This window comes from Grampus griseus, assembly GCF_964374135.1.
Source record: "Grampus griseus genome assembly, chromosome: 13".
Lineage (NCBI taxonomy): Eukaryota > Metazoa > Chordata > Mammalia > Artiodactyla > Delphinidae > Grampus > Grampus griseus.
The window spans coordinates 63039130-63111218 of record NC_139007.1 but is presented as its reverse complement, the minus strand read 5'-3'; positions in this window follow the sequence as shown (position 1 = coordinate 63111218).

Here is a 72089-nt window from a genome sequence, read left to right as displayed (position 1 = left end):
TCATAGTTTAGAGAATACAAAGTAATTTAGGTTATTTTAAGCTTTGGTTCACTTCAGTTAGACGATGAGGAATTTATTAGTATCTATTAAGAGACACTGAGATACGCGTAGCTGCCAAAAATCTATACCGAGCCGTCCAGTTCTGTATACAGTTAAGTGCTATTTTGTGATTCCAATAATCAAATTCTATCCAGTTCAAAGGGGGAGACAGTAGCAAGGCAAGTAATGACCTCCTCTAGGCGGTCAGGTCTAAAACAGCAGGGATGGTGTCAGATGGGTTCTGGAGAAGGGCAAGGGCCTTCCAGCAGAGACCCTTGTGCCAGAGTTACACGTGCCAAGTCATGGAGGTGAGAAATGAGCCCAGAAGTTTAATGTGAGAGTGGAAAAACTTGCCTGAGTTGAGTAGGAAAAAAACTGGACTCAGTCCCATTGTAGGGGCCACCGCAAGTCACCAGAGGACCTCAGCTTTGTTTAGGGAGGGGAAAGGGAGTCTGAGAAAACTTGAAGCAGAGAAGAGCTGTGATGAAACTGGTATTTAAAGAAGATTGATTTGTCAGTGGTGTACCTCAGCAAAGACTGAAAGGTAGTCCTTTGGGTGGGTAGAAGCTTCTTCTATTTTTTGTATAAAACTAGTGTCTTGATTTGGGAGATTAGCTATTTCCACACCCAGTGAATCAATTACCTTCACATCCATTTAGACAGGTGATCCAGTAATTTAAATTCATTTAATGTAATATTGTTTCAATGTTTTATATCAAAATACTCCATACAATTGTACTGTGCTGTTTCCGGTCCTTTGGACCAAGGGTAGATAAAAATAAATAACTGGGTACTCTATTAGGAGTGGAGTTGTATTGGTAGACAGGGTGGATACACTGTTTGCCCTCAGAAAGCTTGACTATCAGAGAGAGAGATTGGCTGTAAGCAAATCATGACAGAAATAATTAGTTACAATGGTGGTAAGTACTGAGAAGGGCGGGGTAGTATGGGGAAGTCTAAGAGAGGGTTCTAATGCAAACTTACGGCCTGAGGACTTGGGGAAAGTCTCTTGGGGGAAGTGACATTCAAAATGAGATCTGGGCTTCCCTGGTGGCGCAGTGGTTGAGAGTCTGCCTGCCGATGCAGGGGACACGGGTTCGTGCCCCAATCCGGGAAGATCCCACATGCCGCGGAGCGGCTGGGCCCGTGAGCCATGGCCGCTGAGCCTGCGCCTCCGGAGCCTGTGCTCCGCAACGGGAGAGGCCACAACAGTGAGAGGCCCGCATACCGCAAAAAAAAAAAAAAAAAAAAGAGATCTGATTGGAGTGGAGGAAGGGAGAGTAGGAGCTCAAGTGGGTTCGAAATTCTGAGAAGAGGAAATTATATTTGTAGGGGCCCTGGGGTGAAACGGAGTCCAGAGCATTCAGGGAACTGAAAGAAGGCCAGCTGGACCAGAGTGGCAGGGCACAGCCCGGGCAGGATGGAGAGAGACTAGGAGGGGGCTGAGGGCACGGGGCCTCAAAAACCACAAGAAGGGCTCTCAGGGCACTGCTCTGCTCCCTCAGTATTGCCCCTCCCCTCTCCCACCAGGAGACCCAGTTACTTCAGTATCCACATTTCACATCAGCTCCTCAAACTTATTGCATCACTTCAGTGCAAGTAAGCTGCAGCTGAATGCGGCCACACCGTGAACTGAAAGTCAACTAACTGACAGTGCTCCATCTGTATCATCCTAAATCCTGAAGTTCTCTGTGTGGCCAAGGCTGCTTATCCCTTTGTCTCCCACTGAGCTGCTGTTCGAGCTCAGAGCACCTTCCACTCCCCTCACTGTTCCTGACTCTTGTTCACTCACTGGGCTCTTCTCCGACTTCTGCGTCTCATCCCCCAGCACAGAGCTCAAGGGCAACCACTTTCAACCAAATCCTTCTTAGTACCTGATCGCTATCCTTCTGCTTGGCCTTCTATGATTCTCACATTCCCATCCCTCACTCCAGAGTAAAGATAAGCTCACCTTCTCTGCTCCTCTCTTGAACTTTGCTGGGAAACCTAGGTGATGTCCAGGTGAGCTTACTACTCATTCACGCTTCTACTTGACCCTCGTGTTACTTGACAACCATTTTTGGTACATTGTTTATTTCAGTCCTCCTAACAACTTTCAAACTTTATCCTCCTAACCCCAAGCCTGCTTTTATGTCACATTCGCTTCCCGTTTCTGCGATTGGCAACCCATCCATGAGTCACCCGTGCCAGGAATCCAGGGGTTCTCTGGACAAACTTTTCTCACTCTGACATTCAGACAGTTGGCTAAATCCCATTAATTGTACCAACTTAGTCTCTCTTTTCAGTTTCCTTCTCTCTGTCCCAATAACTGTTTCTCAAATTCAGATGACCACTTTCCTTGTCTTAATTGGTTTCCTTGCCTCTCATCTGGAATTCTTCCAATCCTTTTTCCACATGGCCTCAGACCTAACATCTAACCTTGTCGTTGCTTTGTTTTAAACTGGGACTCGCAACGAGTCCCATTACCTACAGGAGGAAAGCCCAACCTTAGGGACAAAACAGGGCCCTCTGTGGCCTGGCCTCTGCCCACCTCTCTGACTTTTCTTTTCAGGTGTGCCACCTCCTTCTCCTGCCTCCTGCCACCCTTGAATCTCATGTTCTGGCCGTTCAAATTTGCCCTTCTTACTCTAACCCGCCGTGCTGTTGCGTGCCTCTGGGCAAGGTGCTCTTCGGCCCAGAGCGTCTTTTGCCACCCAGCTTACTTCCCAGAGACTTGGTATTTTTTGAGATTCAGCTCACAAGTTTCAGGAAGCCTTTTCCGAGCCCCCTTCTCCCCCTTCTCCATAGGTAGTCCTGGTCTCTCCTTCCTCCAGGCCCCCAGTCCACCAAGAGCATCTTTCTATCAGAGCACTTATTATACTTAGCTGCAATAATGTGTTTTCAGATCTCTGTTCTTCAAAATGGTTGTAAGCTCTGTGTATTACTTGACTTGGCCTGCTTGGTCCCCAGTGCAGTTCCTGACCTACAGTGGTGGTTACAGTTAGTGGTAACTCTAAGACGGTCTCATTTCTCTTGTACTTTGCTCCATAAATTGTTGCTACTCTAGCTTCCACTTTTTCTTTTTCTACTTTGATTTTTCCTTCCAGTCTACAAATGGGCTCTGTCTCTCCTATTAAAACCAAAAAGCCCACCTCTCTCAACTTTCCCCTGATCATCCTGGGATAGTTTTTCCTACCACACCCACCCCGACCCCACTCTCATTCACTGAATTGTCTTCTTTTTGTTTTTCTTTGTTTTTTTACTGAAGTATAGTTAATTTACATAGTGGTATAGTTAGTATAGTTGTGTTAGTTTCAAGTGTACAGCAAAGCGATTCATTTACACATGTATATATATACTCTTTGTCAGATTCTTTTCCATTATAGGTTATTACAAGATATTGAGAATAGTTCCCTGTGCGACACAGTAGGTCCTTCTGAATTATCTTCTTAATTGCCCTTATCACAGCATTATTAATTTATTTTTTTGTTAACTCATTTCTTTTGTCCACACTAGGAAGTAAGCTCCTTGGGGGCTGAGATCTATCCCCAGTGTCTGGCTCCCCAGTGCTAAGGCACAAATTAATTTATCTGTTGAATGAATGAATGCATGAGTGGATAAGTGAATGAATAAATGAATAAATGAAACTGCTGCTTTCACTGCCAACCCCCTTTTGAATTCTGCACTTCCCATGCTTTTTCCAACCCATCCTGGATTTTTTCCAACCCACCCTGCTCTACTGAAATTGCTATTTCAAAGTTTGCCAGTGACTCCTTTATTAGCAAACCCAATGGCCTTGCCATTTCTGTGGCATTTGATAAACCTTCCTAGAAAGTCTATTACTGGTTTTTGGGAGAACGTACTAACTTGGTTTTCCTCCCACATTTCTGGTCTCTCCTTCTCTGTCTTTCTCTGGCTCCCCTTCCTTCATTCAACTTCTTATTTGCTTTCTGGGAAGTAGTTTTTTTGAATGCTACACGACCCATCCCAGAGATTTCAACTGTGATCTCCAGGTGAACGAGCTGCAAACGTGCATCTCTATCCTCAGCCTCTTCCTGAGTTCCAGGTTGGGCTGCTTCGTACTTCCGAATGAGGGCCCTACTGGTAACCCCATATTCACCACAGTTCAAAAACAAATCTATAAACGGCACACTTCCTGTGTTCCATTTGTCAGCCAATGAGAGCACAGTCCCGCCACCCTCACTGAGATAGATTTACACCCTGGGAATCAGCTCTGTTCACTCTCTGTGGTACCTTCTACTAATCACTCACCGAGTTCTGTCAATTCTCCTGTTGCCAGATCTCTTCCTTTAATCTCCATCCTTTCTTTTCCTTTGTAACCCAGCCTTCACATTACCTCTAAAGCAATCTTTCTGAAATATCAGTTCTGATCACCTCAAGTCTCTGCTCAAAAAACTGTGATTGTATAGAATACTTCTGGAAGAATTAATAAGAAATCATACTATTTGAATTTTGTACCATGACCATGACTTAGTATTATAATTTTATCAAAGTCTAATTGGAAATTCTTTGTATTGCCTACCAAATCAGTTTATAAGCTTCTTTACGAAACCTTCATGTCCATCCACAATATAATCCCAATCTAGCTTTCCACCTTTTTTCTTCACTTACTCTGTATTCTGGTCAAATGGATTATTCATTGTATATGCTCATGTATATTTTTTTGATTCATGGTTAAACTGGTATAGTAGGAAATTTGTGGAATAAAAAGATGCCTTTTAATTTAATTACCTTAAAGTTTTGGTCGCCAATGATGTTAATTTGCACATATATAGCTCAGAAAAATAAACCCAAAGTACCTATCCATAGATGTACTCTGTATTGGAAATACCAAATTTACAACTATACCATAGCACAACTGAAGTTCCTTAAGATATACTTAACTTTGAAATGGGAAGACTGGTGCCCCCCAGGACCTCCATGCTTACCATTTTTCAGATGCCTGGGAACCACGACAGCAATGATAATTCCTGTCCAGCCACTTTACTCTTGGGCTACTGTTTTCCCAAGTCAGCAGATTCGGGGGGTCTGGGGTCCAGGATCCAGAGCATGGGGGACGCCTTGCGGTCAATCATTCTATTTTCCCTGCTATAGGTGCCAAGTCTCAGGCAGGCAAAGCAAACAGTTTTTTGTGCCAGCCAACCATCTGAAGTGTGGACCCGATCACTTGCTTTCTTTTTTCTCTGTCCACTCTGCTAAACACCTGCCCTGCTTTTTCAGGAAGCTAGTTTTCCCAATTAGCCAGAGGCTGACCTCAATCTGCTTGCTCAGCCTTTCCCCATCACAGGGAGAGCATCCATCTCCAAATTAGAAAAACAAGCTGTACTCCTGCCCTCTTTCACTAGCTCTGGGTTTCCGTTGCTCATACCCCCAGCTGTAATGTTATCAAAGGGAAACAGAACTGCCCATCCCCCTAGCATTCGGTTGTCATCTCTCCGTTACCTGGCCATGGGCTATCTATTAAATTCCCATCTCAGGGATGAATGAGCATTTGGAATACATTTTAAAATATTTAAAAATTATTTTATTGTTTTCTTTTTTACTAGAGAAATGTATTAGAAAAACAATATATTTTTCTAATTACTACACAATTACTCTTCCACTGTACAACCACAGTAGTATAGCAGTAGGGTGATGTGTATTACATAGGCTATTCCAGGAAAGCTAACAACCTTTAATAATTTTGTTTTTATAGGAAAACATATTTTAGGTTTCAAACAGCCAAGTGTATGCACTGTTTTGGAACACACAATTACAGATATTATGATTTCAACTTTCCAATGTATGTATTCTAGTATACGTATATTATATACACATAAATATAAATATATTTACCTATATATATTATGTATTCTAATATGTATGTATATTGTATATACATAAATATATTTATTTACGTATAGACAAAAAGACTGGATGGGAACATAGGAAAAGAAAAAATGTTAATGTGCAAAGTGGTGAAAAACTATCCTTCTTAATGTTATATTATTTATACAATTAAAAATAGCCTCAGCAATAGATAACTGCAAAAAAAATTATCATCTCCTCTCTAAAGGTGACCCCACTCCATACCCACAATATATTTTTCTGTGTTCTCATAGCATCTTACATATATACCTTAATACAATTGTCTTATTGTAGCATAATTACTTGTTTATATGCCTATTTTTCCAATGAACTGTGAGTTAGCTGGAGGTGAAGTCTTCCTCTCACTAGTCTTTGTATACTAGTTCAAATACGAGCATGGGGCACAGAGTACGCATTTGCATTGTGTAAATTATTGAATGAATGAAAAAAGTGAATGAATAGGTAAATTTCTTCATGTGGTCCCACATTAGGGGGGAGTAACACATTCACATATCTAGCCAGCTATGATCAGGATACATGAGTATCATCTACAGTGTCTTAAAACTTTGGCCAAAGAAGAAAATAACCTCCTTTGAAGTAGGAATGTGCAAATAATTTACAAGTGAGTCTGGAGGAAGTGTGAACAAGAGATTTGGGGTTGTATTCCTTTGGTATATTCCCTGACTTCACACCTCAGACATTTTCATTTCCTCAAGTTTATTTTTTTTTCTTCAAATTTTCCTAAAGTCTATTGAAATGATGAAATTGTTTCCTCTCTCCAGGGTTTTAAAAGTTGTTGAAATGAACGCTTATTACTCTGACAGTTAGGATTCTAATGGGAGTGTGATCGATGGTGACTGTTTAAGTGGAAATGGAATAGAGATTCAGGTTAGGGATAAAGATTGAGATAGGGCTGCATGGCCATCATTTAAGGAAGCAGATGAGACTCAAAGAGAGGAAAATGTGGGGAAGCAGAAGTGGGGACTAAAGAAAGGGTCGTTGGGAAAGCCTGTGATAAAAACGAATAAAATAAAACCCTCAGTCAGACAAATAAAATATTATAAAGAGAGCAGCATAAGTCAATTCGTTTGGTATATCCTACACCTGCTTGATAACAAATTTCACCAGGAGCTATTTGTTAACAGTAGAGATTTCTACATTTCTCTCATATCAGAATCTTCAGGACAGAAAGCTGGAAATTGATACTTTTAATACATGGCCCCTCGCGATTCTTAGAAGCAGGCAAATTTGAAAAGCATTGAATTAGTTCATTACAATATCCTGATGTGGAATTTAAAAGGTAAAATCCACAAGTCCTCACACCTAAATATCCACACATACATCTGTGCCTATGGAGGCACCGATTGATTGATTGATTCTTCCTTTCAAAGGGCATAGTCACTAAATGTGAATATCCGTGATGGGAGTAAGACTGATCATCACTGTGGGGGAATTAAAGGGAATAGAAAATTCAGTCTCAAACTCTACATGCCACCACTTGATATAATTCACAACTTTAGAAACTTCCATGGATGTTTTGACTGTATTACCTAACGACAGAATTAGGCAGGTTGTGTGTGTGTGTTTTGTTTTGTTTGTTTGCTTTTGAACACTCATCAAACAAAGTCGGAGAGTCAAGTTGAGTCATTTAGTCCCTTAAAAAAGTCCCTAGTCCTTCTTCCACTTGGGAATTTTGAATCTGAAAAGTTCAAGTATTTTATGTATGATATAATCTTTCTAGAAAACTATTTGCACAAACTCCTACACTCTTCAATCTGTGCATTCAGTGTATTGATACTAAGCCACATCCGGGAAATCTCTGGCTTGAATTAACTATAACTTTGGCCCTCTGATGATTTTCCCAGCACCCCTTTACTTTTTAGATCAGTCTCTTTTTGATCCCAATTAGTGTCTTATTTCTTGAGAGTTAAGTTTCTGAGTTGAAAATAAGTATGTTGTATTTTCTGGGATGCACACATTGTACTTTTAGTATTATTAATAAATGAATATGTCTCTACCTGAAACAGATTAAGAAAAATAAGACCACAAATGAAAGTTTATAGTGAGTACGTATGTTGGACTTTGTGTGAGGCCTTCACATATCCTTGGGTCCTCTCATGTATTCATTTTGAGGACAGAGCAAAGCTCTTAGCAGGTAATATTGTCTAATAACTCTGATAATAGATGGATAGTAAGCTTCTTGAAGGGAAAGACTTTGCATTACTAACTTCCCAATACCTGATAACACAGGGTGGCATTTAGTAGGTATTCATAAATATTGATCAGACCCGAACTTGATTAAAAAATGCCAAGGAACTATTGCTTTCTCTGTGTCTGATCCCCCAAAGTGGGATACTCAGCCCTTATATAGGTTATTCCTCTCTACTATATTTCATTGGTAAAAAGCAATAACAACAAAAATCTTGGGTTGATAAGCATTTTACAAAGTTAATTCAGTTTACTTCTTACAAAGCTTTTGTCTATCTCCCATGCTTCATTTCCTAATATGGCAAAGAGTGCATTTCAGAGAGAGTTTTTGTCACTTGGTTTTACTATTAGTTGATACTTCTGAAATGTCCCATTTTCACTACCAGAAGTGGCTCATTTCTTGTTGGGAGTTGTGGCTATTGAGGAAGGGGAGTTCCTTTAAGGCTAGTAACACTTTGGAATCCCCAGGGATGGTCCATGACAAAGGAGCTTAGAATTCTGAAGCGATACCTGTTAGCCTTCAAACCACAACCTGTCAATCATCTGAGTCATAGTCACCAACCAGGTCAGCCTGAACACAGAAAGGGAAAAATGGATGAAATCCTCATAAAAGTACAGTGTACCCAGTAGAAAATTATTCAGTCATGCCTTAGAATTTTGAGATCCAACCCATTAAAATATTTCAAAACTTAACATTCCAAAGAGGCTGCCACGTCAAGTATCTGCCTTAAACTTTGCTGCACTATAAGGAATGTTATTAATGCATTTTGTTGAACACGTATTCTTTAAATTGGTTCATAGCCTCTTCCTTAGTTTTTTTCTTCAAAAGAGATTTTTGCTGACGTCCTAAGCTTCAAATTAATTAAGGTACTTTTAAAAGATGTCTACATGTCCAATGTAATGCAAAAAATGGAATTTATTTGAAAAACATAAGTCATATTATTTTTCAGAGGCTATCTATGTGAGTGATAGGTCTGAATGGACATGTAGATTACTGCCATGCACCGGGGTCATTGAAGAATTTCTGGATCTCATGTGATCATAAAGAGCAATAAAAACCAAGGGATACATAAAATCTTTTTTTTTTTTCCAGAAATAACTTAGAAATTAGTGCTTATGAAGATAGCTGTGTGTTTCTGGCCATTACCGGGGAGGGTCTTCCCCTCACCATCCTGCACTATGGCCCAGTCTCGGGCACACACCCAAGTTACCTAACCACGGTTGTCTCGTCCATTTCTAGCTGCTGTCACTGCCACCTCCTCTAAACTTAGCTTTCACTTTTCGCTTGGATTTATATGCCAACTCTAGATTCCTGGAGGTGAGATTTGGGGCAAGTTATTTAATAGGTTCCCTCCCTCCCCAGCCCCTCCTCACAAGGTCACCCTGATCTCTAAAATGCAGGCGGTAAGACTTACCTTTCAGAGTTGTACAGTGGAGGTGAGAAAACATAATGCTAATTTTCCAGCACATAATAAACTAATAAATATTAACATCCTGGGAGGAAAAGCAGGTGGGGGGGGGGTCTCAAGACCCAGGGGAAAGTCCTGGGACCAGCACTTACTAGCTGACCCAGTTCTCCTAACCACCCCCATCTCTCTCAGCCTCAGTTTTTTCATTTATAAAATAGGCAGAATATTCCTTAACCTTCCTCACTGAGTTAAGTGGCTTAAGGAAACAATTTTTTTGTGAAATTACTTTATAAAAACTATAAGATAGGGCTTCCCTGGTGGCGCAGTGGTTGAGAGTCCGCCTGCCGATGCAGGGGACACGGGCTCGTGCCCCGGTCCGGGAGGATCCCACATGCCACGGAGCGGCTGGGCCCGTGAGCCATGGCCACTAAGCCTGCGCGTCCGGAGCCTGTGCTCCGCAACGGGAGAGGCCACAACAGTGAGAGGCCCGCGTACCGCAAAAAACAAACAAACAAACAAAAACTATAAGATATTAAAGTGTTATGAATATGATTACAAAGTTTTGGAGAGTTAACTTTATTCCTATTGGGAATAGTATATTTTTTAACTGGAGCTCAAAGGTTCTCTTCTGCTGAAGGTTGTGGCGCCTCTTTTCTTTTCCTGCATGACTCATACAGACAGCACTTGGTACGAGCTATCTCCAGGTTGTTGGGGGTTTTTTTTCCTTTCTTTCTTTCTCTCTTTCTCTTTCTTTCTTTCCTTCCTTCTCTTCCCTTCTCTTTCTTTCTTTCTTTCTCTCTTTCTTTCTTTCTTTCTTTCTTTCTTTCTTTCTTTCTTTCTTTCTTTCTTTCTTTCTTTCTTTCTTTCCTTCTTTCCCTCCCTCCCTCTTTCTTTCTTTCTTTCTTTCATAGCTTCAACTCTATTCTAATCTCTTCAACAACAAGAACTCAGTTTTAAACTGTGGGCTGCAGTGTTCAGAGCTTACAGCAGAGGCTGAGGGGAAACCCTCTCTGGGGCACCACAGTGAGCCTGGGAAAGGCCAAGGCTGAGAAGTGGAGTGGACGTGCTCTTCTGTGACAAGAGGACAAAAAAACCAAGAACCTGATACACTTGGAGAAATTCTGAGATCAAGAGGAACACTGAAGGGCTTCTATTGATTTGCCCTGGTCTTAGCAAAGAAGGAAACGGTCATGAGATGAGGGAAATCCAGAGGAAAGGAGCTGGGATCTTCAGAGAGTATACATCACAATGTTGTGTCAACTCTAAATTCGACACCTCTTTCTCCCTGCGTGATGAACAAAGACTATGTCTTACTAATTTTTAAAAGTCGCAGTGCCTGTCATGATAACTTGCATATAGCTGGCATTAAAAAAAGTCTCTTGACCCTGAGATGAGTAGAATATTATTTTGTCACTTTATTATTTGTTACATAAGAATAACACCATATAATATGTAATAACATATACATAATATAATAATAACAGCATTTATTAGGTACTTATGATATCATGTGTTTATAACCATATGATCATTATTTTCATTTAATACTCAGAACGGCTTTACTAGGTAGAAGCTATAATTATCCCCATGTTAGAGATGAGAAAACTGGAGCTTTGGGAGGAGGTTCTGAGACACTGATGTAGGGCATGGCACAGTGAGTTAAGTAAGAAAAAAATAAAATAATTATAGGGAAGAATTGAGGGCCCAGCTGAGGATGGAGCATGTGAGTTTGAGATGAAGCTCTCAGCGCAATTATTATGTTTGTCTTAACAATGCTTGGCAGCCTGGAGCGGTTGGTGGAAACCCATGGTTATGTAGATGTTATCCCCTTTGCGCTTCCTTGGAGTTAATGGCTATGAGTCACCTAATAAAGAGGAGTTCACAGATGGAGATAGGAACCACTGAAATGTGTTCTCCAGCCTGGTGGAGACAAGTAATTGTCATTGGCTCTGGAGGATTTGAGATACTTCAAAGCTTCATGTAAGTGAGCTCCACCCCACCCTCTCTAGCAAAACTCCTTGGCTCCTGGCCTGTATGACTTTAACTTCATTCAGGAAATTCTGGGTAAGAGGACTCAGAAGGGATCACTTGGAGGCTGGTGAACTTGACATCCTATACAGCCTGTGTTTTGCACAGCTCAGTCGTTTGCTAATAGGTTTGGGGGTAGAAGAGGAGCGAGGAATCCTCACCAAAGAACTGGGCCATTTGGGTGGAGTTGCTTGGGTCATTCATCAAAAGCCATCACACCATCTACCTCTCCTATAACCAAGGCAGGGCAAGTATACTAGCTGTGAAGGTGATGGCTGCTCCCTTTCACCAAATCCAAGCCTGCTTAGAGAAAGGTAGGAGGGCTCGTCTGATCTTTCCTGTTCAGGGGAAGGGGAAACAAGTGAGTAGGACTTAATTGGTTGAGTTATGAAGCAGTAGACACCTTTTATTTTAATTTCCTTGGGCAAGGAAGCATTTGATAGTATATCAGCCCTACACTTAACAGTTTCTACAGTTGGTCTACAGAAACAGCTGATACAAATCGTTGTTCTATCATGACTTGTTTGGATCCGGACAATGCAGTGCTCTGAAAAGAAAGCAAAGAGGATGGTGAGAAGCTATAAAACGGTGTCAACTGAGGATCAGGTAGAAGACGTGGCTACGTTTGCCTGGGCAGGGGAGGTTCTGGCACACCCTCTCACTCTCAGCCAGGGCTGCACATCATATCTACCTGAGACACTTTAAAAAGTCCTTCTACCTTGTTCCACCCGGAGAGATACCGAATTATTGATTTCGAATGCAGTCTGGACATCAGGAGTTTTAAAAGCTCCTCAGATGAGTCGAGCTGAGAACCCCTATTTAGGGGGCAGCGGGCTTGATTATGAAATGAGGAAAGTCCTCAAGTGGGAAAGGAACTAGGTCTCCTCTCTTCAGCACCAAGAAAATGACTATTACTAGTGGTAAGAGGTGATAGGAAGGCAGATTTGGGCTCAAAGGAAAGAAGACTATTTGAAAAGCTTTGAGCTATACTGAAAATGGAAGTAGCTTAGTGGTAAAGAAGCTTTGATCGCTACAGGTGATCAAGGGAAAGGTGGACAACCATCACCTGGGAAGGTTGAACTTGGCCAGTGAGGGCCCACCTGTGCCAGGAGGACCAGAAGCATTGTCCAGCCCCCTCACCCTTCATCAGAGCAGCTAGGCTTTCTCTCTTTTTCTATATTGGGTTTTCCCATAAGTTTTCCTTTGAAAAAAGAGATCTGCTCAAAAAAAAAGTTTTAAAATCACTTAACTAATTGACCTTTATAACTATTACCAACTCTAAAATTCTACAGTATTTAATCCTGTTTGATGTTTTCTAAGAAATCAGGCTACTGATTGATCCATTCTTCTGAAGTCTGAGGCGGGCAAAGAAGGAGCGTGTGGGGGGATGGAAAGTGTGAGTAGAAGTTGGGGTGCTGCTGTCAACAAAGGGCCAGATGCAGGAGCCCTCAACCCTGTGTAAGCTTGCAATGAATCAGAGTCTCTGGGGATGCTGTGTGGTGATAGCTATTCATGACATGCAGTGGGATTGAGAGCCACCGGCTCCATCGGTGAGCAGTGAGAAGCATTCTTCTGTACATGGAACCAAACGTGTCAGGCAGCCTCTGACACAGTGTTTCTTAAACTTCAGGTGCATCAGATTCACCTGGATGACTTGTTCAAACACAGATGGCTGGGACCCGCTCCCAGAGTTGCTGATTCAGTAAGCCTGTGACCGGGCCAAGAATTTACATTTTTAAAAAGTTGCAGGTGATGCTGACATTTCTGATGTGGGGAGCACCCTTTGAGAACGACTACTCTGACAAAAGTGATTTACTTTAGACCTGCAAAGAACCTCCTCATGGCGGGAACTCGAGTCACAGTATGCAGCCTTGATAGGATGGGGTAGTGCAATTAACCATTGCGGTCTTCCTTGCAGAAATATATTAACCTAGTCTCATCACAGGGGGAACATCAGACAAAATACCAATCGAGGGACATTCTACAACATATCTGACCAGTAATCCTCAAAACTGTCAAGGTCATCTAAAACAAGGAAAGTCTGAGAAACTGTCACAGCTGAGGGGAGTCTAAGGAGTTATTAGTTAACTAAATGTAATGTGGTGTCCTGGATGGGATCCTGGGGCAGAAAAAAAAAAGACGTTAGGGAAAAATCAAGAGAACGCTGCGTCAACATTGGTTCATTAGTTGTGACAAATGTACCATATGTTTGTAATATGATAACAGGGAAAACCGAGAGCTGATCCTCTTACTTTATCACACTGCAGCCCCGCAGTAGGAATACAATCCTGGATAAAAGAGGCGACTGTTGTAAGGACTTAATATTCTTAGTAGAAATTTTCAACCTTTGGACTCTATTCATCTGGAAATCATCACCATGGTGGCCCCTCTCTCTCTTTCCCTGCCTTCTTTTTTTGCAGTTCCAAGAGAATCTGCTCAAGGTGGTTGAAATGAAAGACAGTCAGAGTCCTTTCCCCAGGCAATATTTTGCTGCTGGTTTGAAGTTATGGATGACCTTATTTCACTGGCTTTGAGAGTGAACTTTATCAAATTCCCCAGGTATCATTTAAGTTTTAACGTGTCCTTGGAACACTGTGGGCTCACGGTGTGTGTGTGTCTTGGGGGAGGGTGCATAACACAACCACTCTCTGGACCTGGATGTTTGGGGTTTTTTTTACTTTATTTATTTATTTTTTATTTTTTTGCATTGTAATCAGTATATTAAGGAGACATTCATACATTTCAAGAATTGCTTAAATTCTGATATCCAGGTTTAAGCTTGTGAACATATGACTTTAAACATACAATTAAAGCTATTCATAATTTGCTATACTACCAACATTAAATTAGTTACTTTGGAGCATAAGTTAAATGGTTTAAAGTAAGCCTGTAACATACCTGCAAAACACCTTCCTAACTCATACATGCAAATTACTTCTCCATGTAAAGTTCTCATCACTCTAACCTCTAAGTTACTGCGCCCCAGAAGTCAGTACTCTAAGGCTTACTTTGGTCCAAAGAGAAAGAAAAAAAAAAAAAAAGTAACCAGGACCAATAGCTAGATATATTAAAAAAAGATGACACAGCAGAAGGGAATGCAATTCTACAAGTGCAAGCCCTCAAGAAGCAGCATGTTATATGATAAACCCCTTCTTTAGAAAGGTATCATTTCTATCACTGGACCTGTATGTTTGTTAATCACCCAATATTCACGTTGTTTCTCCAACTTGGCTTTAGGTCCCCCCAGTCTTTTGGGTGCTGGTTGTTTACAGTTCCTGCCATAGTATCTGGCGAGGTTCTAGATAATAAGTAGCGATCACACCTGGTAAGGAGATAATAATAATTCAAGGGCAAACTGCGTAGCTCACGTACAGTTACAGTGGATTGATTGGTTTGGACCATTTATCTTTTCTTTTCAAGTGACTTAACTATACATTTGCAGAAGTTAGTGAGGAACTCAGAGGCACTCCTGGGGATTAGCAGTGGCTTAACTGACAGCTTTAGGGGAAAAGCTTAGATACCTGATTCATCTTCCATCCAGGAAGGGACTCCCAGGGGATAAGACTGCAGGGTTGCATGTAAAACTCAAAATTTGAAGCCAAAGTCTCTCATCCCCTGGAATTTTCTCTTCCTAAGATTGAGCAGCAATACTGGAAATAATGACAACTAAACTTAAAAGAGCTCTTCTAGGGAACCAGGCACCATTCTAATGAGTTCATTTCATCCTCACAGAGGCACAGAGAAGGTAAGTAACTTGCTCAAGCTCACACAGCTTGAAGTGGAGCCAGGATTCTAATCTGGGTCATCTGGCTCCAGAGTTCATGCTGTAAACTGTCAGGCTTGCCTGCCTCTCTTACAGAGGACACCAGGAGAAGTCCACCTCTTGACTAACCTGACTAGAGAGTCCAGGATCTGGGCGGGAACTTCCCAGAGACTACCACATCTGTCTAAGGCTAGAAGGAGAATGTCCCATCCCTTAGCTGTACTTCATGCAACCATCACCATGAGCAACTGGTAAATATTGATCAAGCTTCTGTTCTATGCCAGGTACCATGGATACAAAGATGAAATAGAGACTTTAGTACTGCCCTCAGGAACTGTGGGGGAGATAGACACCCAAGCAAATAAGCCAACAAAAAAATCTCAAGCAGCTTCTAATAAAGGTCAAAAGAAAACTGTCCGAGCCCCGATGGTCGGGGACCCATCTTGCCTTGGGGAAGGATACACAGTAGATGACTCCCTTCCTCTCTCATTTAGTTTTCCTGCAGCTTTCTTTTACTTACAACTGACAAGCTTAAATGGCAGAGATCTGAAGTTCTGTACAGGTGTTGGGATGTTTAGAAGGGAAGTATTCTGTTAATCCGATAAATAGAAGAGAGGCTCCAACTCAGCAGATGCCCATTTGCCTTCTTCCTCCAGGGACCTTTATATCTTCTCTGTTTCTTCTTCCGGGGCAGGAATCTTGTATTCCCTATGCAAATTCTTCTGGCAGCCTTGCTATGCTGTGCATCCCCGTCTATCGCCATAACAAACATTTGTCGCTGGGGTATTGTTGACGCATTGCCCTCGAAAACTCCCTCTGTCACGGGCTCAGCCTCTTTCTGCTGATCTTCAGTATCTAGCCCTGTTGCTATGGAGAGCCGATGGAATCAGGTGTGTTTTTGGCTTACATCACTCCCGCCGGGGTTGCGACAAGGACTCTTCTGTACAAGATGCTTGGCAGGCCTGTGGCAGGCTGCGGCCAGGCTTTTCCTGCGGGTGAAACCTAATCAGCTGATAAGCTGCAGATCGTATCAAGACCTCTGTTTGATACGTTACTAGCCACAGACATGCTTCCGCGATTAATAACGCGATGCCCTCTGACAATAAAGTTGTTGGGGAGGAAGAAAACACTCCAGGCACCAGACGTGGGTTGAGAGGGCTTGTGTGTTCACATAAACACAATCTCACATCACTGCCTCTCACCATAAACTGTTTTGTTGTCGAAGACCGCCTTCGTGCTACTCCTCTGATCTTGGCTTCCTACACAGCCACGTTCTCGGTGAGTACGCCCCATGGCAAGTGCTGCAAGCGCTGTTTCCTGTTTCTAAACTTGTAGACTACCATCCATACGTCTCACAGTTGTCAAATTTAACCAGGTAACAGCAGCACCTTCATGCTGCTTTTTTATCTTTAGCTTAGATTAAGAGGATCCTGAAAGTAAAGTTTTCGATTTTTTTGGATAGAGTATTCTTAATTAATTTGGCTAAATTTTCATATGACTCGTAATCTAAAAAAGAAAGCAAGTAGAAATTTCAGGCCCCGTTCTTCAGGCCTGAAAAATCAGTAGTGACGAGGCTACAGACATGAAGATTTTAAAGCAATAAATGCCTTGTAGTTTTTCTTCTGTGTTTGCTGAGAGCAAAGGAGTAGCATTAGCTTTGTTTTCATCTGATGCCCCCAAACAGGAAAACAATAGCAGGTAAGTCATTGGTCAGAGTCAATGGGGCCCATGCACACTTTGTAGGTCAAAAACATTTGAATAGTTTTCACAATCTGTGTACACTCTTGCAATGAAGTTGTTTCACTTCATTTATTGATGAATTTTACTTACGTAGTACTACTATGGGCTAAGCACTGAGCTAGGCTTATTCTCTTAAGATCTTAACATTTTAAAATGATTAAGATATATAACAAACATTTCTAAAAATAAAGTATGCTTATCCAGTAATTTGGAAATGCATTAAAGCAGATGAAAAAAATGTCACTCAGAGATAACCACCATTAAAAGCCTGGAGCATATTCTTGCGTTTTGTTGACTCTGTGTGCATGTGTGTGTGTGCGTGCGTGCGTGTGTGTGTGTGTGTGTGTGCATGTGTGTGTGTGTGTGTGTGTTTTAAGCAAAGCTGACAATATACTCTGTATAATTTGTCATTTTTTTCTTTTGCTTAATTTTAATTTTTACAAACTCTTCATAAATAATTTATTATTGGTTATGTAATGTTTATCTTATTTGTAACAGAGGATCAACATTTTTTTTTCTCTTTTATTTTTTCATGATCATGCTGTATGGATCAGAGAGTTCCTCGTTTCTTAGTCAAAGGTCTGTCTTGACCATACTCACCAAGGTTCTTTGGAAAAGTTAACCTCACTTGTGTTTTGAGATGGTTCTACTGTTCTCCTGAAGATATAAACATACACACACATCATCATCATCATCATCATCCTGGAGCCTGACACAGGCTAAAACCAGGAGTGTGGTCTTCTGGTTTTCAGTCCACTTTGACTGTCATGCCCTTGCTCCTTGCCATGCCCTAGTGGTGCATTCAGAAGTGGGGCTGTCCTCGTGATGGGGAGATTTTCACGTCTTTATTAATGAATTCAAGACCTGGTACCTAATACTTAGCTTCCTTCCCTTAGCAACATCACAGCCATTCTCCCATCTGGAAAGATCTCTTCTCCCAGATGGGGGTTACTCCCTCATGTCTGTCTCTCCCTTCTCCAGGAAAGCGATTCCAGTTTCCTGGTTCCAGGTTCTCCAGGTTCCTACTAGGTCCTATTGTGCCAAATAGTCTTGGTACTCTTTCTTGTTACTCAGGAACACAAAGACCCTCTTAGATGAGTTGGGAAGGGAAGGGTGGGAATTGCCCAAGGAGAGGGTGGTAAGCAAAGCCTGGAACTGGAGACTTCCATGTCCTTGAGGAGGTGAAGAGAGTTAAAATCACCTTCTGTAGTCTTCTGAGCCTCCTCAGGTGATAGAACACCGTGGGAACTAGTCTCTTAATAGGTCATATTTTCATGTAATGAATGTGGCATAATTTATCAAACCAGTGCCTTCCGGGTAAAATCTAAACTTTTAAACGTGATTTACAGCCTGTCGCCCTTTGGTTCCCGCCCACCTCTCCTTGCCCGGCTGACCCAGCCCTGCTGAACTCCCAAGCTCTCTAGCTGGTTTTTCCTCCAGGTTTTGCATATGCTGTTTTCTTTTGCTGAAACACTCTTCCCTCTATCATCCCTGTCTTCTGCTGAACTTCACACACTTTTCACATTTTAGTTTAAATGTCACTTCCTCTGGTTAGGTTCTCTCTGCTCTGAGGTCTGGTAGCAAATGTCGTAATTACTCAGTTAACCGCTTATCTCCACCCAGATTGTAAATTCTGCAAGGATGAGGGCCACGTCTGTTTTGTGTTTGGATTCTGTTCCAGCTCAGCGTTTGACACATATTAGGTGTTCAATAAGATGTTGAAATGAGTAGTGGACATTTTTGGGTGCTTCTGGTTTTTATAAGTAGTGATTATATGTCCATATCTTGTAATTTTTAAATTACTTTCTGATGATAAGTTCTTGGAAGTAAGATTACTAGGTCAAAGGACATAAGCATCTTTGAGCCCTCTTGAGAAAAAACAGATTGCTTTCCAGAAAGTTTTACACTCCTACTAGTAGTGAATGAAATTTCCTGTTTCATTGTACTCTTATCAGCACTCTTAGAAAAAGAAATGATGTTTTGCTAACTTGGTAGTGAGAAAGGTTCCCTTCTGCTGTTTCAATTTTGCCTTAAATAGTGAGATGTTTTCATCTATTTTTAAACTCATTTATATTTGCTCTATTATGAATTGTCTGGAGTCTTTTGCCCATTTTTATTCTGGAATTTTCATGTTTTTGTAATCACATTTTATAAACTCTTTGTGTTTTAAAGCTGTTAGATTATTATCATGATATTCGTTGAAGGTTTTCCCCTCTATTTAGATGTTTGTATTTTCATCTCATGTTCTTTCTTTCTTTTTTTTCATCTTACATTCTTCTTAAGTTTAATATCTTCATGTGATCACGTCTGTCATCATTTTCCTTGGGATTTCTTACATGACTCTTAGAGTCCCTTCACCACCAGTGATCAAATATTCAGCTAATTCTTTTTTTTTGGTATGTATACAGTTAGGTTTCTTTGCCTGTGTGTGTGTGTACTTGTGTGTGTGCATTTGTGTGCATGTGTCCTTGGGTGTCAGCCACTGGGAATTTAATGGTAGGTTGGGAGGACCTTCTTTTGCCAAAAGGCTGACAAATGTCTCAACATGATCTGTTGAATAATCTTTCCTTTTCCAATGATTTAAGGTGCCTCTTTTCACAAACGTAAGAACAATATTATTCTAGCTTCAGTGTGTCTTCCTGAAGTGGGCCAGGGGCTTTTTCATCATTTAGGTTTTAGGGAGAGACTTTTGAGAGGGAGGATACCTTCTGTGTTTGTTTGTCCTCCCCAACCCTTCTCCCTGGCTCTGCCTGCCGCGTAACGCAGTTCAGCTCCACTGAGGCTAAACTCTGAGGCATCTAGGGAAAGTTGGCGTTGAGATCTGAAACTGGTAATGGCACAACGCATTTGCATGAAAACCCACTACGCCAATTTAGTCATGTTTATAATTGTCTTTTTGGCATTATTGGAGTATAGCTTTAGTTCGTCTGACATTGGATCTAAAAACACACAGCCTACAAACAGATACCCACTAAAAAGTAAGTGCTATGGTGAGAGACAGAGAGACACTGCCAACCTAACTAGTGTTCAAGAGACCAGAGTCTCTATGGTGTTGGTTTCTTCTTTTACACAACACTGCACAGTTGTACAAGGGGGGAATGCCAGTCTTAACTAAGACAAGAGTCGACAAAATATTTCCTTTACAGGAAGCCACTAGCCACAGTACACAGAAAGGTGGGTGGGAACAGACATCTCTACATTAAGGTACTTTTCTCTCTCTCATTCATTCTTTCTTCCTTGCTTTCTTGCTTCCTTCCTTTCTTGCTTGTTGGCTTTCAGCTTAGTTCTATGATAACATTTGACTTTATCATAGTTCTTGCAAGTTGGTCCCTGGGAAAATGAATCACAGAATCTAACATCTCAAGTTATGAAGCATTGAGGACATTCATTTGCTGTATTTTATAAATCAAAATTGGAAACAGAGACAAGTTATTTTTATATGTCAAGAAGCAGAAGCAGTGGGAGTAAAAGAGTCTTGCTGCTTTAGGAAAGGATTGTAATTTATATCAAAGTGCTACAGGATTGAAATGGAAGTGTTTCAAGAGTTTCCCCACATCCTGCCACAAAATGTGGATCTGTGTTTTGAAATCAATTCGTTCAATCTTTATCCTGAATTCAAATACAACTTTTTTCTCTTCCTGAATCTTAAACAAATATAATTAACAATCCTTTTCTTTCGTTGGTGGGGGGGGGTGTCTATTATAATTTCTGCATCTGGGGGTTTGTTTGGGTGGGGTTGGGGCATTGCAAGTATTTAAAATGTCCTCAGGTGTTTATTTGCAAGTAATAGACAGCAAGTAACAATGAGACCCATCTCATTCCAGCTTAAATCACGGAGACCCTGTCCCCAACCCCCATCCCTCATTCTCCACCTCCTTACCTTGCTCTTCGTTTCCTTTTCCCACAGCGTTTACCACCCTGTAACACACTAGCAGTTTACTTGTTATGTTTATTATCTATTGCTTGTCTCCTGAATAAGGACAGTGATTCTTGTCGGTTTCATGTATTCTAAGTGCTTGATACCATATCTGGCATGTAAGCAGTCACTCAATAAATTTTTGTTGAACTGAATGTAATCAACTCTCATCCCTGAAAAGTCCAGTTTTCTGGTGGGGTGGGGTCCTTCGTCTCAATGATGTCATCCAGAACCTAGCTCTTCACTCTTTTCTCTGTCTACTTTGTTTTTGTTAGCAGTGACCCTATCCTAAGTCAGGCTCCTCTTGTGGTCCCCAGATGGCTCTAGCTCCAGGGTTTCTAATTCAAATACAGCAGGAGGGACATAGAGGCTTCATCTCACATTCCTAGCAAAAGTCCTTGAGAGTCCCTCTGAATGAACTGGCTCAGTCGCGGTCATGGTGACTGGGGGATAGATGTGCTGATGGCTTAGTCCAGCACACATGTTCCTTCCTTCCCACCAAGATGGAATTAGCCTTTTAGGAATCACGTGGATCCCCAAACAGAAACTGCGGGGCTGCTGGAGAGGGGGCTGTGGAGTTTGGATGTCCACACTCTTCAACAAGAAGGAAGAACATGCTAACCAATAAGGGTTTATCATTACAAGCAAACAGAATTTGGGAAACCCCCTGTCTGTTCTTCCTAGTTTATGTGACGAGAGCTGAGGTTAGACTCAAGCTTATGTGATTAGATTGAGTACATCTTCTCAATTTTTCTTTGGGGGGGAGCAATTTGTGTTTTCCTAGGAGGTGGAGGAATCCTCTAAAAGGATCCAGGAGAGCAAGTAAACAAAAAGCTGACCTTAGGATTAAAAAATCAGTTGCCTTTTCATTCTTTCCAGTGATGTAACTTACTGGAGTTTTAAGAAAAGCAGTCACTTCACCCCTTTTCATTCTTATTCTGCACTGGGTGCACCAGACACTGGTACTTCTTCATCTTCAGGACTTATTGACCAAGTTAGGTAGCACAGAGAGAAGATCCACATTGTAGCCTGTGGCCATGAGTAAGGGTGGTACTCAGAGCTGATCCCATCAAGGCAGAACTCTTGGCTGTCAGCAGAGGACCAGCTCACTCTGACAACTGGCTCCTCTTCTTGCCCTTCCTCATCTCTGTGGTTATTAACTCAGAATTCAACCCCAAGTAGAATGCTCTTTAATTTGGTCACCCATAATTCTATAACACAGGGGATGAATTGCTACAGGTAAGCACTGGGAGATGGTACAATTTCCTTAGTTATATATCAGGTCAACATATGTGCCAGAAAAGTGTAATTCATTCTCCGGGATCTTGTTTTTTTTCCAAATTTGTGTTTTTATTTACTCTGACTACAGGATAGTCTGAGAAACAACAGTAGTGAGACTAGAGGCAGGAAGACATATTAGGATGCTTTTGCAAAACTTCAGTACCTGACAAAAGTAGTAATGCCAAAGAGGGAAGAGATATTTACACACATAATCTAAAGGCAGTAGTGAGTATTTGAGTACACAAAGACAGTGAAGAATCTATACTGACATCAAGATTTCCAGCTTAGTTTACTAGGACATAGATACTGGTGTTAGTGGCCATGAACAGGAATACAGGGAAGGAAACATAGGGTTTTCAGTTTACTTTGCCCAGATCCATCAGAGAAATCACTATCTGTGGCAGCTATAGCCTTACAAAATATATTTCTTAAATCATAAGACTTGAAAGTCAAAATTACTCTTTGATCCATGGACTGCAGAATGGATGTTGTGTTAGCAGGTATGAAAACAACATTAATCTCGTACATCTCCATCAGAACTCTTGCATGGCAAGGTGCATTGTCAACGAGCTGTATTATTTTGAAAGGAATCTTCTGAGCAGTAGTTCTCAACAGCAGGCTTAAACTATTTAGTAATCTACGTTGTAAGCAGATGTGTTGTCATCCAGGCTTTGCTCTTCCTTTTATAGAACACAGCGAGAGTAGATTTAGCATAATAAGGGTCCTAGAATTTTTATAATGGTAAATGAGCATTGGTTTCAATTTATAGTCACCAGCTGCATTAATCCCTGACAAGAGAGTCAACCTGTCCTTTGAAGCTTTGAAGTCAGGCATTGACTTCTACTCTCTAGCTATGAAAGTCTTAGATGGCTGCTTCTTCCAATATAAGGCTGCTTTATCTGCATTGAAAATCTGTTGTTTAGTGTAGCCACCTTCATTAATTATCTTACCTGGATCTTCAGGGTAATTTGGTGTAGCTTCTACATCAGTACTTGCGGCTTCACCTTGCACTTTTATATTACGAAGACGGCTTTTTTCCTTAAACTTCATGAGCCAACCTCTTCTAGCTTCAAACTCTTCTGCAGTTTCCTTACCTCTATCAGCCTTCATAGAATTGAGGAGAATGAGGCCCTTGCTCTGCATTAGCTTTGGCTTAAGGGAATGTTGTAGCTGGTTTGGTCTTCTATCCAGACCACTAAAACTTCCTCCATCTTGGCACTATGGTTATTTTGCTTTCTTATCATTCAGATGTTCCCTGGCGTAGCACTTTTAATTTCCTCAATAACTTTCCTTTGCATTCACAACTTGGCTAACTGTTTGACACAAGAGGCCTAGCTTTCAGCCTATCTTAGATTTCGACACGCCTTCCTCACTAAGCTTAATCATTTCTAGCTTTTGATTTAAAGTAAGACGTGTGACTCTTTCTTTCACTTGAGCACTTAGAGGCCATTGTAGGATCATTCATTGGCCTAATTACTTTTTTTTAAAATTTTATTTATTTTTTTATACAGCAGGTTCTTATTAGTCATCAATTTTACACACATCAGTGTATACATGTCAATCCCAATAGCCCAGTTCATCACACCACCACCACCACCACCCCCACCCCTTTCCCCCTTTGGTGTCCATACATTTGTTCTCTACATCTGTGTCTCAATTTCTGCCCTGCAAACCAGCTCATCTGTACCATTTTTTCTAGGTTCCACATATATGCATTAATATACGATATTTGTTTTTCTCTTTCTGACTTACTTCACTCTGTATGACAGTCTCTAGGTCCATCCACATCTCTACAAATTACCCAATTTCATTCCTTTTTATGGCTGGGTAATATTCCATTGTATATATGTGCCACATCTTCTTTACCCATTCATGTGTCGATGGGCATTTAGGTTGCTTCCATGACCTGGCTATTGTAAATAGTGCTGCAGTGAACATTGGGGTGCGTGTGTCTTTTTGAATTATGGTTTTCTCTGGGTACATGCCCAGTAGTGGGATTGCTGGATCATAATTCTCTGGGATCTTAAGTCTCATGTCTTATTCACAACAAAAGAAAGGCACTCTCGTTTTCTAATACTTCTGCTTACAAAAAGAATATAAGTAATCATTATTTTCATGACTACAGCTGGCTCCGCAGTACAGCACTGTTCCTTTGGAGTAGTGTTAACCATGAATGACTCCAAGGATGAAATACGACTACTTACTCATGCTGGTCTAGTCCCTGCCTGCCTTGCCAACTCCATCGTGTGCTGATTTCCCTTTTCTGCTGTCTGCTTCAGCCACAATGGCTTGTAAGTTACTGAAATAACTCAAAGTCTTCCCTTCCTTAGGGTCTTAGGCTGCCTGTGTTCAAGTTCTGCCTTTCCACTTACTTACCCTTTCCACACTTCATTTGACTCATCTGTGAGGCAGGGCTAAAGGTCGTCCTACTTCATAGGATTGTGTTAGGATTAAAGGATATAATATATGTAAAGTTTTTAGAATGTTCCTAGCTCCTAATTATTAAAAATGTTCGTTCTTCTTCTGTTCCTATTTCTCCTCTCTCCCCCGTCTCCTCACCTCCCTTTTTCCAAACCAGGCATTTCAATGTCTTAGTTGTTATATAAACCATCACTACTTCTGAGGCCTTTTCCGACCATCCTACTAAAATAGTTCCTTCCTTATTTCTCTGTTTCCTTCACAGCACCTATCTCCAATTGTAGTTTGTATATTTATTTGTTTTTATTTCACTGTTCATATCTTTCTCCATGAAGAGAATAAAAATTCCATGCTAGCTGGGTCCTTGGCTGTTTTATCCATCATTGTACATATTATACGTGTCTGCACAGAGCAGGCTATCAACACGTATTTAAGAATGAAAGCTTGAGTCCTTTGAACAGGAGGGGAACTACAAAGGGAAAGTGAAATTCTGAATCACTAATAATTCTATAATATACTGGGGCAGAAGCCACACGGCTGAGTACTGCCACTGGGGCTGGGCATGAGTGGTGGGGGGTGAGAGGAAGCACACCTCTAACCTAAAAGAAAATGCCAAGCAACTTGAACATCTCTGATTTCCAGGGCCTCGGCTGCAAAAGTAGCTGGAAGTGCCAAGCAGGGGACAGTGATGGCCATCAAAAGGCCGGAAGAGCCCTTAGACTAGCTTGGTGGAGGGATCTTACTCAGCAGCACATGGAAGATACTTTTCTAGGGACCTTCAGAAATATTTGAAAATTATCTTGCAGGGGGTTGAAGGTCTACTGTCCCCAAGCTACGGAAAGAACCAGGGAAACTTGAGTTGGGTTTGTTCTTGTTATCTGTGCAGTTGGGTAAGCCCGGAGGAAACTTGAATTACAATATTAATATTATCATGGCCAGGACTCATCCCCATGTGCAGGTTCAGAGAAAGAAACACTCTAGCAAAGGTTCATAACCAGTTCATTGATGGAGTGTCACAGTGAGGGAGGAAAGAGCCCTGTTTTATCAAAATGACCATATCATCACCCACATGGCCTCCACAGGCTGTAGGGAATGTTGGTGGGGAAAAAGGATCATTTTCTATCATACTGAATATTTTTGAAAAATCACATTCCTAGCATTAGCCAACAGTAAAGAATGTTGAATACACTTACATTATCTGGATACTGGGAAAGGGGCAAACTGGTAAACACCTTTAGTAAGGTGGGAAAATGTTAACACTGATACTTTGAATGAGAGGATGGTCATTTGGGAGTCAGGGAGTCACACCTGTGCTCCTTTTACCCCTCACTAGTTTCATTTAAAAAATGTTTAACAGGAGTATATAAAATAAAATGTGAATGGCCCTCTTCCTCCCTTACTGGTCAGCCAATCCTATCCCTTAGAGGTAACCGCCGTGGAAACAGGCTCCTGGGCATTCTCTCACTCTTTCTGTGTTTCCTTCACTTATACATACCCCATCACTTTGCATGATCATCTTTTTAGTGGTATGCTTCCTCTTATTAATAGGATGAGTGTGGTTGTATATGAATATTTTTGTATATATTTCAGGGTATCTGTAGACTAGATTCTTAGAAGTGTAATTGCTGGGTCAAAGTTAGTTGAATTGAAAATTCCTGGGGTCCAGGTCTGATTGCATTTCTGCTTGTGAGCACTGATATGGGCACCCTCACTCCTTTGAACTGAGTTTGGACTAGGTGATCTTTAAATGCCTTTCTAGCTCTAACATGGTTTAAGTCTAAGATTCTTAGGCTCCTCTAGATGACGGCTGCTTTAGGCTGACTTCTGTGCTGTGATTTTGAGAATAATTCTTGATTTAGAAGCAATCCAGAGAGATAAGAAGAATTAAAAGAAAATGAGCAGATGCAGCTGAAAATGAACATGTGTTTTCCATAAATACCAAGAAAGGCCAGAATTGAGCCAAAGTGGACTAAATACCCCCCGTAAAAACGCTAGAGCTGAAAGTGGTGCTTTTACCATGAGCAGACAACATAGATGTTTGAACTGAAGGAGTGTCTGGATCTCTAAAGAGCTTACAGTTCTTTGTATTGAATGGAAGGCATCTTACCAGGGTTGGCATCAGCCCAGTCCATAACCTTTGAGCTATAGTCTTTGTGACTGTGTCATCAGCTGGTTTCGTAAAAGCACGTGGCTAAACCTGCCCAATCCTTGGCTGGGATCCTTTCAGGAAAACCCAGGGTGCTGCTGAAGTGTGGTAGGTGACTCTGGTAGTAGAATTCTGTCTTTGAGTCAGGACAGAATTTTAGGCTTTCCATGGTTTGGGGGTTTAGTCATATTTAAGGACCTATAAAAATTTTCTACAGAAAATGCTATCTTAAAAAGGTAGTTTCATTTTAATTGAAAGAGTGGTAAACTGTTTCCTTAAGATTCCACTTCAGGTTTAGTTGACGATGTCATTATTCATTTCGTTTTTAGGAGTGACAGGTTCAGCCCTAGAGAATGATCAGTAGGTTGCCATTGGTAATTCAGAAACAACTAAGATGTCCAAACCCCATGACAGAGGTTTTAGGGTATTTCTAAGTGACAGCCAGTGGATAATCTTAGAGCAGTTCACACTAGATAACTGGTGAAGCTTCTTAATAAAATTTTGAACTTTCCAATTTATTTCAGTAGTACTAGCTACCAAATCTATATTACTGAAATTTCTTAACTTTTATGAAATGGACATTTGAGGAGTGCCCATATATCACTAGACCTTATGGGAAGGAATACAGAAAAGTGAAATTTTTAATTTAAACAAGATATATAAGCATACATATAAGTACGGATCCGAATTTCTCCAAAACAGGATGCCAAGAATTAACTTCAATGAATGCTCTAAAGATATAACCCTGATCTGTATGCTTTTCTCTTTGGGCTTTTCTCTTTGGGCTTAAAGGTCCTGATCTAAGATGCTGAAGGCTACATTTATTTCATCTTTTCTCTTTGGGCTTAAAGGTGCTGATCTAAGATGCTGAAGGCTACATTTATTTCATCAGCATGAATCATTAGTATCATTAATCCCAAAAGGTTAGGATAAAGAAGTAGTTAGATATACACATGATGTTATAGAGCTAATAGATGGCTATGTCTGTCTAGAATCCTCAAATGATCTACAAATTGTTGTAATGAGTGTGAATTATTATTTTTGTCTTCAAACTTTTATACCAGTGCTGATGACTTTACTAGCATATTACATGGAGATATGTAGAACCTAAGTGATATATCACGTCCTTTGGTTCTGTGGCTGAGATAGGAAATTACCTTCAGTAAGTAACTTTCATCGGTGATGGGCTTTTGGCTGGGTCCATGCCTATGCAGAAAGAAACTGCCTTTGTTAGCCTCCCTGGCAGCTAGGTGTGTCCAAGTGCTGAACTTCTGACTAATGGGATATAAAGGGTAGTGCCATGTGGGTGGTAGCTTCTGGGAACCCTCTTTACAGACTAATGGTATATGCACCCAAGCCCCTTAGTCTTCATTACCTTCCCTTGCTGCTAATATAGGTCAGATGTAATATAAGTCTTGGACCAGAACTTTAGGACCATAGCTTTGGGACTGCAGAAGAAAAATGCTGAAGGAACCTGGGTCCCTGACACATTTGGGGATCAAATCTGCCATACCAGACCAAGGTTTCTACCTTCAGACTTTTATATGAAGAAAATAGACTTCTACCTTTTTTAAACCATTGTAATTTATAGCCAATTTCCATTAATCATCACCTATTCCTTTGATGGGCATTAGCCTGATTTTCCTCAATAAAAAAAAACGGACACATTTTTTTTCTGAAATCAGTATCAGGCTATATGATCAGATGTATGGTCCAGTAAATGGACAAGAAAGTTTCAAATTGAGATGACATAGAAAAAAACCCAGAATGGAAGCTTGCCATCTGTTTCTATTACACGTATATCAATAGTTGAGCTGGTGGTGCTTTGGTTAGAATGGTTACAGGTAATTTAATCATTAGTGATACTGAAACGAGTAGAATGCTGATGGAGCATTCTACTGTGAGAGGCATATAGACCTTTTCTCAGCTTCACTATGTCAGGGTCAGTGACCCTCCCTACTTTAAGTCTCAAGAGGGTTTTGGCTGACCAGTTCCTCCCCACCCCCCAACAAACATACCTTTTGCTAGGATCATAAATGAGGGCATAAGTTCACTCTTCTACTCCTACCTTTAATTTACCTGTTTTTTCCCCCAATCATTTTCATGCCAACAATCCCTGGAAAAGGGGGAAAAAACAAAATCTAACAAACACAAATCCAAGGCAATACCCTGACACTGCTAATGAGCCATATCTCTGGATAAATCAGAGGTGATGACAGTGTAACTGGATTGTTGTGTCACTGGCCTAATAGGGAAAAAAGCATTTTTAATTTACTTACATCTGCTGAGTGCATCACAGTAGTAGTTTGTTGGCTTTTTTCAAAAGCATCAGATGAGATAAGTTAGTGTCACTGCTCCCTTATCATCTCTGAATAAGGATTTTAAACTCCCAAGTAGCTAAATAACATGCAAGATATTTGCAAAAGGCAAAAGTGGACTCCAGACTCCTCCAACTTCCTAGAATTTGTTTATTCTTGAGCCCCCAACTTCTTCATGATTTTGCTCCAATGGCTTCCCCAATCCAGGAAGTTTTCTTTGTATTTCACATCCACCCTATCTATCCTCATAGTTCCTTTCCTGTGACTTTGAAATTTCTTTTAAATTCTACTTACATCACATTGAATCCCAGAACTAGCACTTCTGTCATTGCCATTTACTACACTGAAGACATCCCTGAAGTGTGGCTCAAAGGAAGGACCCCCTTGGAGAAAGGGGTTGCCCAGATAAATGATTCACTCACTACAGAGATGGATTTTTTAAAAGGTCACTTTCATTCTGGAAAGGAGGAAACTGGTTTTCCTGTCTTTTGAAGCATCATCACAAAGTCAGGAGATAGAGGGCAAAGCTTATAACCGTGAGGTTTAAATGAACATGGAAAAAAGCGATCTCCCTGGGACGGGGTGTCTGATAGCTCACGTCCATCCTTCTCTTTCCCTAGTTGCTGAAGATGCAGAAGCAGCCTTGCTAACGTGCAGCAGTGACGTGACTCACGGTCAGCTGACATGGCAGGAAGTCACCTCAAGCTGCACTGACAGACGGGAAAGTCCAGAGCAGATTGAATGTACTTTTTAAGAAAAGGAAACAAAGGAGGCACTTTGTAGCTGATGGGTTGTGTCACAAGGTCAGAAAGCCCAATTACATTTGATAGTTCTTTGCAAGGCACAGGAGTACCCTGGGAATGCATTGATTTTATATAAAGACATTACTATAATATTTGCAAGCTACACATATATGTTTTAGTCATCAAATACAGAACAGCATTCTTGTCGGCAGAATGAAATCACCCAATCTTCACTGGACTGAATTAAATAAAAATTAATTGCTGGGGTCTCAGCAAGGATGGTCATAAGAAAAATTGTGAAGCAAGACATATTCCCTTTCAGAGTGGTTGCCTGTTTTTTGGAGTTCTTCTCTTGTCCCAGGGGTTCAGGGACCTTTTGGGACCCTTTTCCTTTCAAAGGAAAGGAAGAGAACTCTTTCAACCTATCAACAAATCTGCAAATATATGTGGTCCTGTGGTGTGCCAAGTACTCTGCAAGGGAGTATGAGAAGGCTGGAGAGGAAAAGATCTTTGAGGAGCTCCATGTAGTTGAGGACTACAAGATGTAAACATATCAAAGGGTGAGTACTAGAAAAAGAGTTCTTTCAAGGGAGAGTAGAATAGATTATGAAATGGCTATGTCAGGAGAACAGACATGCTGTGGGCATTGAGAGGAAGGTGAGATCAGTGTGGACAATGTTGGTCGGGGAGTATCTGTGCAAAGTGAGGATATGGAACTATACTCCACATTAAAGCAGACAGAGCCCACTTTAAATAAGGGGCAAAGATCAAATCAGTTATCCCAGGAATGGTGGTAGCCAAGGTAGATATTTGAGTAGAAGAGTGGTTTCAGATATGAGAGTCTGAAGATCTGGGTTAGTCCTGGTTCAGAAAGACAGTTGAACTGTGAAGCCTGTTACTTCATCTGTAGAATGGATGTAATAAATGCCCTACCTGCCATCACATTAAGTGAAATCATGTGAATCACAGTGTAAACTATAACCCACATAATAAGCCTAAGTTGTTGTTAATAGTGATATATTATGACTTTAGGAATAATTTTGCTTGTAGAGATACTGCTTAATTTTAAGGACTAAAGTGGTAATTTAAACATCCATTCATCTGGAATAAGACAAGGATGTCCACTCTCACCAATTCCATTCCACGTGATATTGAAGTCCTAGCCACACAATCAGACAAGAAAATGGAATAAAAGGTATCCAAATTGGAAGGGAAGAGGTAAAATTGTCATTGTATGCAAATGACACGATACTCTCTGTAAACATCCATTCATAGGTAATGAAGAAGAGTTGGAGGTGGTGGTACTAACTGCATATGAAGTCACAACGCGTTGGTGACCAGTGAGTACATGCCTAAGCTTAGTTTGGGGTCTTGTTAGAAGCAAGGTGAAGACATTTGTGTTTTATTATTATAATTAATGCAGGTATCATCTTTCTAAGGATTTTTCCATTTTCTCTGGCAGTGAGGATATTATGTTCACAAAGTCCCAAATGAATGTTACATTTTAAGTTTGGACTTACAGAGCTTGCACATTGCATGGCGCATAGTAAGAAACCAGTGTGTATTGAATGAGTTAGTTTTCTAGAGTTAAGATGCAATCTGGTAATCATTGTTTCTAATAGGAGGAGTAGGAAGCATTTGTTTTCCTCCTAATCTTGTTGGAAAAATAGTCTCTGAGGAAGTTGGTTTCTACACATTTTGATCATGTACTCTGATCACAAAATATATGCACTATTGTCAATCTCCATATTAAATACTAGTAAAGTTTGATTTCTTAATTTAGACTAAAAAAAAGATTTCAATACATATATTGATAGTTAAAAAAATAGTGATGTATTTGTAGTGGGGTCAAAATTCACACACCATGAATCAGATATGCATAAATTAAAAAATGAAGAAATGCATCTTTATTTTCCTTCACTGAGCTCATCTTACTTGGAACCCCTGTTTGCAGTGATGACAATTTCCATACTTTCCAGGCTAAAAAGTTCTTTGGGGTAAATATTGAGTCCATTCAAAGTTCAAACCCTCATACAGGGCAGTTTCTCCCCTCTCAAGAATTTCTCTCTCTTTCTTTTCTTGTTCTAGACTAGAGAACTGTGTGCCAGGTAAAGGGGGGAGGACTTCTGGTCCCTAGGTTGCCCCCTGCAGCCCATAGGCTTCTGCGGAGGAGCCGGCTCCCCAGGCTTTGCTGTTCATAGAGGGGTGATCAGCCCCATGCACCTCGGATATTGTGCTGACGTCCCTTGCTGATGTCCAGTGGGCCACTCACATGGTCTCCATGGGTCTGTGGATTCTGCACTCTGTCTCCAAGCCTCCTCCAGTCAGATGGTTCCCTTGGTACCTATATCCTCCTTCTCCCCAGTCCCATCCTCTCTTTGCCATCTTAGTACCACACTGCAGTGTGTGATACCCCTGGGGGCTGGGGTGGCCCCAGGTCCATTCCCCCAGGGCAGGATGGCTGGAAATCTATGAGAAGCTGGCTAGTTTCCCTGTTCACACTGTGTTCACAGATTCCCCCCAAACCTCTCTGATTCTCCCTACCCCAGGTCTGGCCCTGGCCCTTCTCCCCTACCCCTCAATCAGCTCCTTTCTGCAGCCCAGGAAGGCTGTCATGGGGGCTTAGCGATTAATCCCTTCTTGGGACTAAGAACTGCCTGTCTCTCCCTTCTTCCCCAGAACCAGTCCTCTGACATCCAGCTCCTCAGACCACACACATTTCCTTTTTTTTTTTTCTCAGCAAGACTCAGCTTTTGCAAAACAGGAGTGTTTGTTTTTAGACTTTTGTCTAACTATAATATTTTAAGACCTCATTTTTTTTTTTTTTTTTTTTTTGCAGTACGCGGGCCTCTCACTGTTGTGGCCTCTCCCGTTGCAGAGCACAGGCTTCTGATGCGCAGGCTCAGCGGCCATGGCTCACGGGCCCAGCCGCTCTGCCACATGTGGGATCTTCCCGGACCGGGGCACGAACCCGCGTCTCCTGCATCGGCAGGCGGACTCTCAACCACTGCGCCACCAGGGAAGCCCAAGACCTCATTTTTAAACAAAGTGCAGTGATGGCTCTTGTTCTCATCCAATTCTGGCCCTGGATCCAATGGGTAGCAACTTCCAGAACAGTTAGGGAAAATGAATCACCAGAAACAAGAAGATATTGACTTAATGCCTCAAAAATTTTATTCCTGTCACAGATATTTAAGGTATTTTAGTAGTTGTGACACTATCCTGAAGTGGGTGATGGTGACATCAATTCCCTGGCTGGGAGGGGCTTGATCATTCATTCAGCAGCTTAAATGTTCCCAGGTTATGAGTCATTCACAAAATATTTGTTCAGTAGCTACTTCATTCCAAACACAGGAGAAGTAGACTATGTTTTTAACAACTGGCTGCTGAAAACTCTATGGGTAAACCATCCAGTGTAAAGATTGATGGAATAGGAATAAAGGGAGAATTTTAGGGTCACAAACAGTGGAAAACCTTGGAAAGGAGTGAAGTAGGGCTTGTTCAGAACAGGGCACCACAGTTGGAAGCCAGAGGTGGATACTCTGGGAACCAGACAGAAATACTTTTTACTTTCAGGGACCAGAGCCAAACCTAAAAGGCTCTGGTGCAGCAGCAGGATGGAAACGTTTGGTTGGCCATTTGCAATGAAAGAGCAAGTCCCCGGAGGTCCAGTCCTGAAGGGAAGGGTGGGATGCATTGCCAAGAGGGACCTCATCTACTTTTTTTTTCATATATACTTTATTTTATTTATTTAGTTTTTAATTGCTATATCAATATTTTACTTCTTATTTTTATACAGTTTTTAAAGGTTACATTCCATTTACAGTTATTACAAAATATTGGCTATATTCCCCATGCGGTACAATACATCCTCAAGCCTATCTTATACCCAACAGTTTGTACCTGTCACTCCTTCACTCCTATGTTGCTCCTCCCCTCCTCCTCATTGGTAACCATTAGTTTATTCTCTATATCTGTGAGTCTGCTTCTTTTTTGTTACATTCACTAGTTCGTGGTACTTTTTAGATTCCACATATAAGTGGTATCACACAGTATTTGTCTTTCTCTGTCTGACATTTCACTTAGCATAATGCCCTCCAAGTCCATCCATATTCCTGCAAATGGCAAAATATCCTTCTTTTTTATGGCTGAGTATTCCACTGTATACATATATATACCCCATCTTCTTTATCCATGTATCTGTTGATGGACACAAAAAAGGTACACAGGTCAATGGAGCAGGATAGAGAGCCCAGAAATAAACCCATCCACTTATGGTCAATTAATCTATGATGAAGGAGGCAAGAATATACAATGGAGAAAAGACAGTCTCTTCAATAAGTGGTGCTGTGCTGGGAAAACTGGACAGACACATGCAAAAGAATGAAATTAGAACATTCTCTAATATCATATACAAAAAATAAACTCAAAATGGATTAAAGACTTAAATGTAACATCAGATACTAAAAAGCTCCTAGAGGAAAATGTAGTCAGAACACTCTTTGACATAAATTTCAGCAATGTTTTTTTGGATTCATCTCCTAGAGTAATGGAAACAAAAGCAAAAATAAACAAATGGGACCTAATTAAACTTAAAAGCTTCTGCACAGCAAAGAACCAATGATAAAACAAAAAGACAATCTACTGAATGGGAGAAAATATTTGCAAATGATTTGACCCATAGGAATTAATATCCAACATATATAAACAGCTCAACATCAAAAAACCAAATAACCCGCTTAAAAAATGGGCAGAAGAACTGAATAGACATTTTTTTAAAGAGGAAGTGCAGATGGCCAACAGGCACATGAAAAGATGCTCATCATTGCTAATCATCAGGGAAATGCAAATCAAAACCACAATGAGGTATCACCTCACACCTGTCAGAATGGCTATCATCAAAAAGACCACAAACAACAAATGTTGGCCAGGATGTAGAGAAAAGGGAACCCTTGTATACTCTTGGTAAGAATATAAGTTGGTGCAGCCACTGTGGAAAGCAGTATGGAGGTTTCTCAAAAAACTAAAAATAGAACTACCATATGATCCAGCAATTCCACTCCTGGCTATATATCAAAAAAAAAACCTAAAACACTAATTGGAAAAAATACATGTATCCCAGTGTTCATAGCAGCATTATTTATGATTGCCAAGGTGTGGAAAAGACCTCATTTAGTTTGAATTGAGACTCTTGGTAACCAGTCCAATTCAGAAAAGTGTATTTTTTCTGCTGACTTCTTGTACTCTCAGTCTTTTGTTTTTTTCACCCTTATTTTGGGTTTTTATGACCTTTGTTTTCTGGAAGCAGTGAAGCTACTGGTGAATATTCAAAGAGAAATCGGAGTCTCTCTGTAGGCCTTCAATATTTCTGATGTCAGCTACCATTTTTATTAAGGATTTCAGGAAGATTTGGATAGCGATGGGGAAGATATGGGCAGGTTAGAGTCAGGATTCAGTGATGATGGACACTGTTATTCTTCCCACTTGGCATGACCCACTGCGAGCAGTTTTAACATAAATCATGCATGTGCTATTGAGTCTATACATTTTCTTTTTTAGAAATAGCAGCCCATGAGGAAGCTCTTACTGACATTCTACTGGTGGATGTGACTACTAATTCCATTCTGGTAAAGTGAACCAGATGCTAAACTACCATTATTTTGCTTACAGTGGACTAACATAAGGGAAGAAATTTTAGGTTTAAAATTTGGTATTTGAAAGTCTTTGATACTTAATTACAGGGACTTAATCTATAGACCTGTTCTGTCCATACACTAGCCACTTGCCAGTTAGTAGCCAGTGACTCCTTAAACTTAAACTAATTTTCATTAAAGTAAATTAAAAATTTAGTTCATCAGTTACACTAACCACACTTTTAAGTGTTCAATAGCCACATGTGACCAGTGGCAGTGAAGATATAGAAGATGTACCTCATCAGAGAAAATTCTATTGGGCAGTACTAGTGCAGACTTTAGTGCAATGTTATAGCTAGGTAGGAAAAATGGTTCAGGACATTTTTTGTTGTTGCTTTTGCTTTTTTTCTTTATTTTTTTATTTGCGGTACGCGGGCCTCTCACTGTTGGGGCCTCTCCCATTGCGGAGCACAGGCTCCGGATGCGCAGGCTCAGCGGCCATGGCTCATGGGCCCAGCCACTCCGTGGCATGTGGGATCTTCCCGGACCGGGGCACGAACCCGTGTCCCCTGCATTGGCAGGCAGACTCTCAACCACTGTGCCACCAGGGAAGCCCACTTTTGCTTTTTAATAAAATTGTTTGGGAGTGGGATTGGAGACCAAAAGAAGAGTAAAACGTCATCATTTTTTCAGGAAATGTAGCACAATCGTTCCCTTCACTTCAATTTAAATTATTTTGGGGGGCATTGTGAATTTGGAAGCTGAAACTTGGAGAAATCAGTTAAGTTTAAACACTAGCAGCCATGAGCTGGTTTTTTAAATGCTTGACTACACTGTCCACACGTATAGCATGGTCTTCAGAGCCAGTCATATCTCATGGGTAGTCCCAGCTGGGTTTAAATCTAGTTGTGCCGATCACTGTCCGAGCAAGTTTGTGTTTGACCTTTCTCATCTTGAGTTGTATCATCTCTGAAGGGAAAACAGTAATGTCCGTCTGCAAGCATTTGGGGGTAGAGTAAATGCAGGTGTATATAAAATGTGTGGTACATTGTAGAGAGTCAATAAAAAACCAGTTTCCAACTCAGAAATGTATCTTACTTAAAGAGTAATTGTACTCATATTAGATTTTTGACTTCACTTAAAGCTTTAGTTATAAGAATATCAGACCATAAACATTTTCAAAAATGAAGGTAAATATTTATTGGGTCTTTGAATGTGGAAGGACTTTTCAAGTTTAAAGGCAATGGAAAACAGAAAACCCATCAATTCGATAATATAACGTTTTAAACTACCAGAAACCAACTATATAAATCAAATTAAAAGATGAAAAAATTGGGAAATGTATCTTCAGCTAATATGACAAACAAAATGTTATTGTGCTTAATTTTTAAAAGTAAATGGTCATAAAGATCTATGAGAAAAAAATCCATATAAGGCAATGAATAAAGGATATAACATTGCATAGAAATATAAATAAAAATTGCTAACAAATGAAAAATATTTCAATGTTAGAAATTTAAAATGTGCAAATTAAAGTAACTGAAGATTCTTTTACTTCTTTTCTTCTCTCTCTCTCTTTTTTTCTCTTTCTCTCTCTTTCTGGCCTGTAAATGTGGTGATGAAAAAAATACATAGGGCTTCCCTGGTGGCGCAGTGGTTGAGAGTCCGCCTGCCGATACAGGGAACACGGGTTCGTGCCCTGGTCCAGGAAGATCCCACATGCGGCGGAGCGGCTGGGCCTGTGAGCCATGGCCGCTGAGCCCGCACATCCGGAGCCTGTGCTCCGCAATGGGAGAGGCCACAACAGTGAGAGGCCCGCGTACCGCAAAACAACAACAACAACAACAAAAAAAAAACCCCACATAAATACAGTTCAGGAGAGACGTGAGGCAGGCATTCACTCTACACTAAAAATAGTAATTGTAAGACAAAGATAAATTTTTGGATAGTAGAGCAATATATTTTTGTTTGGGATATTTACCAGTTGCTGGTATTGTCTTCTGGTCCCATATCAAGGGCTAAGTCTGGAGGACTCAGACCATAGAGTTCCTTCCATGGCAGAGAAGAGATTCCCATTGGTCTCTCTTAGACCATGTGGTTTTACTGCCTTAAGGAAGAGGAGCTCCAGCTGAGAAGACGGAATGTCAAGTCAAAAGGGAATGTCAAGCTCCTTCCTGCCTGGGTGATAGTGGGAAGGAAAAAAAGAATAGGAAGATTATGGAAGTACATTGTCAGGGTTCTTAATATCCTGTCTTCAGTCAAATTTTTGAGGCAGAATTGTGAGAGTAAGAGTGAGATGATAAGGTTGAAATTTCCAGAAAGGAATAGATAAATTGGAGGACAGCCATACCAGCAGCAAGTGTGGTACCATGTCCACTTTGTTCCAAGTATTAGCATTGCTCTGGTAGATGGAATTGGCTAGGCCAGTGGGCCTGAGGTTGTGGCCCTGGTTGCTAATGGTTTGGTAAAGAGATAAAAGGACGCTTTGAGGACTAGCGGACCAGCAGCCTCAGAGGCTGGGGCTTTGGGCAGAAGCAGATTGCCTGGACTTCAGCCATAGGTGATGACATGAAACAATGATTGTGCTGAAGCACAGCACTCTGGGATCAGGCTGGATAGAGAAAACGAAGTACTGAACACAGTGCTTGGCACACAGTGCAGTTAATTATCATAGTAACAAGAATGCAGCCAACGACCGTGTGACCATTAAAATGTTCACAAATAACTTTTTATCTTAGGAAGAAATGCTTGTGTTATTACATTTTTAATGGAAGGGCACAGAGGGTGTATCTTTAATATTACATATGCACAAAAAGGACTGTACAGAAAAATACCATAGTATTTACAGTTATGAATCTTCCAAAATGTACCTACCTGCTTTACTGTTGACGGACAGCGCTGCTGTGATGAATAACGCTGCTATGAACTTTCTTTTTCCATGTCTTTTTATTCACAAGTGCACACATTTCTGCTGGGGTAGAACCTAGAAGTAGAATATCTATGTCCTGCAGTGTGGAGAGGGTTGGTTGCTTTAGTAGTAACGCCACAGAGTGTCCCAGAGTGATTGTATGAATTTACACACTCACCAGCGGCTTATGAGAGTTCTCATTGTTGCCCATTTCGGTGAACACGTGGTATCATCTTAGCCCTTTTGGGTGGGTGTGTAGTGGTTTCTCAGGATGGTTAGTCGCATTTCCCTGTTTTCTAATGAGCTGAAGCCCCTTTGCATATGTTGACTAGCCTTCTGTGAATGTCTGTTCAAGTCCCTTGCCCATTTTCTCATGCATTACTTTTATAATCATAAAAATTCTCACATACACAAAAACAAAAAGTATTAAATTGCTGTCTGCCTTGCCCTTAATCTTACTTATACAAGCAATCTGACTGAGGGGTAGCATCTTAACTGGCTCTCCAAAAATGGACGACCAACTTGAAGTAGAAATTGTTTTTTCTGTTCCTTTCTAGAGATGTCCATCATTTTATAAATTGTGTGTTATTATTTATGCACTTATGTCTTCTGTTAGACTATTAACTCTCTATTAACAGTGGCAACTTTTCTGATTCCTCTTTGCATAATACACCTAACACCGTATACCTGCACACAATAAAAGTTTTTTGGATGAACAGAAATGCACAGCCTTGAATAGCATTTATAGAATCTAAGCATTGGAATGCACAATTCAAATAATCTAGTTTACCCTCTCATTTCAAAGGTGACCAAATTGAGGTGCAGAGACCTGGGTCCAAGAACAAATGAGCTATGGGGTGTGGGAAGGACCGTGGTTCCTAGTCCGTCCCTGTTGAGTTACACCCCACTGTCTTCTAAGAGACAAGGAGAAGATAAGCAATGAATTGTTGGTGTAACTGACTCCAAACTAATACCACAGAAGCCCTGTCTAGTAAATAATTTATAAACTTAGAATAAAACTCTTCCAGAGAGGAGGCACTTCAACTGTGCCGGCACCAAAAGATACTCTCAACGGGCATGCACAGTCAGGTCTGCCATTATATTTTTCTGTCGGCTGAGGTTTGGTTGCAAAGATGTTTTAGGATCATTATCTTAGAAGAAATGTGTCACTCTGACAAAAACATAAGTACAGATAATAAGTTGAAAATTGTGAGATCATGTCAAGCATTGCAGGCAAAATTGGACGAATTGCTGGACAGATATTTTAAAGGGCAAAGAGTGAATCATGCCACCTGTGAAAAATGATCCATCTGTGCACGCCTCAGTAATCAGTACTAGAGAGAACAAAGGACTGAGGAAATGGAAATAAATGTATCGGGTGGGCCAATATAGCAAATGTGAAGGTCAGCCCTTGAGTTCATGCCTAAGATCCAATGCCATTTCCTTCACTAAAACACAGCAAATGAAGCGAGAGGTGGAGGACCACCCAGCTACGCCCAGGGGCCATCCCTGAGAATATCCTGAAAACCATTCAAACATCCAGCCCTGCCCCCTGCCGGGGCAAGTAAATGATGATCCAGCAAGAAAATCCTGGAGCCCATTGAAGGGGATCGGGACAGGCCACCCTCAAATATGTCACTTTGGCATATTGATTATTTTGAGCTGAAGGCAATTGACATACAGCAGGTTCAGGAAGGCCTCTCTGCCCTTCTCCTTCTGCCCAAAAGCCAGGCGTAAATTTCCCGTGAGAAAGGTGCCCTCCCAGTACCAGGAAGAAGAGAAACTTCTTATCACTGGAGAAGGGGAGTTGATGTTCAGATGAGTCTGAACAAACAGACCTTTTGAAAATAACCTTTCTCTTGCGTTGAGGAGGGGAAATTTCCCCCTACCCATCTTGAGTTCTTGTGGCTGCACTAATGATGAAATTGCACAGGACAGATGAACAGGAGAAAAAGAAACAAACTTTAACTTTCTCATAGAAAAGGGACCTAAGAAGTGGACAAAGCAGACATATTTTATACTTTTTAGACAAAGAAACAATAAATTGGTAAGAAATTGACAGGACCAAAAACTTCGGCTTTGGGTGCTCAATTAGTGAGAATCTAAACAGGGTTTGGGCTTGGGCTAGTAAAGAAGTAACAAGGTTTGTTTTACAGGCTTCTCGGCCTGAATTCCCTCTCTCTGGTGATCAGGGTGTCCTACCTCCAGATGCAGGGACTGCACCTTTCACATGAGAGGTTTAGTTCCTGTTTTCAGTGGGACAGAAAGGAGGTCAGAACGTCCATATTGCATTGGACATTTCTTAAGTAACTTCTGTTCTAGATAATCAATATGCCATTGGGGCATATTTTTGGCTGGTGCGCCCTGGGTCCCAAAATTCCATTAGTTTCCCTAGTGTATTTCCTAGTCACTTCACATAATTAACCTCCCTAGACTCCTAAACTCCTTTCCTTTGCCTAGTCATTTCTTAACAATTTGTTGTCCCTTGTTAAGATGGTATATAAGCTCCCAAGTCTTGGGTTTTTTTTTAAATTTCTTTCCTATAAAGTCTTTCCCCCACCTCTATGTCACATAAAAATGTTAACATCAAATAAATTTGTATGCATTTCTTCTGTCTTTTGTCTTGTAGGGGAGGTAAAATTCTCCTCTAGTCTGTTGGGTCTACGACTGTGCCTAAGAATCAAACTGTGATAAGACGTATTAGCAGGAGAAAAGCATACACACTGGGTTAAATTTTTACATGTACATGGAAGCTTTCTCAAGAGAATGAAGCCCCTAAGTGACAAAAACAGGAAGCTTTTATACTTTTTAGACAAAGAAACAATAAATTTGTGAAGAATTCACACAACACAGGGGTTTGGGTTGGGGGTAGTAAATGGTGAAGAAGTTGCTAGGAAAATAAGTGTTAGTAAAACAAGGTTTGTTTGTATAGATTTCTTAGCCCCCAACTCCCCACCTCTGGTGGGTGATAAGAATGTCTTCCTTTTTTCTGACACAGGGAGGGCACCTTTCACAAGGGAGTTTTATCTCCAGCTTTCAGGAAGAAAAAGGAGGATCAGAGTGTCCTTCTTGTACCAGCTGTTTCTTAACTGCCTATAATTCAAAATAATCAATATGCCCAAGTGGCATACTTTAAGGTTACATATTTTGGTTTCCTTCAGTCATTTTAATTCACAGCCTGCAGAAAAAGAACCTAAGAGGGTAAAGGAATAGTTTTTTCTCCCCTAGATTATATAATGACCACCAGGAACTTGGGTTTTGAGAGATAGAGAGGTCAGGTCAGCCTCCTCTTGTGTTGTTGTCCATGAGGTCATAATCAGTTTAGCAGGGATTTTCCCGAGGTTAGAAGTTGCCTTTGATTCCTGTGTTTGAGACTTCGAAGGCAGCCTTTGACCTTGGCAGCACCTAATGGAAAGTACTGGAGGGACCTGTGTAAAGACTCAGCATTAGGCTTGTGGTGGCAGAAATAAAACAGATCCACCCGGCCACCCAGCCAGGAGGCTAGGCACAAAAGAGCCCGAGGTAAATTTAGAGAAGTGTAGAATGTGAAATCAATCACTCCAGGCTTTAGCATGGTGAAAATGTGACTGAGGTTTTCATAAATTTAATGCCTGTTAAGATTTGTATAACATCAAAACATAGTTGCTAAGAGGTTTCATAGAACATTGGAAATATCATCGAGTGAGAAATAATTTTCCTCAGTAGATCTTCATTTTAGTTAAAGTTACTTTATTTTAGAAAAAAGATGCTTAACGCAATGACAACATATCCAAGTAGAGAGGAAAAGAGTTTATCAAATTCTAAAACATGAACAAAATCGTTCTCCATTCTATTTGGTGGAAATACATCAAGAAGCAAGACAGGGCTTCCCTGGTGGCGCAGTGGTTGGGAGTCTGCCTGCCGATGCAGAGGACACGGGTTCGTGCCCCGGTCCGGGAAGATCTCACATGCCACGGAGCGGCTGGGCCCGTGAGCCGTGGCCACTGGGCCTGCGCGTCCAGAGCCTGTGCTCCGCAGCGGGAGAGGCCACAACAGTGAGAGGCCCGCGTACAACAAAAACAAAAAAAAATGAAGCAAGACAATATTAACCTCCTTTTACTTATAAACAAAAGAATAAATGAATAAACTTTTGAAACTTGACCTGCTTGTGAACAGAAGAGCTCCCGGATTGGAAAATTTTGCAAATGCTTTCCCACCTCAGATACACAACCAGTTTCTCACAGCAGTGCCCTACTTTGAGAGTGGAGAGACTGGATCTTATGATTCTTTGTCTTTCCTAAAGTATGGGCAAGATAGCAGATCTTTGATACATATTATTTGCTGACTGCTTGAAAGGAACAGTCCTTTATACAGTTTGGAAGGAAATGGCCACAGAACAAAGGCAGCAATAGTTCTGAAGTGTATTTAAAGTATAGAGTGTTCAGGCAAAGAGGTGAAAGTGCATTGGGTTGGTTTTCAGTTCATAAGTTATCTTGCTCCAAGAGATATATGTGTGGGTGTGTGTGTAAGTTTCTTGTTAGTAACAGGAAAGACACAAGATTTTGAACACAGCAGGAAATAATCTTTTTTTTAAACTCTTTTATTTAATTCTTCCTAGGCTTTAGGTTGAGAATTTTCCAGGATGAAGTCATCTTCATGCTGTGGTTTGCAGCTGGATAAAGTCTAAAGTGTAGTCCTTGACCCAACTCACGAATCCCCCCACCAACAAAGATCCTTTAGGGCAGTGGTCCCCAACCTTATTGGCACCAGGGACTGGTTTCGTGGAAGACAACTTTTCCATGCACAGGGGAGATGGTGGGATGGTTCAGGCGGTAATGCAAGCAATGGGGAGCAATGGGGAGCGGCAGATGAAGCTTCGATTGCTCGACTGTCGCTCACCTCCTGCTATGTGGCCTGGTTCCTGACAGGCCACGGTACTGGCACCAGTCCGAGGCCCGGGGGCTGGGGACCCCTGCTTTAGGGGATTTAACAATTTAAATTTCATCAAAGTAGGGAAATACAGGACGAACTTGAGCTGCCCAAATCTTTGGTAAAAGGAGAATGACTTTTGTTGTGACTTGCTATTCTCTGGCACTTCTTCAACCCAACCAGAAAAAAACAATAGGATGAAAGAATAATGAGGCCAAAGCTAACCCAACCCTGGTCTCTACCTGTTTCTGCAAAATCAAGCTTTAGAAAGCTGCAGCTTCAACTACCAGACAGTTGGCCCTCAGCCCTTCTGTGAAAGTCAATGCCTTTCTCCCATCTGTGGTTCCTCTTTGTCCTTGCTCCTTGCCAAGCAATGGTGTGTGTGTGTGTGTGTCTTACTTCTTCAACTAAAGGAGTGGTTCTCAACCTGGGGTGATTTTGCCCCGTCCTTCCTAAATATTTGTCAATGTCTGGAGACATGTTTGATTGTCACAACTGGGTGTGCTACTGGCATCTAGTGGGTACAGGCCAGAGATGCTGCTAAACATCCTACCATGCACAGGACAACTCCCACATCACAGAGTTGCATGGCCTAAAATGTCAATATTCCTAAGGTTGAGGAACACTGCTCTAAATGGTTAGATGTGAGGCCTTACTGGTCATAGAACAGTGCATAGAGAAGCCTCCATTAAGGAACAGTTAGCAACCATAAGTTGTTTCTGGTAAAACAACAGCAAGATAGTGAGATGGGTAAGATACATGGGCTTCTTGAGCTCACAATCTGAACTCTGCCACTCAGCAGCAAGATGTCATTGACAAGTTAGTTACCTTCTCTCTACCTATTGGGAAAACATAATTAAAAACACAATCTCCTCCCAACCCAGAAGACCTTGCTACAAAGGTAGAAGGAAAAGAAAACAATTTTATTATTGATTAAACATGAATGTGATACACATCACAAGCAACCTGCTAAAGGGATTGCTAAAACAGAAAGAAATCTCACTCTTTCATATAGTTAAGGGGATCCAATCTGTTACATTAGGTGGGTTTTACAATCGACGGTCTGGTGACCAGTAGACCCATCTCTTCCCAGCACACTGGAACACTGGTCACTGGCTTTCTTGATGATTACATTTCAAAGAGATAGCTCCCAATCATTGAGTTGTGAGACTGGCCAGCAGCTTATCTAGCCATTAAAAAGATTTGTGTACATTTGAAAAGGACAAAGAAAGAAGTTCTGCAAGAAAGGGCAGAGCTGTGAATCTCTTCCCTTATTTTTCAACAGAGGGGCTGAAACCTCTAATTTTTAATTTGTATTTGCCTTTATATACCTCAACTTACTTGTATATAAAAAGAGGAGAATAATAGTAATAATAATATTTACTTCTTAGAGTTGCTGTAAGAATTATATGAGTTAAAACATGTATTAAGTTGTTATATTAATTAAACAAGGAGACCATTAGAATGAGGTAGCTCTCATGCTGTCAGTGGCTTACCTACACAAACCAAAATCCATGCCTGTAAATGCCTCAAGTTTACAAAATCAAAATGCTAAGGACAACCAATCACAGCCAACTAGACTTCAAGCTATAGCCAATCAAATAATTTCCTTTCTTTGCTCCTGTACCCTCTCCATAAAGTCTTACCATTGGCTCCTACTGGTGGAGCACTCCTAACCACTTCCAGTTTGGTGCTGCCCAATTGGAATTGAATTTTGCTCAGATAAACTCTTAAAATGTAAAAGTATGCCTCAGTTTATGTTTAACAGGGTTTAAACCAGTGTTTGGCACTAATAAATGTCTGCTGCTTTAAGGCCTTGTGATAGTCAGAATTGTAAGGTGGGCCCAACATTCCTGCCTCTGGGGATACTCATTGTGTGATTCCCTCTCCTTGAATATGGGCAGAACCTTTGGATCAAGGGCACATCACTCTTGTAATGAGTTTACTCACCAGTTGACTCTGATTTCATTTAATGGGAGACTATCTAGTGGGCCTGATGGAATCACACAGGTCCTTTACAACTGGGTCTAGAAGTCAGAGACAGAAAAAAACAGAATGATTGGAAGCAAAAGAGGGCCTATGGGGGAGGCCATGTGGCAGTGAACAGCAGGTGGCCTCTAGGAGCACAGAGTGGCCCTGGCAGACAGCCAGCAAGAGAACAGGGGCCTCAGTCCCACAACCACAAGCAACTGAATTCTGCTAACAGCCACATAAACTTGGAAAAGGACCCCGAGCTCCAGAAAGGAATGCAGGCTTGCCAACACCTTTATTTCAGTTCTGTGAAACCCTAAGCAGAGGACCTAGCTCACTTGGGCCTGGACTTCTGACCTACAGAAACTGTATAGATAATAAATGATTGTTGTTTTAAACCTCTAAGTGTGTGGTAATTTATTATGAGCAATAGGAAACTAATACAGATCTCAAAAACAAAACAAAACAAAACAAAAAGGTGACAGTTCAATCTTATGTCATCAACTAAGCGTCATGGAAGGACTGGACCCAGAGGGTCAACTTCATCACTACCTATATCTAAGCAACACCTAAAGTCATTATTGAAGCAGGAAAACCTATCGAAAAATACACTAAACAAACAAACTGTGTGTGAGACTCTGGGCAAATCCTTTCAGCTTGGTTTCCTTTCTACAAAGTGAGTAAGTTGAACCAGATGGCGACTAGGCTGCTCTGTTTACTGCTATTCTGAAGTTTCTCAGCATCCCAAACAGTGAGTGTAGCAGGAATGGGGGTGCCTTTGTAATAGGGACCATTTCGTGACTGAGCAAACTGGACTGTACACTTCAGGTTCCCTTTAACAGACACATTTTGGATGCTCCTAAGAGTATAGACAGGGATTCACACAGGCAAGCCTCCAAACATTTAGTGGGCTTGGCTCAAAAATATCTTACTTATAGATTCCTTTTTCTCTTAGAGATTTAAATCACTTGAAATACATGTAATTAATCTTTGATTCATCTTAAAGAATAAAAAGGGACTTTATGCAAGGGTTCTGGAAAGCTATTGATGTACCCAAGAATACACTCAGGTGCTAGTCAACACCAAGCAGAGGGGAGCCTGGTACAAAGTTCTTTGGCTTCAGTTTGGCTATGAAGCTCTTCAGTAGCTGGTTAAAATGAAGGTGTCCTGATCTTCACCAGCTCTCCCAGGGATTCTAATTGGGAAGGTGCTGCGAAGGGCCCCAGGAGTTTGCATTTTTTAGCCAGCAACTATGATGATTCTGAAAGCAGGTGGTCTGTAATCTGAACTAAGAAAAACTCAAGGCTTGAAAGAAGTATCACAAATAGTAAATTGGAGATTACTTGGAGTACCAGGAAGCAGAATCCAACTCCTGTGACTGAATAAAGACATCTCAATGAAGAAATGATAGGGGTGTGGACAGGTTTAAGGGAAGCAGTAGGAGTTGTTAAAGCACTCAGAGCCTGGCAAGAGTGGGAAGTCATCACCACCCACAGGACCAAAGGAACAAGAGGAGGGCACTAGTGTCACTAAATCCCATTGAACAATAGGCCTGATGAGGATGGCTCCCAGCAGGGACTGTGGTGAAGAAGAGATGCAGCAAATGCCGGAGACTCAGTGAAAGCAGGGAAGGTACAAGGAGGAAGGGAGAGAGAGCCCTCCAAGGTGGAACCCAACTGGAAGCAGGCCAGCAAGAATCCCGAACGCATTCCCCCAAGTGCTTCAAGAGCACCCAACAGGGCAGAGGAGGACAGTAAATGGATGGGAATGGCAGGAGTCGCAATGAAAAATAATCAGCACATATTAAATCTCAAGAAAAGAATCAGCATCAACATGAAGAATTGCTGGTCAATTAAAAAAGTGAGCAGACCAAAGGGAAGCAATAACTACTGGAGAGAATCAGTTATATAAGGTGTTCCAGGCCAGATGCCTGGGACTCAGGATGGAGATGTGGACGTAAGAGAGTGCGTGAGAAGGACGAAAGAAGATGGTATCGTAGGGATCTGGTGCTTGTGCACCTGACAGATTACTCTGCTGCAGTCATCACTGAAAACCACGAGAATTACATCCACACGTATTGTAGCAGCCTTCCAGACAGTCAGGCTGGACGGCATCAGCTCTCCCGTGTACCAATCCAATGTCTTTCTTTGCTAACAGCATTGCCAAAGCTCACTGCTGCCTTCTGGATAAAACAAATCAATGTTAACTAACGCACAGAACGCTCATCATAAACTGCTTTTTCATTATGATTAATGATGGAGCATCTATTTCCCTCACTGGATTATGACCACTATTCAAAAAATCACCAACTGAAAAAAAGTTTTTCATGTAACTGGGCGACATAGTTCAGCTCACAGTAGAGCTGAGATATACAGAGAAAAAGGAATTTATTGTTTGTTCAACTAAAGTGGCTCTCCTCCGAAGTCCCCACCCACTGGTGAGTAGCAGAAAGGATAAATGTCCAGTCTGATTTAAAGCTCCAGTGATTTTAATAGTGCCTTAGGCTATCTTAAATCACTATTGGATAAAGCTGCTCAGTGGCCCAGTTAGCCTGGTCTTCACCCAGCTGAAATGGTGGAGTCTAGAGCATGGCTTATTGACTCCCTGTCGTACTGGGGGAGGAGAGGAGGGTTTGGACAGGACCCTGGCTTCATGAGGGTTCGTGGGTTGTACTGGCCGGAATCTGCCCATCTCCAGTAGGCAGCTTCTTGCCCAGGACGCCCGGTTGCATTTCAGGACTAAAATCTGCAGGTGGCAAACTCTGGTTCCAGCAAGGTTCTTGAAAATAACTTGTCATGCCTTTCCTGCTCACTGACTCTGCTGCTCCTCAACACTAATGAACTACAGCCCCTGGGTTTCTGCTGTATTCCCTTCAGCTCCTTGGCCTGGCTATCTACCCATGACTCGCTGTGGGGTCACCTTGCCTGTGGCTGGTCCTCTGCCTTCAACTCCAGCATCCTGTGGGGCAAAAGAAACAAGAGAGGTTCCAGAATGCCAGCTAGACCTTTCTTATCTGCTCATGTCCTTTCACCCTCTTGAGTACATAGATGACCACATGCTGTCATGTACCTTCTGCACTATAATCATCTCCTAAGATCCAAATGGGTGGGTTGGGGAGCCCCTTGCTCTGAGTGATTCCTTCAATTTACCTAAAATATATACAGTCAATCCTCATTATTAGCAGATTTCATATTTGTGAATTTGCTCACTTGCTAAAATTTATTTTAACCCCCAAATCAACACTCTTGCACTTTCACCACCATTTGTGGACACATGCAGAGTGGTGAAAAATTTGAGTTGCCCTTTGTGTATGTTTCTAGGTGAAGTCCTATAAGATGACACTTTGCCTTCTTGTTTCAGCGCTCACACTGTAAGCAAGTGTTCTTTTCATGTTCTACTTAGTGCCACATTTCTCATATTTTTGTGTTTTGAATTGGTGATTTTACTGTTTAAAATGGCCCATGACTGTAGTCCTGGAGTGCCATGTAGCCTTCCTAAGGACAAGAAGGCTGTGAAGTGCCTTACGAGAAAACACATGTTGTATGTACTGAACACATGAGAAAATACATATGGTGTGGACTGAATCCTTGTGTCCTCAAAATTCATATGTTGAATCTTAACCCCCAGTGTCATGTATTTGAAGATGGGACATCTAAGGAGGTAATGAGGGTCAAATGAGATCTTAAGGGTGGAGCCTTGATTAATGTCATAAGAAGAGTTGAGAGCTCTCTTTCTGCAATCAGAGGAAAAGCTATGTGAGGACAAAGTGACCCTGTAAAGGCCAGGAAGAAAGCTCTCACCAGAAGTCTTCCGTAACCTTGGTCTTGGACTTTCCAGCCTCCAGAACTGTGAGAAAATAAATTTCTGTTAAGTCACAGAGTCTGTGGTATTTTGTTATGACATCTTGAGCTGACTAAGACAACATGTTTTAAATAAGCTTCCTTCATGCATTATAGAGCTGTTGGCTGTGAGTTCAGTGCTCTTGAATTAACAATATCTATTAAATAAGGTGTTTTTAAACAGATACACACATTAAACAGGGTTATATATCAACTGGTTAATGAATTAAAAACTTTTGCTCCATGAAAGACACTGTCAAAAGAATGAGAAGACAAGCCACAGAATGGGAGAAAGTATTTCAAAAGATAACTGACTAAGGACTCTTATTCCACATATACAAAGAACTCATAAAACTCAACAATAAGAAAAGGAACAACTTGTTTAAATCATGGGTAAAAGACCTGAACACACTTCTCACCAACAATGACATACAGATGGCAAACAAGTGTATGAAAAGATACTCCACATCATGTCATTAGCAAAAGGCAAATTAAAACAGTGATAAGATACCAGTGCATGCCTATTAGAATAGCCCAAATCCAGAACAGGGACAACACCAAATACTAGCAAGGAAGGGGAGCAAAAGGAACTCTCTTTCATCACTGATGGGAATACAAAATGGTGCAGCCATTTTGGAAGACAGTGTCTTACAAATCTAAAAACTAAACATATTCGTACCATATGATCAAGCAGTCACAGTCCTTTACTCAATGTATTTACTCAAAAGAGTTGAAAACTTATGTCCACACAAAAACCTGCACATGGATGTTTATAGCAGCTTTATTCATAATTGCCAAAACTTGGAAGCAACCAAGATGTCCTCCAGTACATGAAAAGATCAATAAACTGTGTGCATTAGTCTGTTCCAGCTGCTAAAACAAAATACCACAGACTGTATGACTTAAATAACAGAAACATTTTTTTTTTGCAGTTCTGAAGGCTGGAAGTCCAAGATTAAAGTACTGAAAATTTTGGTCACTGGTGAGAGATTTATTCCTGGCTTTCAGATGGCCACCTTTTATTCTGTCCTTACATGGCCTGTTTTCTGTGTGGCATGCTTCTTATAAGGACACCAGTCCTACTGGATTAGGGCCCTACCTTTGCGACCTCATTTAGCCGTAATTACCTCCGTAAATGCCTTATCTTCAAACATAGTCACATCAGGAGCTAAGGATTCAACATATGAATTTTGGGAGGACACAGTTCAGTCCATAACGATGAGGTACATCCAGACAATGGAATATTATTTAGTATTAAAAAGAAATGAGCTACCAAGCCATGAAAAGACATGGGAGGACCTTAAATGCGTATTACTAAGTGAAAGAAGCCAAGCTGAAATGGCTCCATAATGTATGATTCCAACTATATGACTGACGATGGAGACAGTGAAAGATCAGCAGTTGCTGGGATTAGGGGAGAGGAAGGGATAAACAGGAAATTTTTAGGTAGTGACACTATCCAATATGATACTATAATGGTAGCTACGTGTCATTGTTCGTCAAAACCCATAGAATGTACAATACCAGGGATGAACTCTAATGTAAACTATGGACTTCGGATAATTATGATGCGTCAGTGTAGTTTCACCCATTGTAACAAATGCACCATTGTGGTAGGGGATATTGATAGTCAGGGAGGCTGTGAGTGTGGGGAGAGTGCAAGAGGGACATCGGAGCACACTCTACTATTTGCTCAATTTTGCTGCAAACCTAAAATTGCTCTAAAAATAAAATCTATTTAAAAGGAAAAAAAAGTGTGACCACAAGCTCACAGGAACCTAACCCCAGAAACAGTGGTCCAGTATTTGCTAATTCAGTCTTTGCAGTGATTTTATAGAACAGACTGCAGTGAATAAGAATTGACTGGATATAGTCTCACTCGTGGCCAAAAGCCAGGAAGGGGCAAATGGGACACTCATCTGCCTACTGGCCTCCCTCTTCATTTTCTTCTCCTTCCTTACTTTTCTGGGGTCAGAAGAAGACAGCCCCCCTGCTCCACCACATACACCGCCCTTCACTAACCCACTTCCTGTTCTTGAAGTACCTCATGTAAAACTCTGTGATCTAGCTGGTCAGGCAGGCTCATGGCTAAGCTAAAGGGGTAAAGACCTGGGGACAATCTCTTCTCAAGGATTTAGGCAAGTTTGTAAAGCTGATGTTAGCTGCAAATTCCTGTTTTGGAATGCCAGAAGGTGGTTATTATCTTCCATCTCCTTGGATTCCTTCTAGAAATCTCCCTAATCTCTTCCTGCAGTGCCCTGCCTTCCTCTCCTCTAGATATTCCAGGCCAATGAAGAAAAAAAATTAAAGTTCTGGCAAGGCCAGAGGAGCAAAGTTCATGACTCATTTGTGACAAGTTATCCTCATTTTCTCTGAAAGCCTAGTAGCGCAGAGCTCTGTACCTTGACGATGAGAGGTGCTCAGGCAGGAACTACACCTGAGCCAGAAGCAGTCAAGTCAGAACCAAGGTGTGGTTGCCACGCCTCCAAACTTCGGGTGTTGATGTGTGTCTTTTCCCCTTCCTTCTTCCTCCTTCAATTGTCGCACCTTGGTGATCCTGTAACCAAGTATTTTTAAGGATAAAAACCTCCAGATACACAATCATCTTGGTGACACCTTTTCTATTCTGTTCTTGAAAAGGTGAATGTCCCCTGCCCCTCCATGAGCTACCAACTCTCAAAGAGTCACAGGGTCTTCAGGTTTTCATCCAATATCTTCACATCCTTTCAAAATGTAGGCACTTGGAGAAGTGCCCCAGACAACTTGAAATGAGACTGCACTCTCTACGTTAAATTAAGAAAATCAATTCCAGGCTGGAGAGGGTGAGTTCAAAGGACTACTAGGCTCACCTCCCATCAACATCGGCCCAACCCAGGCCTGGGACCTGGGGGTTGGTGATTTGGGGGATGGAGCTACACTGGTCTCCACTGTTTATTTCCTCTCAGATTGGATCTTTTTTTTTTTTCTGAGTCCCAGAGAATGGGGAATTGTTCCTATAAATATATATTTTTAAAGGCGGAAAAAGAAAGGAAATCAGCACACCAGGCCACCATAGCCATAGAGAGTGATCCTACTGAATGACTATTGGTAAACTGAAGGGAAAGTCACATAGCTAAAGGGAAAAAGTGTCAACCAGAAAAGGAATTCATCAGTAATGGACACAAAGGGAAAGGAGACTCACAAAGACATGTGTGAGAAGAAGGTATTCTATCAGTGACCATGTATTTGGCCTGTGTCCTGTTTACCTTGGTTATCACCCATGCTCACCAAACACTTTGGTGATGATGTAGCTTGTCTGGAAGGAAAGAGTAGGCTACTCGGACCATCATGAATGTAAATTTGTAAATTAGCATTCTACATTTATACATCATTGACTCTGGGCTTTGTTTGAAAGAGTCAGCATTAAGTCTAGCCAACCCTAGGACACTTACAAGATCATTTCTGCACCTACAAGATTATGAACAAAATTTGGGGAAGTAGTGGATTCTTCAAGGAAAGTGCTGAGTTGTGGGGTCTCTTTTGGGGGCTGGCCAGTCTCCACATCACTCTCTAAAACTTCTGCACTGCTGGGGCTAAACACTAGTTGTTGGGTAATGCACAAGAATGATATTTCCTTTGCTAGATGATTGTGCTGCTTCTCGCTGCCAGTCTGGTTGGAAATACCCTGGGGGCCTTGTTAGCCCACAATACTGGGCATTTCTGCTTCTGGTGAGACAGAGCTCTCAAGAGTTTAACGTTTGTAAAACATAGAGTAAATTCATAAAAAAGTTACCAATACTTTGACAACTTCAGACAAAAATTTTCTGGGAAGTTTGGGTTTAAGAGGAACTTCTATCCCACTCCCACCCCTCCCACCCAATTTCCCCATCTAGATCACATTGGGGGTTGCAGGCATGCTAGCAATGTGAGATTTTTTTTCTAAGAATTGTCTTGTATAGAACAGAGGTGGCATTAGTCAAAGGAGTGAGTTGAAGTTGTTTCACTTCCAGAGTTGGCTGAAGGTACCATTTCTGCCACCAGATTAAACTATAAATGAGTTTAAAATGTGCCCAAGATCTTGATTGACTGCCTTGACCATTTTCTAGCAACTTCTCTTCATTTCTAGACAGGTAGCAGTGCCCTGAGTATTTTGTCCTGGCGCCATGAGGACTCTTGTACAGAGAGCAGCCTGACTGTTTCCATTCCTGAGGAATAGTTCCTAATAGCACAGTGGTGGCAAATGTTAACCACACATATCTTAAATAGGATTTGGAATGTGATTCTGACCCTATAATAAACTATCAGTCCTATGGGGGAGGGTGTCTGCATTTGATACATAAGTCAGCCTTAGCCTTTATAGTGTAGCTCTGGTTGTGACATTCAAAAGTTCTCCCCAGAGATCTTAGCAGGCCTGTTCCTTGTTTTATACTGGAAGTCAGGACCCTACTTCTTGGATTTCCTTTGATCAACTGGATGAAAATCTAATTCCATGAAACTTGTGAAGATTGTTGGCAAAGGCAAAATTGTATCTGCCTATCAACCGATGGTAAGCTTTTGCATCCTTATAAACAAAAAAATAGCATTTTCAAGAATATTGTATGACATTTCTTAAGTAGGAAATTTAACATGGTCTGGAACCTTTTTTTTTTTTTTTTTTTGCTGTATGCAGGCCTCTCACTGTTGTGGCCTCTCCCGTTGCGGAGCACAGGCTCCGGACGTGCAGCCTCAGTGGCCATGGCTCACGGGCCCAGCCGCTCCGCGGCATGTGGGATCCTCCCAGACCCGGGGCACGAACCCGTGTCCCCTGCATCGGCAGGCGGACTCTCAACCACTGCACCACCAGAGAAGTCCTGGAACCATTTTAATAATGGATGTTTTAGGTACTAAAACACAAGGGGCCAACATTAGCTTCTAGTTAATTCTAATTTTTACCTTATCAATCTCTTAGTCACCTAAATGAGGAATTGGCACACACAGCAACTTCTTTTTGTTCTGGGCTGATTTGTGTTCTTTATGTTCTTGCTGCCAGTATCCCTGTTTCAAATTTCAAGGATGTTCAAAAGGTCTACCAGTTGTCAGTGCTTCAAGTGGGATTCCCTTCCCCTCTCCACCTATTCTCCACTCCCATCAGTTACCCCAGCACTAACTCAGAGCTCACTGTCAGGGTAACATTGGATGACTCTTGTTTGGTGCTATCAATGCGTACCTTATTTTTAGGAAAATGTTAACATCGTTGGGGAAAAAATGGCTGACAATAACCCTATTATATTAAGTTCACAGTTACTGCTGCCTGCAATACCATTAATATTTAGTCTAATAATTTTCTGGGGCAAGAAAACTCACCTGTAATGTACCTAATGTACTATGCAGAGAGGGGAAATTTTTTCTGTCTTATGAAATATGATATTTACTTCTTATTTTACTTAGCTATAAAAGTTTTTTTTGTAAGCTTGATGGGAATTTATGTTTGTGAGTGATGGTACCTGTTTAATCAGATTCTAAAACAACACTAATTTTATCATTTCAAATCTAGGATTCCATATCAGATGTCTCCTAAAGATTAAGTCATTTTAAGTTTGATTTATTAAAAAAAAACCTTATAAAGGCAGGGCAAGGAATTTTTTTAAGATGTAAATATTTTCAAATACACATGATTTTCATTGGATCTATGGTTGTGACAAATGAAACAACTTACATGTTTTTCAAGCTGAAAACTTAGCCAGCAATATAAGTGAGCAAAAGAGTACAAGATCTTTTCTTTAACAGGTAGATTCAAAAAATTTGTTTCTGACTTTTGGTTCAGTTCAGAACTTGATTAACATCTTTTGGCCAGCATTTCTGGGGGCAAAATAAATTCTGCTACAACAAAGAAATGAATTTAGGCTTTAGATTAAACTTTAGAGTCTTGAGTTTTTTGACCTAATGTGTAGGTCATTTGTCTGCCTCACTGTATCCAGTCTCAAGAAGGACATGAGGGAGGGAGTTGGAAATGATTAAAATGGGCTCCATTGGATTGGTGATTCAGTGGTTTCAGAAGTCAAGTTCAGATCCCAGTAGAAAGCTGTACACGGGCACAGGGCAGAGTCTCTTAGCCCAGATCTCTGCATTGTTGGTCTGGCTTCTGTGACCAGCACGCTGTCCACACTTGCTTCAGCCTCCAGCAGGGAAACTAGAGTTTCTCAAATGACACAGTGGTATCCCAGAACTTGGAACTTGAGCAGAAAGCAATTCGTAGCTCCTTTGGTTTGGGGAACTATTATTGAATATTTAGTATTGGTGTGATCAATTTGAATGATACAATTTTCTGGATGATAGATGTAGTATATCCTAGTCTAGAACTTAATCTCTATGTCATTGGAAGCTTTAGAAACTTTGAGAAAACAAGCTTAAGAAAACAAAACTGACTTCTGCCAAGCTCACTGGTGTGTAACATCCGCAAGAAGCAGCCCATGTGATCCAACCTTGAAATAACACATAGAGTCATCCCTTGGTATCTGCGGGCTATTGGTTCCAGGGTCCCGAGGAAACCAAAACTTGTGGATGCTCAAGTTCCGTATTCAAATGCTGCAGTAAAATCTCCTCTCCTAATCGGCGGGTTCTACATTCATGGATTCAACTAGCCCGCGGATACTTAGCCCGCGGATACTGATCCCGCAGATACGGAGGGCCGACTATACAACCACTTTAAAAAATTAGCTTGTGAAGAAGGTGTTTAAGGAGCTGGGTAGGCCGCTCCTGGGCTTTACAAATAGTGCTACATGGAAGAATGAACAGAAGCAAAACAGCAAGGATTGGGTGAGACAGAGCCCAGGACAGTTTCCATAGCACACACGTGTCTGCAGCAGCAAAGAGCGTGCACCGACTTCTGGTGCTGGAGGAAGCCCAAGTCCTGGCCACTGGCTTCAGAAAGGACGCCGACGGGCAGATGCTGTCTAGCCTGCTTCTTTGGCATCCGTTTGCAGAGTAGGAGGTTTAGGCCCAGGAAACATGACCCCTGAAATGCAATAAGGCCTGTTGCCCTTTGCTCTGGGGCCAAGATTCAAAGAAAGCAGGGCTGTCTTTCGAGGCAGGAAACTGGGCGCCATCTGGGACAGTTTTTGAGGTCCCGCTGCTTTCCATCCTGACTTCTAGCTGTTAGTGGCAGCCCCACATCCTCTTAAGCCGCAGGCTGTGGAGGAACTGCCAGACGCGGTAACTAGTTCAGACCGGGTCTGAATTCCCCCAGGAAGTACAGCACCGAGTGTGTGTGTGTGTGTGTGTGTGTGTGTGTGTTATCACCCCTCAATATGCCTGAAAGACGTAGTTCCTGGAAAAAACCCTGAGGAAGTAAGTGGCTTATTGTTTGGGAATTTGGAGAGAGTAATACTCACTTTGTAGTAAAGCATTAGGCTGTAAATTACTCTTGGGCAGAAAAATGTGTTTTCCTTCAGTCCTGGATTTGTCCAGGCATTTAATGCAGAGAACACAGGCTGCAGCTTTCTGTATTGTTGACTGAATTTTTGTGTTATAAATATGTCTATGGTAAAAGTTCTGTCTGCTGGAAAATAAGCGCCTTGAAGAGTAAGTGAAAGCAAAGTGAAGGAAGGGGTGCTTCCTTTGGGGCAGTGTGGTGGGAGACGGCAAAATGAACCATCCACCTTCTGTCACCTCCCGCACCCCGACAAACAAACATAAACACAAACATGCGGCCTTGTAAAAGTGTCCACTTCCCCTACACCACCATCAATCCTCTTGGTTCACAAGAATCCAAAGTTGATGAACGTAGCCTTCCCACTCACAGTTTAGTATTCCTCATGATTATTATGATTATGATGTATTTTATTTGCAATAAAATACACACATGTTAAACTCCATGTCTTTTGACAAACAGAGACACTCAGTTACTGCCATATGAAGATATAGACCATTTGTATCACCCTGAAATTTTCCAATCCTCTTCTATAGACCATCTCCCCACTTCACCCCAGGCACCAGGAAAGAACTGATCTACTTTCAGTCAATAATATCAGATTTGCCTGTTATAGATTTTTTAAATTAATTAATTAACTTATATTTAGTTTTGGCTGTGTTGGGTCTTCGTTTCTGTGCGAGGGCTTTCTCTAGTTGCGGCAAGCGGGGGCCACTCTTCATCGTGGTGCGTGGGCCTCTCACTATCGCGGCCTCTCTTGTTGCAGAGCACAGGCTCCAGACGCGCAGGCTCAGGAGTTGTGGCTCACGGGCCTAGTTGCTCCGCGGCATGTGGGAACTTCCCAGACCAGGGCTCGAACCCGTGATCCCTGCATTGGCAGGCAGACTCTCAACCACTGCGCCACCAGGGAAGCCCCTAGATTTTTAAATAAATAGAATTATATACAGGCTGTACCTTTTTGTGGCTGGTCTATTTTTTACATTGCATAATGCTTTCAAAATATTAAGATTTTGTTGCATAAGTTAGTAGTTCATTCATTGTTGCGTAAGTTAGTAGTTCATTCATTTTTGCTGAAAAGTAATATTCCATTAAAATAGACATACCACAATGTATTTATTCATTCACCTCTTGATGAACATTGTGTTATTTTCAGTTTGGGGCTATTATTAATGATGCTTATACGAACATTAGTGTACCGGTCTTTGGGTGGACATATGTTTTCATTTCTTTTAAATAATTATGTAGGAATAATATTGCTGAGTCATTTGATTTCACTGATTTTTCTCTGTTGTTTATCCATTTTTACTGTATTAATTTCTGCTCTTTATTGTCTTATGGCTGGGTAGGATGGTTATTTAAATTTTGTGACAAATATAATCAGTTCTGCTCTTTATGATTTCCTTCCTTCTAATTACTTTGAGTTCAATTTGCTCTTCTTTTTCTAGCTTTTAAGGTGAAAATATAGATAATTGAATTTGAGAATTTTCTCCTTTCCTCCCCTCCCCCAGTTTTATTCAGATATTATTGACATGTAACATTGTAAGTTTAAGGTGTATAATGTGATGATTAGACACTTGTATATATTGCAAGAATTTTCTTATTTTCTAATGTAAGCATACACAACTACAAATTCTCCATTAAGGATCACTTTGACTTCACCTCACAAATTTTGATATAGACGCAGTCCTTGCTTTACACAGTAGTGAAACCATAAAAATGACCATGCAAACTAAAATCATGCAAAGCGATCTTAATAAACATGGAAAAAATAACAACTGTTCTGTGACCTTTAAATTTTTTTGTCATGACATTAAAATTTTTTTGTGACAAAATTTTTTTGTTATAAATGTATGGGAAAATTTATGACAAATTTTTTTGTTATAAATGTATAGGAAATTTTAAAAAATGGTAAAATTAATATTTATTTAGCATACTGTAATTAAAAATACTTTAATATTTCTAATGAAGCACTTTGAGAATTAAAGTATTTTACTTCTTCGTAAAAACTTAGGGAATGGATACAGAATTTCAGTCTGGGAAAATTTTAAGACGTTCTGCAGATGGATGGTGGCGATGGTTACACAACAATGTGAATGTACCTAATATCACCGAACTACACGTTTTGAAATATTACAGTGGTAAATTTCATATTATGTATATGTTAGCACAATTGGAAAAAAAAATGAATCAGGAGTAGTTTGAACAGTGCTGCTGCCTCTTCATTGTATAAGTTACGATATGGAGTGAGCACTTTTTCTATGCCGCTGTGAATCGTTACACTCAGAACTTTCTAGGTTTGGATCAGCTTCTCACAGTTTATCCTTTGCACATTCAATGGTATGAAAAATCTGAGAGTTCCTTCAGAGTTACATTTTTGCCGGTGTCACTTCCTCATTATGTCACCATCACTACATTCCTCTGACTGCAAATCTAGAGTCTCTCAGAAAGCGGTAATGTTAACATTCCCACGTTAGCTATTTCTTCGATAATTCCATTTGCATTCAATTCAAATGGTGCTTCCAAGATGATCACTTTTCACTTATTTGATACGCTTTCATCTTTGTTGGTCAGTTCCTTCTTTGGCTCACCCATTTCAGTAAAATGTCATGTGGCTTATTGGCAGACAAGGAGGAAACAACTTTACTACATATGTGTGAATTGAATAATAAATACACAGCAAGGAATTGCCAACAGATTTTGGGAGAAGTGATGTGATTGGTCACTGATCATGATGCTCATCTGTTATTTGCATAGTGATTTATGGACTGATGACCTCACAATGAAGTTTATACCTTACAGCAGGGGTCCCCAACCCCCGGGCCGTGGACTGGTACCCGGCCGCAGCCTGTTAGGAACCAGGCCACACAGCAGGAGGTGAGCAGCCAGCTAGCAAGGCTTCATCTGCCACTTCCCATCGCTTGCATTACCGCCTGAACCATTCCCCGCCCCGCCGGCCCCCCTTCACCCAGTCCGTAGAAAAATTGTCTTCCACTAAACCAGTCCCTGGTGCCAAAAACGTTGAGGACCACTGCCTTATAGCATTACTTACAGTTAGTATACTGTGGGAACTGAAATTTGAACCATGCTGTTGGGGGACTGGTGTTATTGATGGTAACTGAAATCCGTGCATATTAGAACCTGTGCAAGGCAAGGACTGCTTGTATTGTGTTTTATTTCTTTGTGATTTCTTTTTGACCCATGAGTTATTCAGAAGCGTGCTTGATTTCCAATGTTTGGAGATTTTCCAGATATCTTTTTATTATTGTGTTGTATTTTAATTTTATTTTGAGCAGAGGACATACTCTATATGATTTAAATCCTTTTAAATGTATTGAGATTTATTTTATGGTCTAGAATATGGTCTGTATTAGCTAATGTTCCATGTGCCCTTGAAAAGAATGGGTATCCTGCTGTTACTGAGGGTAGCATTCTATTAAGTCAAGCTGGCTGATTGGTAGGGTCCCCAGGTCTTTACTGATTTTCTATTGACCTTTTTTAAATCAAGTATCTTCAACTATAATTGTGGATTTGATTATTTCTTTCTGCAATTTATCAGTTTTTGTTTTACATAGCTTGAAGCTGTATTATTTAAAAAATGTATATTTAGGATTTTTATGTCCTCTTGATGAATTGACCTTTTTGTTGTTACGAAATGACCTTTCTTTAAAATTTTTATTGGAGTATAGTTGATTTACAATGTTGCGTTAGTTTCAGGTGTACAGCAAAGTGAATCAATTATACATACACATATATCTACTCTTTTTTAAGATTCTTTTCCCATATAGGCATTACAGAGTATTGAGTAGAGTTCCATGTTCTATACAGTAGGTTCTTATTCGTCATCTATTTTATGTATAGTAGTATGTATATGTCAATCCCAACCTACCAATTTATCCCTCCACCCACCCCCTTATCCCCTGGTAACCATAAGTTTGTTTTCTGCGTCTGTGATTCTACTTCTGTTTTTGAAATGATCTTCTTGACCCCGATAATCTTCCTTTTCTTGAAATCCATTTATCCGACACTAACATAGTTATTCTAGCTTTCTTGTAATTGGTGTTGACATAGTATAATTTTTTCTATCCTTTTACTTTTAATCTATCCTTTTCTTTATATTTAAGGCTATTTTCCAAAGCAGCTTGTACTAGGTCTTGCTTTTCATCCAGTCTGGCAATCTCTGCTTTTTAATCGAAGTGTATATATGCAAATATAAAATGTAAAATCCAAAATGGAGGCTATTTAGTGTAATTACTGAAAGACTCATTGTGTTTATATTCGCCTTTAAATATGAGAATATATTTAAATAGCTGTTTTAAAATCCTTATATGCAAATTCCATCACCGATGTTGGCTTTATTTCTACAGACTGATTTTCCTCCTGGTTATAGGACTTGTTGCTTTATTTTGCATATCTAGTAATTTTTCATTGAATGCCACATGGTATGAACGTAATGCTCTTGAGTGTTTGGATTTTGTTGTCTTCCTTTAAAGAATGTTGAACATTATTTAGCAGGCAATTACATTACTTGCCATCAGCTTGATCGTGGAGACTAAATTTTCAGCTTTGTTAGGAAGGGTCTAAAATAGTTTTTACTCTAGAGCTAATTTAACCTTACTGCTAAGGCGTGATCCTTCACTGGTCTCCACTGAATGCACCGGGTATTCAACAAGGTCTTTTCACTCTTGCTGGTAGGTGCTCAAATTTCTCCCAGATCTATATGAGCTCAGAAAATTGTTCAGCTATCTTTTGTCAGTTTAATTCTCAGGCCCAGGCACAGAACATAAGAGGGTAGACGAAAAGTCTTTCCTTCTCTACAATACTAAACCCAATGCTGTGATTTTTCTCATCCCAATTCACATATATTATCTCAGTCATTGCCCAGCTCAAATATAATTTGGTGAGGAGTAAATATATAGTTACTTAGAGATTCTTCCCCACCTCCCTCTTCACTTGCTCTTTTTTACATTTCTAGGGGAGGGACAAGGATCAGCTCCGTGATTATGTCTTTTGTTTCTGGTAGCCCCAGTAGAAGGGAGCTCTTCAAAGGCTGGGAAAAAATCTCATGGACCCTTGCATTCCCAGTACTTAGCACAATGGCTGTCAAATAGTAGGTGCTCAATACACATTAGATGGATATAGGGATTAAAAATATCCCAACACTCCTGGCCAAACCACAGGTAAGAAGAGGCAAGAAATTGGTGCTTGATTAAGAAGGCCTGAGTACCTTCCTCCAGAAGCTTGTCTCAGGGCCTCACACTCTTTCACTAGGGACTCGGCATTGGGTCCAATGCAAACTCCTCACTCCTCATTATTCCATGGTTAGGCATCAGCACCTGACCACAAATGAATTCAGCAGAGAGCAGGGTTCTAGAGAAAGGAAGTAAAGGAGAAGGGGGCTCTATGGGGCTCTGTAGGAAAGGTGGTTCCACTGGAATAACCAGAGTGCGGCTTCTTACTAAAGCTTAAGGCAGTGTAAGGAGACCGAGGTTGTTGGTGAGGGGTGGGGAGCATGGATGGTTCGTGGATGTGAGACCAATGCATTTGTACAGGATGCCCACACTTAAAAGGGCCCATGTGTAGTTTAATACTCTGTTGTCGCCATCCTGAGATTCTTAACAATTTTTGAGCAAAGGACCCTGCATTTTCATTTTACATGGGGCCCCCAAATTATTTACCCGGTCCTGGTTGGGGGGCACCAAATGGAAGGAAAGGGCACAGAGAGAGAGGAGAGAAGAGGCATGAGAAAAGTCATTCCATCTTCAGGGTTTTGCATAAGGCCCTGAGGTCAAGCCATAGCCAGCAGCATGACCAGGAGGACCGAGGCAGCAGAGAACCCTGAGTGGCCACCAACTAATGTTTATGTGTCTCATACTTAGAGGCAGGCTTCTGAGACGTCAGGATGCAGGGCCTTTGGGAACCTGCCACCTGCTTCATTTACCAGAGTTTGCAGTCTACTTTTCTGCTGTGGCACACGACTAAAGCCATCTGGGTTGTGTCAGCAATGGCTCAGGCTGCATTTCTTTGAAACGGATGACCAAGAGTTGGGTGTCCTTCGTTAATGTCATATGACTGAAAATAATGATATTCCAGGAGGTAGCCAGACACAAGGGTCATCACAGCTGTGCCATCCACGAAGAAACAATGGCAGGAGAGATGCTGGAGCTCATACAATAAATTAATCCTAAAGTTGGACATCTTCACTTTCTCTTTTTTTTTTTTTTGGAATAATCGGTGGTTACAGCCTGCTAGGAAACAGTTGCAGTCATTAATATCAGATCCAAAAACCTGTAAAATACCCTCCTGGTTGACACACTATGGTTAGGAGTGTCCCCCAATCCTTTTCGCATGATTTGAAAAAAAAGATGACAAGCTGCTTTACCTAATGCATTTCCTCAGTGAATTCATCATTAGCGTTGTCATCTTCCTTTCCAGATGAGAGTTCTTCACGTACAGCTAATCAAACATTTAAGTCTTTCCATGTATTTTTTTTCTTCAGTACAAACTGGAGTGAGGATGGATGGAACACTTTGTTCTTCATCTGAAACTAGAGTAAGACAAAAATGACAAGCATTGCACGAAGGAAAGTCCCCTCTTTGTCATTTTTATGAACATCTTTATAAGCATTTAATATATTTGGCTCTGAGCTAGACTTAAAGAAAATCCAAAGATAATCCTTGTCCTCAGGGAAGTAATAGTATATCTGGAACACATGGGGGAACACACACAAATACCCCCTCACTGCTGAAGGGGGGCCTTCAATTACAGATATAGTATTCCCATGAGTGGTGTTACAGAAATTGGTTACGCTACAAACATAATACAGTCAGGATCAGATGAGTTTTTCATTTTAATTTCAAGGAGTAGGACAGAGACTGCGATTTGAAGATTTGCTACTCCTCAAATTAAATAACAGGACTTTACCAGAGTAACGTAAGTGAAAACAGCACAGCACTAGTGGCCAAAGGGAACTCCTATTCATTGTTTACTGTGCTATTAAGTGCTATGTCCTTGGCAAACATTCTCTCACTTAAGTCTGTACTAGATACTTCACGTGGCTGGCACTGGATAAATAATTGTTTAATGATAGAGGGTATGAATTTAAGTCTTGTGCTCCCAAACAGAAATTTTGTTTGGGCTCTTTTAGTCCTGTGGAAATCAATAAGTGAAGGTCACCAGGATAAAGGCTGTCTTCTTTTATCACCCTCCTCCAACTACCACCTTCCTCTCTACTCCTCGACTTTGGGGGCCCTCTCCTTAGATGGAGAGGGAGAAGGAGGCAGCTGCAGGGTTGATCTCCCTACTGTGGTTAGAGCTGCCTCTTCAATGTCCCAACAGGTAACCAGAAACATCTATGCTTAGAGGTTACATTATTTGCCCTCTCTCACCCCAATAGGCTAGTCTTTAGCTTTGGCTGGAACAGTACAGTAAAAGAAAGCTCACCATTTTCTGGAATAGCCCATTCAACTTTAGAAACAAAAATTTTAAGAAAGTTATTCCATGTGTTGAATTAAATAACTGTCTCTCTTTAATTCCCATAGACTGTCTTTGAACTTCCGGAGGGCATTCTATCTCCTTCTGTCTCCATCTCTCAGCACTGGCCTGACAGAGAACAATGTTTATGGAACAACAGAAAGCTGGAAAGGTGTCAGGTTATGAACAAACTGGACTGTTGGGACGCTGCACTGGTCACAGGATGATGCTTAGAATAAGAGGAGCAGATTCTGTGGGGGCAGCAGGGAGGTGATGAGTCTGGGTTTGATAATATAAGCAATTCCAGCTATAAATAAGAAGTGAGAAAAATGCAATAGGCAATCAGGAGTTGAGAAGAAAGTGACAAAAATTTAGGAAGAGATGAAATCATTCATGACAAGGGTATAGTGAAAGAAGAGAAAAATGAGATAATTATAGTCCAAAGCAGTCATGTTAATTAGGTTATCAATAATTTAACAGAATTATGACATTTTAACATTAGTTATAATAATGTGAAAGATTATATTACGCTAGTGAACCAATCAGAACTGAGATGTAAAATTTGCGTGAATGACTGAAGTAAAATAAGAATGGAAGTGGGAGGGAGAGAGTATGGGTTCCCAGCAATTGGCCTGAACCTGAGACCCAACCACATGGTGGCACCTCAGCAGGTTATGAGGTGGTGAGAATTACATCCTCATAGTTTACAGATGTTAATAATTGGTCTGAAAGAAAGAGAGACAACTAAAAAATTGGGGTTTATTTGACTCTTGCACCTTGCCCCTTCCCCCAGACACCATGCTATTTCCCTGAATCAGGAGACAGAACTCTCGGAAGGGTATCAGTTGATAAGACATAGGAAACTTCTACTAATTGGTGATAAGCCTAACACAGTGCCTGGCCTAGTATGAACAACTAGAAGACTGGATAGGTGGATAGATGGATGGGTGGAAGAGCACCATAAACAGGAGTCTTTAATGATTGTCAAAGAATAAGAGTATGCATCTAAAGATCATTTCCTGTACTCAGATGGCCCTTTGGATGGACCTGAAAGATCTTTAGTAGGGAGAGGGGCTCCAAATAAAATCTAAAGGACAGTCCTCTAAGTTGACATGAGCCTGTAGAGCATGGTTTTCCATCTCCTCATATAAATGAGGTTGGCCCTCAAGTTGGGGAGAAGTGTTTTTCTCACTTCTTCTGAAGTCCCAAGCCTGGCAGCACTGGCTTCCTGCTCAGGAACTCTTTGGGTTTTGAGGGTCTTTGGCTCAGTGTGTCACCATTGGTTCTACAGAACATTGATGAGGGATCATTCAGATGGATGTTAGTGGCAGATGGTAGTAATGTCCCTGAAGGGTGACGTCATAAAGAGTTGTAATCTACACATTACTTCTAAAATATACAAAGAACATACAACTTTAATTTCTATAACTGATTTGAGCTTCTGCAAGAGTCCCTACCCCTTAGTAGCAGATATGTAGAAAAATTGTGAAAGACTTTGAAATGGGCAAAAAAGATGACTGTCCTATCTAGTACACCCTTCTAAGTTATCTCTACCTGTCACTGACTTTGAGCTATTTTACAACTCTGTGAGCTGTAGAATACTGATAGTAATGCAAATGTCTCTTACAAATTGTGTCTGGGGCAGATGCAGTTAATTATTGACCTTTGGATATTGACCAATTTTGGTATTCATTTCAGTCTTCCTGATGGCCTATATATATGTGTGTTTGAATTCTCCTGTGAATGCTGTAAAATCTTACCAGTTTCCTCATACCTTAATAAAATCCTTCACCCTTGAGAGTCATGGTTTTATACTTTAGAAAACGTATCCTTTTACATAGGGGAAAACTGACTTTAAGTTTGACAATTTATGATGTTGTTTTCTCTTCTAGTATAGTTTGTTTCAGGGAACTGCTCCATCTTTTTTGGTTCACTTTCTGCCCCCTGCTCCTTTCCAAGGTGGCATCTTGATGTCAGGGGGACGAAGCTCCTGTTGTTTGTGATGGTGGAGGAGAGACAAGATCTGAGAGTCACATGGTGCCTGTGTGGTCATTTGGCCATCATCCTGGTACCTCTCCTAGGAGACTGTAGACCCAGACATATACCATGTCTTCATCTTCACCACAGGTCTTGGTGTACCTCAGCATGGGCCATGGCAGGTTCTAGTTACAGTGTGTTCTTCGTGGGTCATGGGGAATCTGGAGTGCCACCTCAGGTGCATCATTTATCCACGACCCTTCACAAGTGCTGCTCTGTGGCTCCTTCTCCATGCTGATGTGGCTGCATCCCAAACGTGCTGTTAGCCCAACATGATCTCAGTCTTTTCTATACCCATTTGGGTATTTCCACCATTAAAGTGTTGGCTTGCAATTCTGAAATTGCTGCCCTCCCTCTTTGCCTCTCTTCTCCTACTCACCATCCACCAAGACCCAGTGGGCAGTCATTCCACGTTATCTTGCTATCTAATGAAACCTTCTCCTGAACTGTGCCCTTCTGAAGGGTCACTCACTCTCCTCCTTTCCCCTTGGACTATCACAGCAGAATGCCCATTATACACATGCTATGTGGGAAAGGAAATAAAAAATCCATGGATATAATAGCTTCAAAACATTATCACTATTATATAAGATATTGGAGTTCTTGAAAGTAGAAATTATTGCTGGAAGACAGAGCCAAGGGAAGAGAGAGAAACTGTGAAAACCAGAAAATAGTTTGAGAAGTTTGCTTAAACAAGGACGGCTAAGACACCCTCTGGGACAGCCCTTGTGAGTTTGAATAACGCAATATCATTATGAAGGTTCTTGCAGAGAAAGCAATCATTCTGAATCACTATCATAAAAGTCTATTACTTTATTTTGGGATTTGATGCCTCTAAAAACCCATATTGGCCCCTACAGATAATTACATTTAAAAAAATATGTTCTTAAGCCACATGCTTAATAACAGATTCAGGAAGTTTGCCAAGAATAAACATTAATTTACTGTTCTGTAGAACTCAGTTTCTATTTTCTCTTCATTAATTAAAGGACATTTTTGGGCTTCCCTGGTGGCGCAGTGGTTCAGAGTCCGCCTGCCGATGCAGGGGACGCAGGTTCGTGCCTCGGTCTGGGAGGATCCCACATGCCGCGGAGCGGCTGGGCCCGTGAGCCGTGGCCGCTGATTCTGCGCGTCCGGAGCCTGTGTTCCGCAACGGGAGAGGCCCCAGCAGTGAGAGGCCTGCGTACCGCAAAAAACAAAACAAAAAACCCCACAAAACAAAAAAGGACATTTTTCTATTTCAGTTTTCTGGAACTTTTCCAGTGCCCGTACTACCAGAAAATGGAAGTTATTCTGATATTATACGGACTCTCAAAAGGCAAGTAATATTCTCAAAAGTATGAATTTCCATCAAATTCTGAGTACTTATATGAAGTATGAATTCAAATGCAGTATGTTGAGAAGGCTCTAGGGTTTATGGAAGGTATCTTTTCCTTTTCCTCTTAAAGGAGACAGACACTGTGCCTGTAGGATAGGAGTTTTGGGCTCTGGATAGGAGCTATGACAATATTTCCTTAGATAATTCCATCAAAACGTGCTGGTTAAACAGCTCCTTACAGAATATCACAGCAAAAAGTGGTGGTTAAAATGAGATCATATAATTGAAACAGTAAATGATTCTTCAATGTATCATCATCAGTATTAACCCAGATATAATTTCCTATGAATTGCATGACCTTATAAAATAAACTTTTACACACACATATACACACTTAGTCATCCTGGAAATAAATGCTTGCCTCCTTCTTCATGTTGAATATATGTGTTGGACTCATTCTCAGAGGAAGTCAGTGGCTTAGGGTCTTACCATGAATGGTAAAGAGGAAGACTCAAGAGTGCTAGTTTCTCAGTAGCTTAGTTAGTACTGAGTAGCTACTTTCTTAGTAGCACAGTTCAGCCCTTGTCGTATAAAATAAACGCAAATTCTTATCTTTATGGACTATATTCACATATGTTCATGCATGTAGGTATGTGTTAAACCTGCATATGTCCATATAACACACCTCTTCACGTAAAAACGTTTAACTCAGGAATCTGTCTTGTTTTAAACCATGGAACATCTGTCATCATCCTCTAACATTTATGAGGATCCTTTCTGAGCCATATGCTGGGAATAGAAAGATGGAAAGGAGGGAGTCTCTGTGATCCAGGATTCTAGTCGGACATTGGCTTATTCTCCCAGAATATGGGTCACTGCCTACTACAGTTCCTTGACCTCAGGTCTCTGCTTCCCTGCACCAAATACAAAACAATCTCAGCCCAGCCTGGCCTGGGGTGAGCTCTGTCTTCTGGAAGCTACAGTGGGACCGCCGGTGTTCTGCAGGCATCATAAATTGCTTTCCTTTCAATGTGTTCTCAGTCTGTATAGTTTGCTGCTTCACATGGCAGAGCTGGCTGCCTCTGGTTGTTTGCTCCTCGTACAGTGATTTGTTTAGAACTTGACACATTTAAGAAGCACTGAATTTGAACTCAGATAAGAACTCTAAAAATCACAGCCCTTATTTTCATAAACAGTAAGCTTGGTTCAAGGTCATCTTCACCACATCATGGGTCCACAGTGATCACAGGGATAGTAGTGTTGGTGACGGTGATGGCCTTTGGTGACCTTAGCCCTAAGCAACACCTCATGAGACCAGTGGCCACTGTGGTTCAATGCTTCTTCTCAGATAGCCTCATGTTGAATCCACAGGAGGTATAGAAGTGAACAGGAGAGGTAAGCCCTGGATCTGGACACATGCTGTTGACCTTGGGGACCCACACCACCGCAGGTGTAGGGATTGTCTGGCTCCTGACAATAGTTCAGAACTAGAGTTGTTTTGGACGACTGGTCCACTGTAGGGAAGGGGAAAAATACCCTTTTCTTTATCCTCCTAGGTTTTTTGGCTGGGGCCTTACAAATTAGACCAACAAAAGACAACAACAAGAGAAAAACAGAGTTCATTATTGCATGCATGGCACGCACACGCAGGAGAACTCAATGATAAGTAACTCAAACGGGTGGTTAGAACTGGGAATTATATAATATCTTAAGAACAATCACTTTTGTAGAGAAGTGACAAGACAAAGGAAAAAGGGGTTTAGAGTTTTAGGGGTGGCAAACTGTGGGAAAGCAGAAGTATGGGGGAAACTAATGGAAAATAAGGCTTGTTTTAGTAAGACTGGTTATGTAGATCCCTGTGGTGTCATCTCCGGGCTGATAAGAGTCTAGAGTTGTCTCCTATGATAAGAATCATCCTACCCTTCCTGGTAGAGAGGGGGAGGCCAGAGAGGCATCTGTTTCTTCTCGATTGCCTTCAGCTCAGAATCATCCTTACGACAAAGTGGTAGATTTGGGGGTGGCATATTCTGATCTCCTCCACAACCCAGGAAAAGGGGAGCACAGTAACCACAGCTCTGTTTTGACCTGGTTCTCACATGAGGAGCATGAACTCCAGTTTGAAAAGGGATTAAAGTTCTTGTCTTGAAGAATTTTGCCATGATGATGGGGAGCCGTGTGGTCTAGTAGACTAGCATTTATTGAGTGTTTCCCATGTTCCAGGGCCTGGGCTAAGGACTTTACACATGTATGCCATTTAATTCTCATAACAACCCCCTGAAGGAGGTACTGTTCTTACTCTTTTACAGATGAGACCCTTGGAGTGTAAATAAATTTACTTGTCCAAGGTCTAGTGTTAGGAGTGATGCTAGGGTTGGAACCTGATCAATCCCTTTATTAAATGAAGTCCCCTAAGTTACGCTGTGCTGTAGGCAGTACCACAGCCCTGTTTTCACATACTAGGTAGGTAAAGAAGGACAGTAACTTAGCCCACGGAGGGCGCATTGCAGAGCTCAGGTTTGAACTCAGGTACTCCAGACGCCTGAACCTGCTTCCTCCTTGTCAGCACACTGCTGCCCCTTTAGAAGAGACCTCTGCCCCTTATTCTAAGATGTCTTTCTGGGACTTGGAGATGCTGGCCATCCTAAGCATAAAATTACAGGAGTCAGTCATTATGTAATAGTTTTGAATGGTTGGCAGACCTTAACTAGACTTATCTTGGTGATCATTTTGTAATACAGAAATATCAAATCACCATGTTATGTGTATCAGGAACTAACAAGGTATTGTAGGTCAATTACACTTGAAAAACAAACAAACAAAAAACCTTATATAAAAAGATCATATTTGTGGTTACCAGAGGTGGGCATGAGGGGAGAGGGAATTGCGTGAAAGTGGTCAAAATGTACAAACTTCCAGTTATAAGATAAAGAAGTACTAGGGATGTAAAGTACAACATGATAAATATAATTAACACTGTTGTATGTTATATATGAAAGTTGTGAAAATAGTAAATCCTTAGAGTTCTCCTCACAAGGAAAAAAACCTTTTTTCTATTTCTTTTTTAACACCTTTATTGGAGTATAATTGCTTTACAATGTTGTGTTAGTTTCTGCTGTATAACAAAGTGAATCAGCTATACGTATACATATATCCCCACATCCCCTCCTTCTTGCATCTCCCTCCCACCCTCCCTATCCCACCCCTCTAGGTCGTCACAAAGCCCCGAGCTGATCTCCCTGTGCTATGCCGCTGCTTCCCACTAGCTATCTATTTTACATTTGGTAGTGTATATATGTCCATGCCACTCTCTCACTACGTCCCAGCTTACCCTTCCCCCTCCCCATGTCCTCAAGTCCATTCTCGACGTCTGTGTCTTTATTCCTGTGCTGCCCCTAGGTTCTTCAGAACGATTTTATTTTTAGATTCCATATATATGTGTTAGCATATGGTATTTGTTTTTTTCTCTCTGACTTACTTCACTCTGTATGACAGACTCTAGGTCCATCCACCTCACTACAACTAACTCAGTTTCGTTTTTTTTTATGGCTGAGTAATATTCCATTGTATATATGTGCCACATCTTCTTTATCCATTCATCTGTCAATGGACACTTAGGTTGCTTCCATGTCCTGGCTACCGTAAATAGTGCTGCAATGAACATTGTGGTACATGACTCTTTTTGAATTATGGTTTTCTCAGGATATATGCCCAGTAGTGGTATTGCTGGGTCATATGGTAGTTCTATTTTTACTTTTATAAGGAACCTCCATACTGTTCTCCATAGTGGCTGTATCAATTTACATTCCCACCAACAGTGCAAGAGGGTTCCCTTTTCTCTGCACCCTCTCCAGCATTTATTGTTTGTAGATTTTTTGATGATGGCTATTCTGACTGGTGTGAGGTGATACCTTATTGTAGTTTTGATTTGCATTTCTCTAATGATTAATGATGTTGAACATCCTTTCATTTGTTTGCTGGCAATCTGTATATCTTCTTTGGATAAATGTCTATTTACGTATTCTGCCCATTTTTGGATTGGGTTGTTTGTTTTTTTGATATTGAGCTGCATGAACTGCTTGTATATTTTGGAGATTAATCCTTTGTCAGTTACTCCATTTGCAAATATTTTCTCTCATTCTGAGGGTTGTCTTTTCACCTGTTCATGGTTTCCTTTGTTGTACAAAAGCTTTTAAGTTTCATTAAGTCCCATTTGTTTATTTTTGGTTTTATTTCTATTTCTCTAGGAGGTGGGTCAAAAAGGATCTTGCTGTGACTTATGTCATAGAGTGTTCTGCCTATGTTTTCCTCTAAGAGTTTGATGGTGTCTGGCCTTACATTTAAGTCTTTAATCCATTTTGAATTTATTTTTGTATATGATGTTAGGAAGTGTTCTAATTTCATTCTTTTACATATAGCTGTCCAGTTTTCCCAGCACCACTTATGGAGGAGGCTTTCTTTCCTCCATTGTGTACTCTTGTCTCCTTTATCAAAAATAAGGTGACCATATGTGCGTGGGTTTATCTCTGGGCTTTCTATCCTGTTCCATTGATCTATATTTCTGTTTTTGTGCCAGTACCATACTGTCTTGATTACTGTAGCTTTGTAGTATAGTCTGAAGTCAGGGATCCTGATTCCTCCAGCTCCATTTTCCTTTCTCAAGATTGCTTTTGCTATTTGGGGTCTTTTGTGTTTCCATACAAATTGTGAAAATTTTTTTCTAGTTCTGTGAAAAATGCCATTGGTTGTTTGATAGAGATTGCAT